This window comes from Rhamphochromis longiceps, linkage group LG18, assembly GCF_057381845.1.
Source record: "Rhamphochromis longiceps isolate RC_006_pf linkage group LG18, R_longiceps_female_GT1.1, whole genome shotgun sequence".
NCBI classification, from domain to species: domain Eukaryota; kingdom Metazoa; phylum Chordata; class Actinopteri; order Cichliformes; family Cichlidae; genus Rhamphochromis; species Rhamphochromis longiceps.
This window is the reverse complement of record NC_140574.1, coordinates 19337020-19390694: the sequence shown is the minus strand read 5'-3', so window position 1 is coordinate 19390694 and position 53675 is coordinate 19337020. Positions and strand designations below refer to the sequence as shown.

The 53675-nt window shown below is 40.8% G+C and overlaps 4 protein-coding genes across 7 annotated transcripts; 2 read left to right on the top strand and 2 right to left on the bottom strand.

Annotated features, from left to right (window-relative positions):
- Positions 1–4742: 4742 nt before the first annotated feature.
- Positions 4743–38904, top strand: per2 (period circadian clock 2). 3 transcript variants are annotated; one of them, XM_085388174.1, is made up of 24 exons: positions 4744–4957; positions 11886–12451; positions 22079–22171; positions 22364–22518; positions 23009–23130; positions 23251–23452; positions 24417–24468; positions 24994–25136; positions 25618–25696; positions 25799–25905; positions 26001–26154; positions 26300–26414; positions 26650–26790; positions 27416–27506; positions 27640–27820; positions 28117–28241; positions 28427–28633; positions 29908–30171; positions 30725–31617; positions 31923–32039; positions 33931–34126; positions 34887–35013; positions 36364–36514; positions 36601–38904. In XM_085388174.1, the coding sequence occupies exons 2-24, from the start codon at positions 12003–12005 to the stop codon at positions 36748–36750; spliced, it is 4314 nt and encodes a 1437-aa protein (XP_085244300.1). In that variant the 5' UTR covers positions 4744–4957; positions 11886–12002; the 3' UTR covers positions 36751–38904. The 3 variants fall into 3 exon arrangements, with proteins under 3 accessions (XP_085244302.1, XP_085244300.1, XP_085244301.1); XM_085388176.1 differs by lacking the exon at positions 28427–28633 and having other exon boundaries at positions 4743–4957; XM_085388175.1 differs by lacking the exon at positions 31923–32039 and having other exon boundaries at positions 4746–4957.
- Positions 38905–40505: 1601 nt separating this feature from the next.
- Positions 40506–42171, bottom strand: hes6 (hes family bHLH transcription factor 6). Its single transcript, XM_085388185.1, has 4 exons — positions 41958–42171; positions 41797–41883; positions 41613–41694; positions 40506–41289 (listed from the first exon to the last, which is right to left on the bottom strand). The coding sequence occupies exons 1-4, from the start codon at positions 42030–42032 to the stop codon at positions 40874–40876; spliced, it is 660 nt and encodes a 219-aa protein (XP_085244311.1). The 5' UTR covers positions 42033–42171; the 3' UTR covers positions 40506–40873.
- A 37-nt stretch (positions 42172–42208) lies between these two features.
- itm2cb (integral membrane protein 2Cb) lies at positions 42209–48806 on the top strand. Of its 2 annotated transcripts, none has more exons than XM_085388187.1 (7): positions 42209–42344; positions 43867–44137; positions 45966–46103; positions 46221–46409; positions 46506–46616; positions 46775–46925; positions 47623–48806. In XM_085388187.1, the coding sequence occupies exons 2-7, from the start codon at positions 44051–44053 to the stop codon at positions 47712–47714; spliced, it is 768 nt and encodes a 255-aa protein (XP_085244313.1). In that variant the 5' UTR covers positions 42209–42344; positions 43867–44050; the 3' UTR covers positions 47715–48806. The 2 variants fall into 2 exon arrangements, with proteins under 2 accessions (XP_085244313.1, XP_085244312.1); XM_085388186.1 differs by having other exon boundaries at positions 46218–46409.
- Positions 48807–50287: 1481 nt separating this feature from the next.
- LOC146648111 (G protein-coupled receptor 55) lies at positions 50288–53285 on the bottom strand. The gene is made up of 2 exons (XM_085389830.1): positions 52054–53285; positions 50288–51340 (listed from the first exon to the last, which is right to left on the bottom strand). Exons 1-2 carry the CDS (start codon positions 52807–52809, stop codon positions 51116–51118), a joined length of 981 nt encoding a protein of 326 aa, XP_085245956.1. The 5' UTR covers positions 52810–53285; the 3' UTR covers positions 50288–51115.
- Between the last annotated feature and the right edge of the window lie 390 nt (positions 53286–53675).

Here is a 53675-nt window from a genome sequence, read left to right as displayed (position 1 = left end):
AGCACAGACAGATGATCTGTGGACCCAGATAATGGTGAACTGAATGATACCGGAAGTTAGACCACAACTATTTTGATTTGGTTTCAGTAAAAGTTTAGAAGTATACCTCAAAAAACTTTTATGTGCTCTATTGGTTTTTATTTAAAGGGTTTAGACCAGGCTGGCTCATTTGGAAATGTGTGCACCACGCAATCATTTTACAAATCTTGAGATCAATGATGTCCAACAATCATAGATGTTCAAAACCTTCTTGATTGTATTTGTGAATACAAAACAACATAACTTTCAGATTTTAAATTGTGATGGGATGAGATCTTCTACAGTGCTTCCTTATTTATACCTTGTGCTATCACCAACTTGGTGCTTCACAGTACGTCTCTGAATCGGTGATCAGAGGTCAGAATAGTGCATGAGGTGCGGCGTTTGTTGACCAGTAGGATTTTTAGCACTAGCACTGTGACAGTGAAGCTGCGGGAGCAGAGGCAGTGAAGGTGGAGGGGTTTAAATACCTGGGGCCAACCATTCAAAACACCAGACAGCACAGAAGAGAGGTAAAAAAAAGATAGTGGAGTGGGTGGAGATGAGTGTCAGGGGTGATTTGTGACAGGAGGATAGCAGAAAGGGAATGTTTACAACCTGCTATGATGTATGGTTTGGAGATAGTGGCACTGATAAAAAGACAGGTGGCAGAATTTGATGGGAATCAGCGGGACTCAGTCATTTTGAGACAAAGTTATATGGTTTGGACATGAGCAGAGGGGGGATAGTGGATACCCGGGACACGTTATGGAGCTGCCAGGCAAGTGAAAAAAAGGATGATAAAAGAGGAGGTTCATGGATGCTGTGAAGGAGGACATGCAGAGGGTTAGTGTGACAGAAGAGGATGCTAGGGAAAGGGTGAGATGCCAGAGGGCAGATCATCCTCTGTGGCGACCCCTAGAGGGAGCAGCTGATAAAGGCAAAATATGACTTTGTATTGCATTTTACCTGCGACAGTGAATGCATGTATGATCAGTGGCCTTCTAGCTTAAATTGTACTACAAAAGGAATATGAGGGAGTGCTGCGTGGTAGCTTTATGGTTAGCCACTCTGTGTGAAAAGATGAGCAGCACGTGTCACCCTTTGTCTGTGTGGGCTTCCTCCAGCTGCTTCTGTTTCCAGAAGTGCAGGCCAGGTGGAGACTACAGACCACTTGTAGGTGTGTGTAATGTGTCTGTCTGTCTTCATGCTGAGGTTAGCTGGGATATGCTCCAGCCTCTTACACATGATGAGAAGTTCAGTGTAGGATGAGAGATAGCTTCACATAAATCAGTTGGATTAGTTCACTGAAACATAATCGGTTGTCGATATCACACACAGGAGCAAACTGTAGAAAAACAAACTGGCTGTACATAAATATGGGCCATAGGCAACATACTCTACTCTCATGGCAAGCATACTGCAAAATGAATAATGTGCAAGTAACAAAAAATGCGGGTAAATTCATGCAACCTAGTTTGAGATCTCAGTATTAATCACAGAGCTGTTTGATACACCCACAGACAGTTAACACAAAAGACTTCCAATATGTCACCAAGCTTCACTAAGAAGAATGTGGGAAGCCACTATGTGACTGATTTTTTCCTGCCTCTAGTCAAGTGAACACACACAACTTAGTGGCAACTGGAACAAATGTAAGTGCCTGCTACACCAGCTACTCCAATGCTACACATTTAAAACTTGGCACTGCCTCACACAGTCAACCTGTGATACGTTACTGTAAACACAGAACAGGAAGAAATAATATCACAGTGCAAGCATCAACACAACCACAAAATGTGTTTAACTGTAAGGATTTACAAGTTAAATTATAATGTAACTGGAGCAAAAGCGAAGGGTAAACATGAATGTTGGTCTCGACCACTAAGACTTTGGGGCAAAAGACAAGTCAACAACCACAAGCGATGTACAAAAGAGACCCCTGAAGGGACATTTTAACTTTGATGATTTTGAATTGCTTCCTCCTGACTGTGCTAAGAGTTGTTACTGGGCAATATGAACATTTTATGCATTTATGTATGTAAAATTTGAATCATGTCTTGCTGTATAATGGACTAATTACTATGTAAGAACCAGTATATAGATATACTTTATTTACAAGAGTCTTTTCAGCATGAGTACAAGCTACACGTACCACCAGTTTGTTCACCTTTCTAGTACTGGGCTGGACCTCCTTTTACCTCCAGAAAATCCCCATTTCTTGATGGTGCAGATTTCCTATGGTTGCTGGAACATTCCTCAGAGATTTTGATTCATAAAGATGTGATAGCGCCACTCAGTTGCTGCAGATTTGTTTGCTGCACATCCAAGAGATTAATTTCCTGTTCCTACTTATCCTAAAGGTGATCTGTTGGATATGACTGTCATATTAAATAAACCAGTTTTAGATGTGTTGAGCTTTGTGACATGGTGTGCTACCTGTTGGAAGTAGCCATCAAAAGATGGTTAACGACAATACGCAGATTGGCTGTGGAGTGCATCCCACACACCATCACACCGCTACCAGTCTGAATCAGTGATACAAAGCAGGATGGGTCCATGTTTTCATGTTGCTTATGCCAAATTCTGAATGTTCATACTATTCTTCGTCTGGCTGTTGCATCAGAAATCGAGATCACCAATGTTTTTCCAGTCTTCTGTTTTGTGACGTGTAGCCTCAGTTTCTTGTTCATAGCTGACAGAAGACCCAGACAGCAGACCCAGACTTCTGCTGCTTTAGTCCATCTGCTTCAAGGCTGGACATGCTGTTCATTCAGAGAATGCTCTTCTGCATACTTTGGTTCTAACATGTCTGTGCTTGAGTTTCTGTTGCCTTCCTGTCAACTTGTAGCAGTCTGGCTATTCCTCTCTAACCTCTGACATCAGCAGGAAATTTTCACGCAGCTGCCACTCACTGGAAATGTTCTCTTTTTCACACCATTCTCTGTAAACCCTAGGGATGTGTGGAAAAAAACCAGGAAAATCAGAGTTTCTGAAATACTTAGAGTAGGTCATCTGCTGCCAGCAACCATCCCATGTTTAAAAGTCACTTAGATCACCTTTCTTCCACATTCTGATGCTCAGTTTGAACTTCAGCAGGTCATCCTGAACATGTCCACATGCTTTAAATGTGCTCAGTTGCATGACTGAGATACTTATGTTAACAAGCAGTTGAATGGGTGTATCTAATAAAATGGCTGGTGAAAAATGAGGACTTGTAAAATGTTTAGGTGCATTATTATTAAATAAGAAATAAACTGGTTCCTATATAGCACTGTTCTATTCTAACTGAACACACAAAGCACTTTTTTATATAAATCATGCCACATTCCCTTGTTTCTATGCTTTCTATCTACCATTCATACAAATTCACATCAGAGAGAGACTTGGAGTTAGTATGTTGCTCAAGGATATTTGGCACTGGAGAAGACAAGGAGTGAACCCCCAGCCTTCAGCTTAATAGGTGACCTGCCCTATCTCCTGAGCCACCTCAACACTTATTATTATTATTATTATTATTATTATTATTATTATTATTATTATTATTATTATTATTATTATTATTATTATTATTCCATCCACCCATTCGCTTCCGCTTATCCTTTTCAGGGTCGCGGGGGGCGCTGGAGCCTATCCCAGCTGTCATAGGGCGAGAGGCAGAGTACACCCTGGACAGGTCGCCAGTCTGTCGCAGGGCCAACACACAGGGACAGACAACCATATTATTATTATTATTATTATTATTATTATTATTATTATTATTATTATTATTGTTGTTGTTGTTGTTGTTGTTGTTGTTCTTTTATTATTATTTTTTTCTTTTTCTTTTTTTTCCCCTATAGCTCAGTATCCAAGTCCACGATATCTAAAAAAAATTTTTTTTAAAAAGGCAGAAAAAACCTACATTCAGCCACAAGAGGGACAGGTCGTCCTGCAGAGAGTGTGCCTCCCCAAAGAGCCCTGACCTCAACATCATCCTGTCATTATATGAAGAGACAGAAGTGAAGAGACCTGTGTGTATGCCTACCTGAAGGAACGACAACTCTGAGAGGAACGGTGGTCACACCAAAATATAATTATCATTTATTATTTAATTTTACTGCTTGAGTTATGTGACTAGTCTGCAAACAGGAAAAACAAAAACAAACAAATACAAAAAAAGAACAAAACCTGCCTTTATATCTTGATACGTCATCGTCAGATGATTTTGCACAGTTCTGTGTTACGACATATCTTAGAAGCAGCTTCAGCGACAAGTTCCCACTTTTTTATGTAAGGGTGACTGTAATTAGGTAACAGCCGCGATCAATGAGACCTTGGGTTATATCACATTATTTTAGGAGAGTCAAGGAACTTTTCTGCTTAGGCGAATGACTGCGCACTTCAGCCACATTGGTCATACGCACACTTGTATAACCGTTTAGATAACAGTCGGCCGCTCTGAGCCGCTGTGAGCCAACCATCGCCACTGCTTCATTCACCGGCAGCTGCGTCGTAGTGATTTGCTCTCGCTTCTCTCACGCCGGCAGTAGCCGTGGGTTTCCACGTGAAAGCGGTGACACACTTATATAAAAGGAGTGGCATAAGGGGGGACCAATCACAGTGCGGAGCGGCGGTTGGAGCCCCGCCCGTGAGGGGGCGGCTGGCGCTGATTCGATGCGAGCGCCGTGACGTAGAGACCGACAGGTTCGTGAGCCAATGAGCGAAGGAGCTGGAGGATGGCTGTCGAAATGAGGTCACTGCCAGCGCTGGAGATCCAGGGCAGAGTCCCGGTGTGAGTGGGAATCAGGACGGGGTAGAGGGCATCGCTGAGAGACGAACGCAGGGCTGTCGGGACCCGCTAATCATCGCAGCACGGATCCAACCGCAGAACTACACCAGAGGCCAGCCTTTATTTCCCGGAGACACCCGGAGCTAAAGACGATCAGCCTTCTGTCAGGTTGGTGGGAGTTTCTCTTTTCTATCTTTCTTTGGTGCGTAAGACGCTGCAGCGCTTCTCCGGGTTGTAGAACGTGTAGGGGTGAAGCCGACTCCACTTTTATCCAGCTGTGCTCTGAATGTGTAAAAAGGCTCTGCTGTGGGATCGCGGGAGGTGAAAGTTGCATAACTGTGTGTTGCCGTGGGGGTCAGGAGACTCCAACGGGACACCAGCTGTGCCTATGTAACAGCGGGAGCGGAACGAAACTCGCCGCACTTTAAGGTGAAATACCGGTGGTGGCCTGCGCTCAGAGGACCTTTAACATAAGGGTTTAATCTGGCAGGTATTTCACAGCGGCGGAGATGCATAGGGCAGCGATGGCAGAGTCGCGATATGGCGCACTGTTTGTAGTGTCACTGACACATGAAAACTCCTGACGACTTACATAAAGAGGCTACTGCAGCAGCACATGGCAGAAGTTCACACGCAGTTCCTATTAGAAAACCTCTGGGCTGTGCGCCACGCTTTTCTGAATAGGCAGAGTCAGGCTGCTGGTATTCGCTACAGTGAGACAATCCTTATATGAAAGCATTCATTCATCTTCAACAGCAGCAGCAGCAACAGAAGTCCTTACAAGGGAGACTGGAGAGAAAACAAAGTAAATGCTGATTTTTAATTTTGCTAAAAGAGGATAAAGACAAGTCAAAATGCGGCATGCAAATGTGGATCATAATTAATGGAAGAAGTGTCTGCGTGGAAGGCTTAATTTGGGTGTATTCACCTTGCCCTTTGTGACTGAGGAGGGAGGAGAAAGATGAGTGACGCAAATAGGGCTCAGTGGAGATCTCATTTATGCATTTTTGTTTTACTGTTGCAATAAGAACGGTTGCCTTGGCACAGCACTCCCTGCCCACAATCGCAGTGGAGCAGGAGATGAATTTGCAGATTTCTTTCTCTTTTTTTTAACCATATGTCACTCGGAGTTTATTGTTATGATAAATAGTTAAAAACATCTTAAAGCACACAGTGCTGTAGGACAGTCTAAGGGAAAGGTGCCAAAGCAAACGTGCAGCAGTTTTGATGCAGTCGTGCTGAAAATAGTTGGAATTTTCTGCTTGGACTCTGGTGGTCTACAGCAAAGAAAGTCTTAGGTGGTCTCTGCAGGTGTGCGCGCGCGCACTGCGAGTCTTATTTACCGCAAGTTTTTGAGCTGTCATCAAGGACAGATGTAGGTCAGGGAATTATGAAATAATCCCAAAGAGCGACTGCAGTCATGTCTGCACGTGAGTGGAGTCATGGTGCATACAAGTCATTGTTTTGCACTTTTTTGCATGCATGTAAGAACTGAGACGCTAAAGTAAAAACATACCATCATATTAAAGTGTGCAAGACACACCATTCACACACTGGTGGAAACCCCCACATTAAATCCATAAGACTTCAGACTCCTTGAGACTAAATCCTTTAGCCTCTCTTTTAGTACTTATAGGTAGTTTATAAATTAGGCTTTTCAGCCTCCATCTGCTAATTTAAACATGCAGTTAAATTTTGTGGTAACACAAATGATGGTGTAAGAACTTTGCCTACAAAAACAAATCATTGGACAAATATCTTGAAGTGGTGTTTATTTTTTATATTAAGCTTCTAAAGTCATTATTGCATCATTGTTTCAAGGGCAACCCCATGAATCTGAGGTTCTCAGACATCATGAGGGGGGCAGAGTGCCAGAAACACTTTGAGAAACACTGCCTGTGTGATAATAATGGAAATGTAATGGACTCCTTCTGCACGATGCACATAAATCTGCAGCTACTTCTGTGCAGTTATACGAGTTGTTTTGAGTCCAATTAAAGTGTAATAAACATATTAATTATGCAGTTGTGGTGTGTAAAGATTAATTATGAATGAATCCTTAGAACGTCTTTCATTTGGCACAGTTGTGTAATCTGGTGCTGGTTATTTCCCCTAGACAAGATGAATTACATAAAAATCACACGAAGGGGAACGTAGTGAGCAGATGGCACAGAGTATCAATGAATGTTATGAAATAAAATTACAGCTTGATATGGAGCTGTTTGTAAAGCTAGAGCATTTTTGATCTTATGGACTTTTTCATATTCAATTTCAAGTCTAGCATGCAATATGCAGTAAGGAATGGGTAATATGGTTTGTTTTTTTTGGTGAGAGTTATTATGATATAATCTCAGGTTCCTGTATAGGTAGCAGTTAAAACATCTGGAAGTCAGCTGGTACTCACAGTGTATTACCAGTACGGTGACATTTGTACCTAACATAGTGGATCTTATTAAGTCTTATTGTTAGGATCTCAGGTTGGAAGAGTTTTGACTTTTTAAACAATGAGTCTGTTGGGGTTTTTTTTAAGTCAGCAGCAGGAGGTTTTAATATTTCTGGTAACTCTGAATAAGACCAGCAACAAAACAGAAAAAAACTCTAAGAAGGACCAAGGTTATCTGGAAATATGTTGCAGACAGTCTGTTTTTCCAGCCGTCTAGGAAAACTGCGGTGACGACTAGAGCGATGAATAGATTCAGGGGGCTGAACACATGTAATCAAATCTTAATTTGCCACCTTAATTACAACCTTAGTTTTAATGTTTTAAGCTCTAAATGGGACATTTTGTCCTTGAAGATTCAGAAAGGCCAAGTGAGCATCGTGTTCCCGGAAGAATCTGATTGCATTAAATGGATTGAAAGTGTTGGCGAAGATTTGCTAATACAGAGGCTGTAATTGCGTTATGTTTCTGATCTTACCTTGTTTGTCACCTGTTACCTCGTCTGCTTACCTCAGTGGAGGATATAAAGGCTTCCTGACCGCTTCCTTTGACAAGAACTGCATTGTAACTCAAGCTTAATAGTGTCACTGCCTGTGTGTATTGATTATGCAAAGCTGGTGAAAGATAACCAAAAGATAACCCTGCACAAATGTCACGTGAGGGACGAGTATGAGTCAAGGTCCCTGCGAGCTTACCCAGTTAAAAATGATGATTAGTTTCTTAATGGGCAACAGGAAATCCATTTCGTTCTCTCCTCTGCTTCCTTGGCAGCTCAACTGGATGGAAAAGACCCAGTTAATGACAGGAAAAAAGGAACAATCAAAGATGCTGAAGTGGCCTCGGGTAACCTTGACTACAGAGAAGAAACGGACATCCATGGGCTTTTTTGAGAAACGATTAACAGGTGGTAGGCCAAGAGTAAATGCTGAAAATGAACCACCGTTAATGACTTTTATTGCATGGGTTTATTGACTCTTTCTTGTTAATTATCTTTTACGCAAATAAAAATTAGAGAGGGGGATCTATTTTGAGTAAGTCCTCAGCTTCCATAAACAAAATAGTGTAGTGTAGAGCAATAAATTACATAAACTTCTCAGTGTTGCCAGAGTAGCTTGGATTGTCATTGCTGGACCATCATGTACTATGTAGCCTACTTTCAGACATGTGACAGGTCTCTGTTCACATTCTTAGCCTTCCATCCAAATAAGAATTTGATGGAGTGTATTTTATGGGGGCCTTGATCCAAAAAGCAAACAAAAACAAAAATGCTTTCACATTCTTTACACCACCACCTCAGTTTCTGCTCTTAGATGACAGGAGTGGTGTTCAGTGTGCTCTTCTGCTGCTGTAGCCCATTGACTTCATGACTGCTCTTCTGTATACTTTGGTTGTAACAAGTTGTTATTTGAGCTACTGTTGCCTTCCAAACCAGCTCAAAGCAGTCTGGCCATTTCCCTCTGAGCTTTGGCATCAGCAAGGTATTTTCACCCAGATAACTGCAGCTCACTGGAAACTGTCTGCTTTTTGACCACTATCTGCAAATCCTTGAGCAGTCAGTCTGGCGCCAACAATGTGTTATGCTCAAAGTCACTTAAATCACCTTTGCTCCCCAATTCTGATGCTCAGTTTGAACTTCAGCAGGTTGTCTTGACGATGTCGACACGCCGGTATGCATCGAACTTCTCTTATGTTATTGGCTGATTAGATATTTGCATTAAGAAGCAGTTGAATACCTAACAAAGTGAAGAACAGACAGTTAAAGCAGTCCATCTAGTCCAAGGAGAATATTTTTGAGGATGGATGAACTTTCTCTCTCTTAGCTTTTCTAAGTATCTGATCCTGCTCGTGTTTGGTAACCGTCTCTCTTAGTATCTTTCTCAACCGACTGTCTGCTGGTATTGAGCCAACTGGCATGATAATGAGCGATAGAGGTCAATGTTTGGTAGGTAGTTGGCAACCAGTGCGAACTCCTGGACTTTGTGACTGTTAGAAACATTGCCAGTCAGCTCTTCAACTTTGGACCAGACTTGCTTTTGCATTTTTTGCTTCTGCAGCAGCGCCTGCAAAAAACCCCATCCATTTAACTAAAACGAACTGGTCAGCGGTCAGTGAAGAATGTTCAGTATGTACACTATGTTGGGTTTAACAAACTCTTTCATTTATAATGTCCGCTGTGCATCATGATGGACTTTTTGTGTGAAAGGAAAGACTGAAAAAAAGCCACAAAGCTCATCTCACTTTGCAGCGATGACAAGTCATTGCCAAACTCACTGCTCCAGTTAAGCTTGCCAAGCAGTCTAAAAACTACAACACAAGTTGCTCACTTGTCCCTTAATTGTCCCTATTATTTGGCTGTACGTTGACCCAGTTCACAGAGAGAATATGCCTACTTCACAGCATGTCAGGGATATGCAGGCTGCTGACTGCCAACTGCTTTCTGCCATTTGAAAAGGCCAACAGAGCTGCTCATTATTAATGCAAATACCTCAGTACCCTTGACAAAGTAAGGATGACTGTGTGATGTTGCGCAATCGATGGGCCAGCCCGATTTGCAGACAATCACGTGCACACATGCAATAAAAGTTTAGTAAGTGATAACGTTTTTAATGCAAAGTCAAGAGGTCAGTGTTGCAACCTTCGCCTTGAACTCTAAACTGCTCAATGAGCCAAATTTTTCTGTTTTCTTTTCTTTTTTTTGTATCTTTAATAATATTTTTGTGTGAATTTGAGAAACTGAGTCGCGCTGCTTGTGTGGTCCTTGTGTTTTTAGTTGTATCGTGCTTTAAGAAAAGTATCAAATCCCTCTGCGCTTGCTCAATTCTTGTCAGTCATTCTGTCTAATTTGACCTGTGTTCTATTTTAAGTAAAAGACAAACAGATGATGGTCGAACTTATCGATCAGGTGCAACGTGAGTAGAAAGTAGGACAAATCTGCAGTTTTAAAAACCCATCAGAAACAACATGAAAAACACATTTTTGTCAAGCCAGCAACTTTTTTGTCACATACTGTACACACACACACACACCTTTCAAACAGGTCATTACCAGATCAATAGACAACAAACATTAGTGACATCCAAACACCTGCCTACGTAAAAGTCGTTGCACTTCTATGGGCTTGACGTTGAAAAGCTAACTCTGTGAGGCTAAATCCACTTCTGCTTCCGGGCTTAGTGACTTAAGGAGGGCATAGAGCTGCCGTGTGTCTTCAGGCTGAGGAGAATATAGACATTTTCCATTGCATGGCTGGGGAAAGGCATTCTAGTGACGAGGGAGATTATTCCTGGAAGGCATCCAAGACTAGAGGTTAAACACGGGCACAGTGTGGCTTTAACTTCAACATGCTGCCCAGAAACAGAACTGAGTGACTGATAAGATTTTATTTGAATGACTGTAAATCTCAAGTTTGAATATATGTTTTGGGAACATTCATCTTTCTTTGACTAAAAGGAAAAAAAAAACAATATTTGAACTTAGTTTAGTGAAAAGTACTTGCACACCAAAGCAATCATACAAACCATGGGTTACACTGCATCACTGTGCGTAATTAGTTTAATTCTGTATCATTACAGAGTGAAGCAGCACATACTGCCTTTTTAATCTGCCTTTTATACCATTTGGTCTTGCACATGTCATACACGTGACTCTCACAAAGGTTCTCACCTGACTGATTTGACTGTGCAAATTCTCTTGTAAATTTCCAGTCTTTAGCTGTGATTCAAAGTGCTGCCCTTTAGAAAGAGTTTCGCTGCTGATAAATCAATTTCCAGAAACGGCCTGTTGAGGGAAAAAACTTTTAGCCGCTTCTTCTGATCATAGCCATCACCATGGCCTTTTTCTTGTTTACTCCAAACACGACACTGTTGATGTTCTCACCGAGCTCTGCGTCACTTACTGTAACCAGAAGTAATTCCAACCACCAGTATTTGGGAATCTGGCTTTTGTACTGCATCATTATTTAAAAGAGCACAGATTTTGCACAGTTTGTCAAAAAACCACAGAAAACAGGCCAAAGCCCCTTCACTGTTGGCCTGCAGTGTATGATGGCATTCAGCTTGTCTGGCGTTTCATGTGTCCCAGAGTGAAAGATCCTTTGAAAGGGTTGGTGGGCTCACATGGGACAGGCCTGCTGTTCTTAAAGGCCACGCTGTCTGTACCACAGAGCCATTTTTACAGTACATCAGAGAAGAATCTGCAGGGCTCTTCACAGGTCAGGGGTCAAAGAGCACAATGTGCTCTGATTTCATACCAGACAACGACGAGACAGCTTTTTGAATGATGGGCGCAGCATTGATTTGTGTCTCAAAGACTTTCTAAAAATATGTTGTTGTTGTCTGCAAATGAAATGCTGGTGGGTTCTTTATGTTTTGACTAATTAAATGCAAATTGCGTATGGTTTGGAGTAATCCTGACCAATCTCGCAAGCATGTGTTTGACTGACCTTGCTTCACCCAGGCATCTATTGAATTCAATTTCTGTTGGCATTAACAATAATATAATAGCACATCAAAACTTAGTTGACTCAGGGTTTTTTTTTCCACTATCACTTCATTCCATCATATATTACCCATTTATTTACATATAATGCAGTCATAAAATGTGGAATGGACAAGTTTTACTTCATTACTAACATGTGTACTCTCTTTCTCTCCGCAGATCAGTCCACTTCTTCTTTATTTCCCTCGGCTATTACCCTTGTAAAAATGGGGTGATTGGGTTTTTTTTTTATCATCTAGTAAACTAACCTGGAACAAGGCCTGTGTAGATCTCCTGATGTCAGAAGATTCAGACTCCAAGCCCTACTGCTTCCCAGGTTTGGAAGATCAGGATGGAGCCTCGAGTTGCAGAGCGTCCACTTCATGCAATTCTATCCCAAGGGGGGACTCAGGGTGCAGCTCCATGGCACAGCTGCACCGTATGGGTGCCTTCAGCCAAGGTAGGCCTGACCTGGGCCTCCCTTCTGAGGGCAGCGACAGCAGTGATCAGGACCCTCCCGCTTCACCAGACAACCATCGCAAGAACGCTCGCTCTCGGTCACTACCCGAGGAGGATGTGGAGATGAAGAGTAGCGGATCGAGCGGGAGTGGGACCGAATCACACGGCAATGAAAGCCACGGCAATGAAAGTCATGGAAACGACAGCAACGGCCACGAGTCGATGGGAAGCTCCACCGGCAACAGCAAGGACTCGGCACTGCTTGAATCCTCTGAGAGCAATAAGAGGTCAGTGGTGGTTGTGGGAATGATAAAACCATTATGAGGGTTGCGCTTCGTCTTTGCATAGTAGCACATACAGACAATCAACCAAAGTACTGCGTCTTTGACAAGTCTTTGGCTGGTCTGACAAGCCAGCAGTAGGAGATAATAAATGGGGTCAAGACCCGAGGTTGCTATCTCGGGAATCTGCAGGTAGTTCAACAAAAAGAATGATCACAGCAGTCTGTGTCTGTGCTTACAAATTACCGTAGCAGCTGATAAATGTTTTTTCAAGACCCCATTAGATAAAAAAGAAAATGCCAAAAATGCCAATCCAAAGATAACACCAGCTTTCCTCATGGGAAAAACTGTGCTGGGTTATTTATGCTCTTTCCTTTTTCCTTTTTCCTCTTACGTAGTTACGTTTGCCCTTTGCTAATGAGTGACAACAATCGGCATAAAAATTGACCATCAACATGTCACAGTCATAATAAATGCAGTTAGCAGCGGCTGATGCATCCGCCCCCATTGGCTAATGCATGTAGATGAGTGAGTGAACCAAGGCTTCAGTGATGGCTGTCGTGCTCTTCGCCCCAGAAGCCCAATTGAAATGTAATTGTACACATCCTGTTTGTCATAAAATGTTACGTTGGGACTTTTGCCAAATGAGGATTAATTTGACATTATTTAGTGTCACCGCAAACATGTTCTCACTCCCTAAACTAGATCTCATTGCCAGCTCACATTGCATAGAAGTGAGTCATACTAGGAGCAGTTGGTGTCTGTTTTTTGCACTTTTTATAAAAGAATCCAACTTGATAAACATGAGCTGATTTCTATGTAGGACACACAAAAAACATGTTTTGGCAAGATACGTCCATGTGCTCCACGCTTCTGTTCGTTCTGGAGTAAACAGGTTGAAATGCAAACACTTGTACTGTGATGCTGTGTGGTTAGTGTTTAATTATAAAGGCTATTTTCATGAATTGTGAGGTGGTTTCAGCTTTATGTTTAAAGATGATCCTCACGAGAATTTAAAGGGTAGCATGCTGTGTGTTTTTCTGGATTTATGTTTACAGATGTGTTCTAATGTTCACTTTTCTCACTCTGAGTGAGAGTTAATGTTTGCTTACTGTCCACGGCACACCTTAAAGTTTAACTTAATGTTCAGTCACATCACAGCCTTAGTATCTGAAGAGTTGTTGGTTACGGCATTTCTCAAAGAAAACTTTAAATGACTAAAGTACGAAAAAAATTTAAAATCCCCTGCCTCTCCACAAACGTGCAGACGTGACTTCATCATGATTTAAAAAATGTTCAGACGCAGTGCAGCCTGCCCAAGGCATGACTACAGCAGTGGAAAAAATAGCAGATGGGTTGTGTCATGCTCGCCAGCTCCTTGACATTTCTATGGCAACAAAATGTTTGTCTTTGTTTACTGGGTGGCGCCGGCCAAGTGGAAGGCATTGACGTTATACTGCCTCACTTTCAGCCTTGACTGGCTTACCTCACTTGATCTTTTCACTATGGAGTTTTTTTTTTTTATTTGTTTAAAAACCGCTCCTCTTCCTGTCCATATGCGCCTCGCACGCAATAGCTCCCTCCCTCAAAAAATGCTATTACTTTTTTTTCCTCCCTCTTCTTACTCACGCCGCTCTCTTTATTTGAACTTTTAACCTTTTGTACCAGTTTTTTTGCTATTTTTTTCCCTCAGCATCTAAAAAATACTCCGTCTTTCTCTGTGTTTAGTACCTTGCTACCTGCATCTGTTGCTCTTTCTCATTCACCTTCCTCATTTAAATAGCAAAATTTAAGTGACAAAAGGGGGTTGGACATTTTGGTCCTTAGTGACACGGCGGCATCACACATTTGCTGCAGAGTTGTCAGCCTCACATCCATGATATGGATACCAACTTACCAAAGGTGCTCTATCGCACTAAGATCTGGTGATTGTGGACGTCGTTTGAGTACAGTGAACTTATTGTTACGTTCAAGAAACCAGTGTGAGATGATTTCAGCTTTGTGTATTCAGGTTGGCTGTGGTATTTAAATGATACTCAGTTGATGCTAAGCAGCCAAAAGTGTACCAAGGAAATATTCCCCACAATTTACCGTCAGCAGCCTGATTCGCTGATACAAGGCAGGATGGATCCATGCTTTCATGTTTCACTTGTTTACTCCAAATTATGGCCCAATCATCTGAATGTCTCAGCAGAAATGGAGACTTGTCAGACTGGGAGTCGTTTTCCTTCTGTTCAATTTTGGTGACCTCGTGCAAATTTGAGTCTCAGTTTCTCATTCTTAGCTGACAGGAGTGCAACCTGCTGCTGTAACCAATCTGCTTCAAAGTTCAGCGTGTTGTGCATTCATTCGCCTTCATACCTTGGTAATGAGTGCTTATTTGAGTTATAGTTGCCTTCCTATCTGCTGAAGCCGTCCTCTGACATCAACCAACAATTTTCACTCAGAGATCTGCTGCTCACTGATTATTTTCTCTTTTTTGACCATTATCTGTAAACTCTAGAGATGATTGTGTGGAAAAATCCCAGCTGATCAGCAGTTTCTGTAATACTCAGACCAGCCTAACTAACAATCATGCCACATTTAAAGTCACTTACAACACCTTTTTTCCACTTTGTGATGTTTGCTTTGAACCTCTGCAGATTATCTTGACCATGTCTGCATGTCTAAAGCTTTGAACTGGTGATTGGCTGATTAGATATTTGCACGAACAGGCAGGTTATCATGTGCACCTACTTAAGTGGCTGGTATTTCACCCCATATTTTGTGTAAAGAGTAAGAACTCAAGTCAAATCATGCTTCTAATACACTGAAGCAAAAAATTAATGAAAAGGGGACAAAAGTAAAAGCAGTTAATGAATAAATACACACTATACTCTCTCTGAGCCTGTAGCTCCAGGCTCAGGTCCATCACTGGTCTGTTAGACAGTTTCATGTTGTGAGACCTGCAGGAGTATCCTTCAATTTTCCCCTTTAATATCCCACTTTATCCACCTGTGATGCTCGAGAGTGAAGCAAGGAGGGGAATGTACTTCAAGTAATAGTGTTATATGTGTTAGAGTAGGAGCAGACATTTGACCTTTAAAAGCATAGGTGTGAAATTATTCGTACAGCCAAATCCAGAAGAGCCACTGTTATGTCACCTGTCCTTTTTCTCCTGCGACAAGTCAAAATGTCTTCTGAGAAAAAGTAAATCTTTGTCGGCTGATATAACTCAGTTAACAGCCCCACATTTTAGCGAGCGTGGGTGACTGCCACCAGTTCTTCAGCTTTTAACATTTCTGTCGAGATTTATATCTACCAGACATACAGAGATAAGCCAGCACGCAGATTTGAAGGAAGGGAAAGTCCAAAGTAAGAAACAGGTTCACGTTTTAGTCTTTAACAACTCTGGATCACAGTGCATCAAATGTGTAGGACATGTATCAAAATGCACCAATATGAAAGATATAAAAGATATATTTTATAAGTATTTATCGCTTAGTGTGGACAGGTGTTTCCATGTATGTATGCAGGATTTTAGACATAAAAAGGTTAAAAATCTCCGTTTGTAAAGATATTTACTTTCCATCAGTACTCCAAAGAGGAAGTCAGTCAGAAATGGGTCTAAAATATATTTCTTTGGAGTAAATAGTTTAACTATATAAAGAATCTGCACAGCTATCAGTGAATGAATAACTGTTTGACAAAAGGCTTTGAATAGAAAATTGCATCCCTACAATCACTCTCTGTGTAGGGGTACGTGCGTCACGTCTGCATACTCCTCTGTAGAAATAATTACCATGTAGTGCCAGAACTGGATATCACTCGTACACTGCTATTTTAATCAACTCCCTAAAAAAGAAAATCAAAATTTTAAGTCACATTTCTTGTTGTCTTTTCTCACTATTCATATAGTTCATATAGCTTTATAGTCGTCGTAGAGAATGAGCCACTGTTTTTAAGCGCACTGCAGTGTAAACTTACCTGTGTTATGGCTTCCCTGGGTTATTTATGTCTCTCAAATGCGCATAAAAACTTGTCGCTCTGCAGTTTAAACAAGACCGCCTCACCCTGATCATCACCTCCTGTCTCTGGTGCACAGTGTAAAAATTAAAGTCTCTTTGAGCCTCTTTTTTTTTTTAACTAATTGAAATAACTCAGAGTTAGAGCCACATTGTGAATCAGCGTGTCGACACTAACGCATGGTCACTCTGTACAGTCTAAAACCAGCTGTTGCATTTCCGAAGGCAATGTTTGACAGAATTGGGCTCTAATCGTGTTTGGACAGACTCTTTGTAAATAATATGTTTTCTATTCTTAGCCAAGTGATGAGGTTATTCATAGCAGCTTGCCGAGTTATAGTTCAGGTGAGTCAGTATCGCATAGCGGATACAGTGCAGTGCACCACTGATATTTGACAGTTTATACATATTTATCTTGAACTTTTTAGCCTTCTTTGAGATATGACTGTGGAGAAAGGACAGAAAAGCTGGAAGAAAGAGCCAGAAAAGACACCGCAAATAGCAGATTCAACCCAAGGTCTCTGCGTTAGCCTTACAGAATATAGGTCATCTGCTCTACCCAGTGAGCTAAACTAGCACACAAATGCCAATATGCCCCAGTGTTTGTAGGAAAACTAATATCAGTCTCTTTGTACCCATGGGCAGTGGGCATTAAATCACTCCCAAAAACTAATTAATAATAAACATGTTGAAGTTTAAGTTAATTGTGGAATTTAATGATCCATACTCCAAGTTACGATCTCTGCTTCCTCTGGGTTGCTTTCTCCTCTCTCGCTCTCTGTCCCTTTCTTCCTCTCTGCCTTTGCCAGGATACTGTTTGCTCTGTCTCTCCCTCTCACTGTGTGTTCATCTGGAGCCTGTCCCAGATCACTTTGAGTGAGATGAGACATGGTACTCCCCTGGTCTAACACAGAGATCCAGACAATCACACATGCTCACTTTCACACCTACAGCCAATTTACAATCACAAATTAGCCTAAAATGTTTAGCCTGTGGGAGGAGGTCAGAACACCTGGAAGAAAACCTCATAAAAGGTAGGGAGAACAAGGCCTGTACAGAAAGTAGTAGTTTTAAATAAGTCTGTATGAGGTAACACCACCCACTACAACCTGTTACTAAGAGTACATGGTGTTTACCATTGCATCCCAGCAAAGACCCACCTAAAGAAAAATGATCATCCATTAAAGTGGACACCACACTTGTAATATTTTCATCACTTTACCTTGCTGCCCTTTCCGATTGGTAACTGAAGCCATTATTTTGATCTCCTCCAAGCCACAGGACTGAGTTGTCAAGCAGTTAGTTTACCTAGTAGAACATGTGAGTTGCTTCTTTGCAGCTGCCTAATCTGTAATCACTAAACTTGATTATGTTTGTGACTTTGACCTGTTAAAATAATTAATTTAACGGTGGCCAGATTTAAATTAGTCATTTTTGACAATAGTTTGGCTGTTAGTTATTCAGCAACTACTTTTTTGCTGCCTTTTGATATCCTTTTCTTTGGTAATAAAAGGGTGAAATGATTAAAAATTGACATTTCATCTGAATTAACTTTTGCCAGTATGCACATAGTAGAAAATACAGTTCTGTGGTTTTGGACCATTATGTTACATTTTAAACAAACATGCAGATAAATCTGTTTTAACACCTGCTGCAGAAATGTGACTTCTTTTTCCATTAATACTCTGAACCTTAAACAGGATTGGCTCAGTTTGGCCCAGAAAGCCCAAACTGGGGTTGTTTTCCACTTATATTCATTCACGTAAAGAACTGTTCATTTTGAAACCTGCTTTTAGGCCCACTTACGCTGGCCTTATTCATGTCTGTGAAACATAAGAAAACCACAGAGTCATTGTGCAGTTCCTAATTAAACAGGATGGCATTGCCCTGATTGTCACCTTGTGTCCCTGCTGCAGACTAGCCTCTTTGAGCACGCTCTTATTGTAACTAGTTTAAACGACCTACAGACTTACTACCACAATGTGAATTAGGCTGCTCAACGCAAATACATGGTCAGTCTGTACAGTCTAAAACCAGCTGTTGTATTTCTGAGTACTGAAGGCTATATTTGACCGGATTAGACTCCTATTTGTGTTTGGAGAGGCTGTTCGTAAAGATGTTTTCTATTCTTAGTCAGGTAAGGAGGTTATTCATAGTAGCTTGCTGAGTTGTAGCTCAGGTGAGTTAGTTTCTCAGACAGCTGTTAATAGTCTTTAGACAAGCTTATTGGCTAATACGTGCAGTGGACTGGCTGCTTTGTTTATGTTCTGACTTTGTAGTGTTGCAACAGAACAGGTGCTCTTATCTTTAAATCAAATTGGTCAAAAAAGTATCAATGAGTACATTTATTTTATTTTTTGCTGCCTTTTGATATCCTTTTCTTTGGTACAGCTTGGTGTCCTGGTGCCTGCAAATTGCACAGAAACATATTGTTGCTTTTGAAGATACTAGTGTGGTGAAATACTAAATATTTACATTATATATTTTCCTTTTTCATTCCCTAACATTAACAATACTGTGTTTGTATGTATTAATGCATATAATATACTAATAGAGTTATAGTCAAATGGGAAAATGATGGTGAGATGAACTTTTTGGTAGCTTACTCTTAAATTTATTATTGCATCATATTTGTGAGGTTTTATTACTCCTGGTCCTGCCTTAATTTCCACGTCAGTCTTCTGTGAAGTACTTTGAACTGCACTTACCTGCTTTGGAGGTACTATACAAATATAGTAGGATTGACTGATTACTTGCTGCCTGCACTGTGGTGTGATACCAGTTAATCTGTGACAGACCAATACCAGCTGACACACATATATATATGTAGGTCATTCAGAAAAAGAGGGTTTAAAAAATGCATATATATGCAGCATCAAAGTGTAATAGGTGCATGTCGTAGTAAAAAAAACAAAAACAAAAAACCCACCAAGGGTCTAAAGAATAAAATGTTATTAGGTAAATTATTTACACCAATGCTGTCTATTTCAAATATTGTGTCACTGGAAAATAACTAATTACACCTTTGAGATACTTGTACTTGAGTACTTTTTCCACAAAATTAGCTTCACTTTTTTACATTGGCATGGAAATTTGAGCACTGACTGAAATTGCAATATTACCTAGCCCAATTAAGAGACAGCTTTTTTCATTGAAAATATTTGATACCTTTGAGTCCTTCATGGAGCACGATTTGAAGCTAACTCAGAATAATAATAAAATTGCGACACAGCTCAGGTTCTAATTACTGCCAACATCTATGTGGAAACTAAAATGAACTATGTACTGCGGTGCTCAGAGAGTGGCACACAGACTTAGTAAGTGCTCCTTTGCAATCTAGCCTGCTTTCAAAAACACTTTCTAAGTCTCACACACTAATACATGCTCAAGCTGTCCAATCTAAAACCAGCTGTGGGTGCTGGAGTCTATATTTAGCAGAATTAGAGACTCACCTGTGCTTGGAGAGGCTATTTGTAAAGGTTATTTCTATTCTTGGCCAGGTAAGCTTGTTATATACAGTAAGCTGCGTGATAGTGAGTCAGTGTCCTCGAGCGCTGTTGATTTTATTGTATTAGTGTAGTGTTAAGCTTGTAGGTTAACACCTTGGGTCATACATGTACAGTATAGATGCATCAGTCGACATCAGGTTGTGCAGAATGCTGAGGCAGGAATAACAAAGTCACAATAGAAACTCAAGAGCTAACAGAAAATTCATCACCAAGGAAACCATGAGTAAAAAATCAGACACAAATAATACAAAAAAATACATAATAATTCAAACAGACTCTTTAAGAAATAAATGGGGACATTAAAAGGTCAACAAAACAGAACTCTAATCAGAAATAGCATTTAACAAACTGGCCTAACCATATGAGACAGATTGATCTAATATACTACAGGAGTAAAATATTTTAAGTTCAAAGTTGGATACCACATGAACAATGACTAAAATACATATAGAAATGTAAAGACCCAAACCCCTTTGCTGCACTCCCAATGCAGATTTATGTAAGGTCACCACAGAGGGAAAACCAACCTTTTTTTTTTTTTTTTTTTTTTTTTGGCCTGTCCCGTTTGGCTCTTTTGCCCTCAGAATTGTTGTCTAAAGGCAAAGAAAGATGCCCAACGGATTTACTTTACCAAACTGACCATCCCAGCCTTGCCGTAATGGTCCATTTGATTCACCTTTTATTGTTTATTTTATTTTCACTTACTGAATACGGGACAGACTTGACTGGGGGAAAGAAGGGGAGAAAGAAAGAGGGAAAGAGAAACAGCTGAGAAGAGGGACGGGGGAGAAGGGCAAAAGACAAAAACCAACAGAACGGGCAGAGAAAAAAAATGCATATATCAATCACCTGGATCACCTGCTGAGAAAGAAAAAAGAAAGCAAGCAGAAGAGAACAAGAGTAATAGAATAAACAACATCACAATGATATATGGGAATATGACAGTAAATACTAAATGTTAAACATTATTGTGCAGCACATAAGATCAACAGAACACAGTGTGCTTTGAGGTAGGAGCCAAAAAGGGTGTAGTTTGTGGGTGTGAAAACCAACCTTAACTATACTTACAGTTGAAGAGAGCTTCTTTTGTAACCCAGCTATTTTGAAGCTGCTGCTGGGACACCGATCACTGATTCACATTCACAAAGGCAGAAAACAGCAGCTTTCTTTAGCTCAAGTATAAAAACCCTGTTGTGAGTTTGAGTATACTTGTTCCTTTATTATAAGAGTTACATGTCATTATGTTAGGTAACTTGAGTATAGAGTACTTATTATTTTATTATTAGATATCCAATATTCTTTTGGGTGATGTAATCACTCTAGAAGTGTTTGACCCAGTATTTTGAGTTGTTAAGTTTTGGTGTGTTTGTGCATTATGGATTGTTTTCTTATTCTCTTGTAGTGCTTGTGGTGATGATGATGATGATGATGATTATTAGTTTCATGTTTCTGTTTATCTGTGTTTAAGGATTTGTTGTTTCATGAATTGTTTGAGTTGCATGTGTCTGTCTGCCTCTCTGTCTGCGTCTTTGTTTAGTGGTTTCTTGTTTCCTGTTTTATTGTGAAGGTCTGTGTCTCATGTGAGTGTGTTCAGTTCTGTTAACGAAATTGTCTCGTTAGTCCAATTTCTCCCAGCTGTGTCTCCCTCCTGTTGCCCATTGCCTGATTACCACCCTGTGTATATTAGCCCTGTGTTTTCCTCTGTTTTCCTGTGCTCAGTGTCGCGTGGTACCCTCGGATTATGCCTGTGTGTTTTTGGTCTCAGTGGTCACTTTATGTTTTGTTTGATGCCAGCAATAAAGCTGTGGTTTTCAGTTACATTTCCGTCTCCGAGTCCTGCACTTGGATCCACATCTTCACCTGCCCGCCCACAGAGCCCTGACAAGAAGTGCATATAAAATATAAAACATATGCACAGAAAGTCACCTCTTTTACAGTTAGTTTCCTGTTGTTTAGTTATTTAATTATGAGTTGGTTTGGCCCACCTTTACAGTACAAAAAGATCACTTTAATCTATTACCTTGCACGCAAAGCATATACACCAGCACTCTAATAATAAAGATGTCGACTTTCATTTGCAGTGTTAAACTAAACTGTCCCTGTCCTCTTTTCCCACACAGTTCGAACTCCCATAGTCCATCTCCACCGAGCAGTTCAAACGCCTTCAGCCTGCTGAGCTCTGAGCAGGACAACCCTTCAACCAGCGGCTGCAGGTAAATCCACCACCTGTTGCTGTATAACTGAAGAAGCTTCTTGTCACTTCACGGGACATTCTCACTCTTTGGGCCACAAGAACACCTTACATAATAACACAACCAGCTATTGTGCCTGTTATTTAATCGCTTTCTGAGGGACTGTTTTCCTTGTCTGACTCGCCGCTGTGCGTGTATGTGTGCAACTTGCAGTAGCGAGGAGTCTGCCAAAGCCAAGACGCAGAAGGAGGTGATTAAAACTCTGAAAGAGCTGAAGTTTCACCTGCCTGCTGACAAGAGACACAATAACAAGTCGACCACGCTGAACACCCTGAAGTATGCACTTCGCTGTGTGAAACAGATGGAAGGTGTGTACTGTCTAAAAGCGTCAGTCTGAGTTCCTCTTGTTTCTGTGGTCTGTTCCTCCTTCTTAGTAGCTACTTTTTTATTGAAACACTTAACATTCATGTGTAAATGTTTGCTTTTGACTCCTATTTCTGCCACAAGAATGTCCTCTGCGCAATTTACAGAATTTGCTCAAAGCCAAACCCAAAAAGAAATAAAGGCATAACTTTGAGCAGGAGGGAATGTTTATGTAGGCAGTTTCCAGGTAATGATCTGTAAATGCTCACCTCATTCCTGCTGAAATGCTTGCAGATGTTAATGGGTGGGCAGATGTTTACTTGCGACGCATTTCAGCATAGCACTGAGATTTAGGATTACAGACTATTACATCAGCTCTGTCTTGGTAGTCTTATGTTGATACTATTTTGTTAGTTTTGCTAGTTTTCATCTACTCTGAGCTTATATTTTGAGCATATTCTGACAAAAATGTTCTGTGTATATTTCTTCTTTCAGCCAATGAGGAGTATTACCAGCTCCTGATGATCAATGACAGTCAGCCTTCAGGCCTGGATGTGTCTTCATACACAATAGAGGAGATCGATAGCATCACCTCTGAGTACACTCTCAAAAACAATGTAAGATCTTGAAGTAGCTTTTAAAACTGATTTGTGCTCTTAAACAATAACAAAGATGCAAAGAAAAAGTCTTGTAATTATTATTTTTTTCCTCAAACCACAATTTCATGTCTTCAACAGGATATGTTTGCAGTTGCCGTGTCTCTTATCACTGGAAGGATAGTCTACATTTCTGACCAGGCTGCCTCCATCCTCAACTGTAAGAGAGATGTGTTCAGAAACACCAAGTTTGTGGAGTTTCTTACACCGCAGGATGTCAGCGTCTTTTACAGCTTCACGACGCCTTATCGCCTGCCCTCCTGGAGCATGTGCACTGGAGCAGGTATGGTGACGACAGAGATCTCTGAAGTAATTGTTCTTATGGACCACCAGAAGGGATTTCAACGTTAATATAAGGACAGATTTCCAATACAATAGTTTCAAGAACAGTTACAGTATAGCAAAAGAAAAGCCAAATAAGTACAAATATGGGTTTATCCAAGAGGGCTTAGCTTTTGAGCGTTTAAGTTAAATTCAGACAAGTAATAAGAGGATGATGTCAGACCATCCATTACAAGTACCAGAACTATATAAAGACTTCACAGAAATAGAAAAACATCTGAGAGTCTATAATGAAGAGGCTTAGAGGTACTTTATTAAGTTTATGTTCAATGGATTCAAGTTATCCATTTAAAACCGCTGATGTTTACCCCTTTTCACTCAGCTATATGGAACAGATCGAGCTGTCTCAGTCGTTAAAGCATAATCTGGAAATTATAATGGGTTGCCAAATGGGGAAGCTTTTAAAAGTCCACAAAAGAACAAAACGTGCAAATGTCCAAGACACAGTTTGAAATCGGATAATGAATACCCTTCATTTAATTTTCCCAGAGAGACTCTGTGTAACGGATAATGGCCAGCTTCACCAGTCAGTGTGGTGCCTTAAATCTTGTTTACGCACAAAGACCCTTTTAGAGGTCCTGCATTTAAATCCCAGATGAGCCCTGTGTGTGGGGAATAGCTCAGAAGGGTGGTGGTAAATATGGTGCTTGTAACACAAAGTGCTCAATAAGACTAAATATACTCCATAAATCATTTACTCTTTCTCCCAATTAGGCCTGGAATTATTTTGGCTGGTGTACCATGTATGTTTAAATTCATTTAAAGTAAGTGCAGGGCTGGGCTTCCAAAGGATGTTTATTGATGGAATTAATCAACCATTGGACACCAACAGGAGACCAGACTCTCACCACCATTTGGCTGGATCGTGTTGCTTTTGAATTAAAACGTTTCTCTTCCCATTTCAGAGTCGTCCCCGCCTGACTGCATGCAGGAGAAGTCCTTTTTCTGTCGTATCAGGTGGGTGGGTGCTGGGTCAAATGCAGTGTCGGGCCATCTGCTGCTCGTACCTGCTCTTAGTTCATATTCATACTTTCTATCCAGGCTAGATGCTTTTTCAATGAGTTTGTGACATCATATGCATAAAAACCTGTAAACAGCTGCTTTTTCCAGGCCAGCGTTAAAGACCATTTACATATTAACAACACACTTAGCATTTGTTAGGATGTTCCACAGACTTCTATAGCATTCTTTAAATCTTTTATTTTAAAGAATTCTTTTATTTAACTATATTTTTTAGTATTGGTCTGATTTATGGGGTCACATCAGAGATCTAAAACCTTAAACAGAACAGCTATTTAAAGTTGTGCACACAAACATTCACTCCTATTTACTGATGGGTGGAAAATGACCACAGAGCGCCCCCATGTGTTCAGATTCTAAAATCCAAAAGCGATTAAACTAGAGGGTATTTGTGCATACTTGACTCATGTACCCAGTCTCATCTTTGTTTGGCTCACTTTACCTCTTTTGCCTAATATCCAGCAGTGGTAAGGAGTGTGAGGGTGACCTGCAGTACTATCCATTCCGCATGACGCCTTACCTGATGAAGGTCCAGGATACAGTGCACACTGAAGACCAGTTCTGCTGCCTCCTTCTGGCTGAGAGGGTCCACTCTGGCTATGATGGTAAAAATATTGAATATGAATATGTTTCTCCTAATTTGGCTTCTCTTTACCGGCTCCCTATTAAATCCAGAGCTGAATTTAAATTTCTTCTCCTCCTATAAAAGGTCTCGAGATATCAGTCATATCTTAAAAGCCCTATTAGTACAATAATATCCTAATGGAGCACTTTGCTATCAAACTGCAGGCTTACTTGTGGTTCCTACAGTTTCTGAAAGTAGAATGGGAGGCCGAGCCTTCAGCTTTCAGACTCCTGTCCTGTGGAAGTGACTCCCAGCCAGCGTTTAGAAGACTAACACCCTCTCTAATTTTAAGATTAGACTTAAAACTTCCCTTTTTCTTGAAGATTGTTGGGGTTTTCTCTCTGACACCGTAAGGTCTTCATCATACAATTTTAAAAAGTGTGTTAAGAAGACTGTCGTTGTGTTTTGGTGCTATAGAAATTAAAGTGAACTGTATCTGTATATATTTTTTTATCCTTAAGCACCCAGAATTCCAACAGACAAGCAGATCTTCACCACCACTCACTCTCCAAGCTGTGTGTTCCAGGATGTGGATGAGAGGTAAGCCAAGAATGCTTTTACTGCTGAATTTAAACTAAGTGATCTCTGAAAAAGGTGCAAACATTTGGTGATGTTGGCTGCTAACACTGCACTTTGTTTCAGGGCAGTACCTCTTCTTGGGTACCTCCCACAGGACCTGATTGGCACCCCAGTCCTCTGCCACCTGCATCCCAGTGACCGCCCGATCATGCTGGCTATTCACAGAAAGAGTGAGCCCACACAAAATTGACAGAAGAAACATCAACATCCAGTGTAAGCAGGGGAAATCAGCGCCTGTCTCAATCTGTTTGTTTTTCCTCTGCAGTCCTCCAGTGTGCAGGCCAACCGTTTGACCACTCGTCCATCAGGTTCTGTGCAAGAAATGGAGAGTACATCATCTTAGACACCAGCTGGTCCAGTTTTGTCAATCCTTGGAGCCGCAAAGTCTCCTTTGTTATTGGGAGACACAAAGTCCGCATGTAAGTATTTATTACCTAAACAAGTTGATACATACATTTAAATCAATATTAGATTAATATTTGACCACGGCATATGTGACATTATAGAAACAAGTTCTTAATTGGATGACAAAGCTGCTTCACGTAAGATGTGCTTGTTTACCAGGGGCCCCGTGAATGAAGACATTTTTATGGGCCCAGTCTCAGGCGTCAGAGAGGTGAAGACCATGGACTCTGACGTCCAGGAGATTACTGAGCAGATCCATCGGCTCCTGCTACAGGTGAGGAAAAAAACAAAACTAATATAAATTTTATAAGCTGAAAGGAAAAAAATTCAGTTGGAAGGTAAAAGAAAGAGCAACATTTCAAGACCCTACACAGACTAAGGATTGATCGAGGGAAGGAGATTAACAGTTACTGTTATTGCAGGTGCAATGTCCTCTCTGTCCCTGGAAATAATCTCTTCATTTGTTCCTGTTTAATCTTTTTCTTTTGTCTTGTTTTTTATGTAACCAGCCTGTTCATAACAGTGGGTCCAGCGGCTATGGTAGTCTGCACAGCAACGACCACTTTCTTGAAATAGGCTCCTCTAACGAGAGCCTGTCGTACAACAAGATGCATCAAGAGGAAGAGGACATGAGGGGCAAAGCCAGACCTGTGAGTAAACCCACAAACATGCATTATTTCTTAAACGCTGCATGCACTGCATTTATTGTTTGACATTTTAGTTTAGCATCCGAGTTTGAGTTCAGCAGCCTTGAAAACAAGGCACGTGTGCATGCATGTCGCAGATCAAACACAGTCCAAATACATGCATGTTAGGTGCACTGGCAAGTCTTACCCTGCATGTAAGGGATATGAAGCTCTCGAGTTGTATAGAAAAAAAGCACTGTATGTGTGACGAGGTAAATGTGGCTTGTAGTCTAAAGAGCACTGAGTAGTGAGTCATGCTCACTTTCTCTTTATGGACGTCTGATTATTCAACAGTTGGCAGTGAAACTATTCAGAATCTTGAACCTCAAGTTGCTGCTAACCACTAAGTAAATTATTCACTTGATTATATGGCGAAGAAGTGACTAAGGAAGGGAATTAGGTCACTGTTACAGCTCACTGCAGTGAATCCTTACCCATGTGGTCAGGGTAACAGCACTTTTGCCTCAGGATTATGAAACAAATTTAGCCAAGATTAATATGAATTTAGTCTTAATATTCTTGTATTATTATTTTGAATGAAAAGTCTGAGCAGATTGTAAATGATTGACTCTTGTTTGTCTATTACCAGCGAACTTTTCAAGAAATCTGCAAGGGAATTCATCTTCAGAAGAGAGAAGAGCAGCAGACGGCAAAGCCAGACAACAAAAAAAGCAATGCCAGTAAGTCCAGTGAATAATTATCTGCATATTTGCTAGGTTGCAGAGCTAATTTTTTGCAAATTGTTCAGTCGCTGATACAATGATGTGATTTCATATTAATCTTAGACACTAATGCCTAATTTGTCTGCTGCAGAGTCTGTACAGAAGAAGAGCCAAGCCGTGGTGCGACCCAAAGACTCGGCTGCTCCTGTTAACTGGAAGGAGGCGGGATCACCTATGGAGGAGAGCAGAGCCTCTTTCCAGGAGGACCTGGCCTTCAATGATCAGACTGTATACTCCTACCAGCAGATCAGCTGCCTGGACAGTGTTATCAGGTACAGAGATGACTCATTAGAAGAAAATGCCAGCCATTAGCATTGCCCATCCCATGTAGAGGGACTTTATATGTTCCTGTAATACGTAATGGATACAAAGAAAGTTCAGCAAGTTCTCTGTATCATATTTCTCTGTTACTGTCCACATTCATGGTTTTACCAGGGAGGAATTGGAAAGAATTGTTACTATAAAATTCAACCTTTACAGAGTTCCTAAAGTTCTTGATTGTCTTTGACTTTTACAATCGGGTATTATCAGCATAAATACTAATTTTGTGATTGAAAAATCCCTGTAGGTACTTGGAGAGCTGTAATGTTCCCATCACCATGAAAAGGAAATGCCAGTCTCTCTCTAACACCACGTCCTCAAACTCTGATGAGGACAAACAGAAGGGATCCAGCAGCATGCAGCTGTCTAATGGTATGTGGCACTACTTCAGATCATCTAAAATAAGAATAACACAAACCTCTTACCTTTTTTTTTTTTATCATGCAAAGTTACAGCCTTCTAAGGCTTTCAGACTCTTCCCTTTAAACTTCTCTATCAGACTCTTCTACAATACCACTTCCTTGTCAGTAGTTCCTGTTCTCTGTTCTCTTTGGCAGAATCATCCTTGTTGAAGGATCAGTCTGGTCTCTCTGCTTTGGACGATCAAGATAAAAAGTCCACTGACGCAGCCACAGCGGTAGTGGGCACTTCGCGGCCCCTACCTGTACCAAACAAACCAGAAAGTGTGGTGTCCATAACCAGCCAGTGTAGCTACAGTAGCACCATAGTGCATGTTGGGGACAAGAAACCTCAACCCGAGTCAGGTACAGTGACGTGAAAAAGTACTGACCTCCAACCAGATTCCCTCTATTGTTGCATATTTAATATACTGGAACTCTACAGGTATCTGATTATTAAGACAAAAAAAATGTTGTTCGATGTGAATCGCACACTCTTCAGCTTATTTCTGTTTAAAGAGCACTACAGAGTACTGAAAAATCACTGATTTGGAGTGATATTGGCGACTGTAACGGATGCAACAGATTGTTTTTTTTAAACCTATTACTGTGGATATTTTAGTGCTTTTTACTTCATGTATGCAAAAAATCCATTTCTGCCTCTTGGAGATCTGAAACGTCTCAGTGTGGAAAAATATTCAATAATAGAAGAAATCAGAGGAAAATGGCTTCTCACAGCACTGTAAATGCAGCCTGTATGTGTACGTGCTGATTTATGTGTGTCTGTGTGTTTGTGATGCTGTAGTTTATCAGCAAAACCTTCAATACAGGAAAAAAAAACAATGGCAAATTTTCAGTTCAAGTTCCAGTATGTATGAAGTGGGTTTGTGTCCTATTTGAAATAACTGCAAAGGTTTATGATGGGGGGGGACAAAGACACATGCACACACACTATGGCAGTTTAACACACTAGACTGCCATAAATATACTCAGTTACAGAGAGTTTAGACAGTCAGTAGGAAAAACTGCAAAAAGCTAAAACGGCTCGATTGTCTGCACCAAAGCCCAGTATGAATTAAATAAGGATTATCTTAAACTGAAACCATGCAAAGCTACTCTGCAGTTCAAACATGTAACATAATAATCCACCTTAGTTCAGAATAACAAAACCAACAGTTATGTCTATAGCTTCTGTTCTCTGAAGGAGAGGACTGAGGTACAACACGTGTAGTATAGGATATCGCAACGCATACTATGTGCTGTACTGAGTGAATCGACTGAAAATGAACTGAGCTATTTATGCAAAAATGCAGCAAAACTCTCACTGATTGTGCACCGCTTCATGTTAATACCTCAGCCCAATTTCTCTATATTCATTGGCTGTAACTGTTGTACTTCACTGCAATGTCTTAACTGTGCAGTTGCTTTACAGACTGTTGGCTTTGAACGTGGTTCCCAATTTGAGTGAGCCTTTCTTTCAGTGTGTCATTATATGTTCCAGTGTAGGCTACTGCATTGTTTTCTCTATGTTGCTTTTGTCTTTGTCGCTTTTAATAATAAAATGTTGTGTTGCATTAAAAACCCCACCTTCTGTTGCTTTACAGCTTATTAAAGTTATTCTCTTGCTGTCATTCATGCAGAGATCATAGAGGACGTACCGGGCACAGGGGAAGTGGCCGAATCCAGCCAGAACCTTGCGGCTCCTCCGTGTGCATTTTCACCTCCCAGTCAGGAGAGAGAGTGCTACAAGAAGCTGGGCTTGACCAAGCAGGTTTTGGCAGCACATACGCAGAAGGAGGAGCAGGCCTTTCTGTGTCACTTCAGAGAGCTTCGCAGACTCTCCCCCCTCGAAGCAAACTGCTCCGAGTACCTGGAGCGTCAGAAAGAACAGATCGGCAGCGATGGTACAACTAAACACCAACCCCATACTGACACAGGAAGGATAATTCTGGCTCACTGCAATTTACGTCCATGTCTATTTATAACCTGTTTAATCTCTATTTATAATTTATGACTCATTCCATTGATTAAACATCTTCGGAGATGGTGACACAGCTTTAAAAAAGACTAGAAATAGAGTAACAGACACAAACTAACTTTGAAATCAATCCCAAAGCTAGAGGAGTTTTATTTTGAAGAAAAAAAAAAGTGACAAAGAAATATTATGAGGAATATTCTCTACAGTTTACTGACTGGCTCCCTGTTTCAACCTTAATCTGTTATATTTCCACTAGCTATGACTGCACAGTATATTTGTTTCGGTGCAGCAAGGATGTTTTTATGTGGTTTAGATCACCTGCTTCCAACTTTTATGATATTTACAACAATATTTTTTACTCTCTCCTATCCTATTATTCATAGGAGGAATCTGTAAATTGTCCACTCGGACAATGCGTGAGGAAAATTTTCATGAAAACTTTAAATAAAATATTGTTTTTCATTTCCTTGATCGTCTAGTTGCACCTGCTGTTCGACCCAAACAGGGTGGAGCGTTTGCAGAGCCAACCACACGGAGAAGCACGCGGAATAAGAAGACCAAATCAAAGAGGGCTAAACAGGTCGAGTCCTCCGACAGCACAGCGTCCCATCAAGGACCACAGCTGCAGCGGCCTTCTTTTCCAAACTACAGCCTTAACCAGACATCTTGGTCTCCCTCTGAGGCAACGCAGTCGGCTTTTCCCATGGCCTACCCTACCGTGATGCCAGGCTACCCTCTCCAGGTTTACCCCAGAGCTGAGTCCATAGGTCCACGGACAGATACCACTACACAAAACTTTAGGGACAGCCAGGGTGCTCAAGCCACTCCTGGCCCCTCATCCATCCATTCTGCTCCCTACACCTCCCCCATGGTCACCCCCATTGTGGCTCTAGTACTCCCTAACTACCTGTACCCTGTAATGGGCCCCGGTCCTCCACCACAGCAGCCAGTGTACCAAGCAGAGACTGGGGTCTTCCCCACCCAAACATTGCCTTTTGCTCAGGCTGCCTTTCCATTCCCACCTTCCTTCAGCGGTCAGACTCAGTTCAACGTTCAGACCAATTTCACTCCTCCTCAAGCAGCAGGCAGCTCAACTCCATCATTCTGCTTCCCACCATCCTCGGAAATCCCTAAGCCTTCCGTTGAAGGACAGTCTCGGTCCTCAACGCCACAGTCTGGAGGAGCTGAAGGCCAGGCCTCCCCTCGCTTATTCCAGTCACGCTGCAGCTCACCCCTTAACCTGCTGGAGCTGGAACTGAACGTGGACAGGCAGGACGGCGCGATGCTCCCCTCTGGAGGACGAGGAAATACTGCAGCTGAGAGGGAGCAAACAGCAAGTGCCAGCCAGCCTAAGGAGAGGGAACTGAATCAGGTAAACAAGGAAATACAACTTCCCTTTGTCCTGTTTTTTTCCCACCTGGATCCTTCTTAATCTGTCAGCAGCCCACAGTGTCAAAGAATTTTAACGTCGTGGGCTCCCTTTATAGGCTGTGGCATGTTCCCCCATAAAGTTCACTATATATGCATCTCAGTTTGTGGGCTTTAATGGCGTTATGACAGTGATTTTATCCAAAATTATTTCCACTAAATAACTTCTGTTTTGCTATTGTAAAAACTCCTCCGATTAAATGTGGCCCAGGGTGTGTTAATCATGTTATTATTCCTTACACCCTTTAGCCATCTCTCAGTCTCCTTGGTCCTCCAGGACCGTTGTATTTCGGGGGTACAGCCTGTTTCTGTGAGCGTTTGTCTTGGGATAAAGTGTGCTCTAGGCTGAGTGCTTTCAGCAACGAGGTAGGCAAATCATCGTAAAACCTCCGCACTTTTCAAATCCCATTTCTTCCCGATTCCATGTCAACTGTTCCAGTTACTGTTTTCCTTTTCATGACTTATGAGTATTATTATTGCTTGTTCAGTAGACGCTGATTTTTAGCTGAAGCATGACAATGAAAACCGCCTAAGAAGCATAATAAAACCTGGAGGCACGTGCCCTCTTGAGGAAGTTAATTACAGGATAGTATTCTGTATGTGCACCTTTGGAATAATCCAGTTTTAATAATTGGTTATAAAATGAGAACTGATCTTTATTTAACTGACCATTACAAACACCAAAACACGAACAATTTAAGTTTTCTCTGTTTTTCAATCAACACAGCCATTAAGTATTTGTTGTGCTAGAAGGAAAATAACCCAAAATGCTATGTTTAACTGGTCAGAAATGCTCTGGCAGAAGAAACTTCAAATGTTTTTGGTAGCTGTGGGTTGAAGAGCATATTTTTCTGCCAAATTTTGGACTTCTCTTCCTCAGCTTAGCCAGATTCACAAGATGTCTGAAGTGAAGCGCTCTCTTGAGTTCATTTAACTGTGTCTCTGGGGTCTGACTGGATACTGGACAGATTTTTCTCTATTTGTAGTTATTCTGCAGTGGGTTTATTTCCAGGCCCAGAAAAACTCAAATCATGATCTTTTTTCTACCGTACAGCGCACATAGCGTGTATGTTCTCCCCCAAGCAATTCAACCTAACTTTCCTCAGTTCAAAAAAAGCATTATAGAGTGTCATATTGACAAGTCGAGGCACACGGTAAGATCAGCTTCCGCTGGTGTCCTGCTGCAGATCCCATCCTTCATCTCTCACCTTTTTAAATAAGTCAATTCAATTCAATTTTATTTACACAGCGCCAAATCACAACAACAGTCGCCCTACAATAATACATACAGAGAAAAACCCAACAATCATATGACGCCCTGTGAGCAAGCTCTTTGGCGACAGTGGGAAGGAAAAACTCCCTTTTAACAGGAAGAAACCTCCGCAGGACCGGGCTCAGGGAGGGGCGGGCATCTGCTGCAACCGGTTGGGGTGAGAGAAGGAAGACAGGATAGAAAACATGCTGTGGAAGAGAGACAGAGATTAATAACAAGTGTGATTCAATGCAGAGGTCAAGTTCTCTCTTCACACATGCCAACAGTGTGGTTTGACTTACTGGATTGGATATCTCCAGTGGGGTTTTTAAAGCCTGTAGCCCATGGGTCTACTATACTGTGGGTGTTTGAACTATGTGCTTCATATTACTGAAGACGATACACTAATTTGTGTGTTAGTCCTTTAAAAAAAATGCATTTTTCAGAATTGTTACTTTGATGAAGATCAGACCATGCTTAAACTGATGCAGCTACTTCTAAATGGTTCACCTTCGTATTTTTTCCATTGCACATACACTGATTTTAGCATGACCTCCACAGCTGTGGGAACCTGATTCACAATTAAACATGTGGAAGGGGGTATTGTCGTTTGTATTGTACCGAGATGATATAATGAAGAAAGGAAAAGTGGTTTGCAGCCATCTTCTGTATTTTGCAAATGCTTTTCTAATTCTAATATACATATTGCATTCATGAATTATTGACTTCCCTCACTTTAAATTAGCTGGAAAAGGATCAGGATCATGTATCTAATTTAAATCAACTACACTGGTCTCCTCGGTCCTTGTGAACCAACGAGTGTTTGCTGAGAATGACAGTTTTTTATGATTAAGCAGAAACATGCTCCCAGGTGAGTCTTTAAAATCTGAGGCAGGATGTAAAACGGCAAGAGAAACGGCGTCTGCGAGTGTAATGAATGCTTCAGTGTGAGGACCTGAATCCTGCTCCTCTGATGTGGTGTTCCTTCAATATTTGTTTTTGCAGACAAGCTCGCAATGTGACGCTAACAACAGCGATGCCAACTCTTCATCCAGTGACATGCTGAACATTATCCTCCAAGAGGACTCCTTTTCGGGCACCGGCTCAGCCACCTCAGGGTCCATGGGCTACAGAACGTCAGCCAGCGGCACTTCGAATAGCGGGACATCTGAGGGCAGGACGTCAGCCAGCAGAGTCTCAGGTAGTCCTACAGTTATAACCATGTGTTTTAACTTGTGATTGCTATACAGATTTGAAGTTTTTGTCCAAGTTTTTTTTTTTTTTTTTTTAACAGAGCAAGCAATGTTTAACATTTCTAAACGCAGTAGCGTTCTTTAGAAAGCATAAATTATTTCTGTTTGCATACAATAACAGAATTATTTCAAAAGAAAGACAAAAATTACCAGAGTTAGTATTATTAGCCCACCTGAAAAGCTGACCTTTTATTGATCCATAATGTAAACAACAGCTGTGGAATGGTGTGCTTTAACTTCTTACTTTGCAAAGCTAACAAAATCAAGTTAAAAACTGAGGGTTTTCTTTCAATTTACACACAGTATAAAAACTTCAGCGAGGGTTCGAGTTGTCACTTGAGAAAGCATCCTGCTAAAAAAAATTAAATCAGTTTAGACTTGAGAAAAAGAACCGCTGATGTTTAAAGAGCAGGAGATGGAAATGCTGTGATGACTTTGTATAGCCAAGTGTCAAGAACTGAACTGAGAAATCTCATCATTAAAGAGAACCACACAGTACAGAGTGAGCGTGGTAGAGGTAGGAAGTGAAAGGTTTCCAAAACTCTGCGAAATTAATATTTAGCCTGTGTAAAATAAGCATTGTCCCCTCAATGATAAATGTCCTGTTATTAGGTAGGCCAATGGAAAGCTTTTAAAACTACATAATTTGTCATATGATCATCAACTTACTTGGCCTCTAACAATACTCTGCTCTTTGGCTCCTCTCAGAAAGCACCAACAGTAGCAAATACTTTGGCAGTGTGGACTCATCGCTGCACAGCCAGAAGGTCAAAGGTCATATGAGCGGCAGAGATGGAAGACGCGGCAGAATGGAGCAGAGCGACCATATCACAAAGTATGTACTGCAGGACCCGCTGTGGCTGCTCATGGCTAACACAGATGAGAAGGTCATGATGACCTATCAGCTGGCCTCGCAGTGAGTGGGAGAATGGGGCTCAGCCAGTGAGGAGTAGGATAAATGGCCCTGTAGACACTGTGGTGTGGTAGTTATTCACCATCTGTTTGTAATGGAAGGTTCCTCAGTAATGCACTAGTGATAAGGCTGTGTGCGTGTGCAGGAAACTTGGTGTGGGATGCCTGAAGGCAACAGCTTGCTAAAAGACTGTTTAACATGTTTAACCGAGTCCCCACCATTGGAAAGCGTATGCGCAGTTTTAACCCACCCTGTAAAACTGCTTTACATTCATCACTAGCTAGCTTTGATCTCAGGTGAACCACTGGCTGAATAGATGTTTAACTACACATTTAATCCCATTTAATATAAAAAGAAGTGCAATGTCAACAGTGAGACTCCTTTTTTTCCTGCACGATGAAGAAATGATGCTGTCGTATGATGATGCTGTCTGGTGGTGGTCAGAGGGCCCGGTGGCGCCAGTGTCCGGCAGCCTCGCCTCAGTGTGCCCCAGGGCAGCTGTGGCTACAGTGTAGCTTGCCATCACCAGTGTGTGAATGTGTGTGTGAATGACTGAATGTAGTGTAAAGCGCTTTGGGGTCCTTAGGGACTAAGTAAAGCGCTATACAAATACAGGCCATTTACCATTTAAATGCAAGAAATCTATCAGTACAAATAAATAAATGTGTTAAATTACAGAAAAGGCCCACTGCCCAGAAAATATTCAATATAAATTCTGGCATCCTTATTCTAATAGGATTAGATTAGTGCTAGTCTACAAGGCATCTACTGGGATGCTGACTGACTACCACATCTTCCAGAGAAAGAAGATGCGATACTTTCAATGAACCCTTTTCAGGCAGCATCACTTGATATACTCAGACTCTTTATGCATCTACCACACACTCCCTTAACTGTGGTAGCAAATGTTCATCTTCCTGTTGTGTTGCATCATCTCTGTGTAAGAGGGAGCACGGAAACTTTTTGTGTTCAGTGTTTGTAAATGTGGAGGAAAAGAGAAACTGCAATCTGTAATCATGACACAGAAGCTCCAACCCTGATGGTTGTAGTAAGACTTTTGACCACTAGATGGAATCCTCACAACAAAAGAGATCTGCTGTGTTGGGTGTGAGGAGCCTGACAGCGAAACTTTGTTCGAACATAAAAGTAATAAATTATCCAAAAGTGCAACATAAGCATGCAAATCGAAGCTTCCAGTGTTGTTTATCTGAGCATTTGTCACACGTGTGAGCTGAATCGTGACCGTGTCTGTGCGTTTCAATGTGTCTGCAGTGATATTGAAAAGGTGCTGAGAGAAGACAAAGAGAAACTGAGGCAGCTGCAGAAGAGCCAACCGCGCTTCTCTGAAGAGCAGAAGAAGGAGCTGATCGAGGTTCACCCCTGGATCAAGAAGGGAGGTTTACCCAAAGCCATAGATATCAAGGTAGAATTGAATACCCCTTCCAGTTCAGATATCCACTGTTAATGTAAACATAATGCCTCATTTACACCTGAACATGTTTTTTCCAGATGTGCTCCTGGTGTGATGACGCCTTAGAGGCAGCGACGGCGGTACAGGATCAGCCGTACCAAGACCTCGATGAATCTGAGACCGCCGGAATATCCTGCCACGGCTCTCCTTCAGCCTCCGACTGTCAAACACAGACGGCGGCACAATAAGCTTCTCAAAGTGTCCAGAGTGACTTTGTTAGCCACTGGCTTACAGCCTTTGAAGAGGGACCAGTTTTAAATGTGCTCTTACTGTTTCTCTCTTGCTGTTCTGTGAGTTCTTCTTGTGTAGGTGCCAGCAAGAAAACTGGATAAAACAGTCCAGATTTTTGTAGAATGTGAACATGTGTAGTAGATTCATTACATTATATTTTAATCTACTTTTTAATTGTTCACTGTGTTGTTGCTTGAGGAATTGCTGGTCTCTAAGACTGCGCCTGTTTGTTGCGTCATCCCTTTTGTAGCATGTTGCCACGTGCGGCTCTTAATGGTTTTTATATAGACTTGATTACCAGATGCTGAGCCCAATAAAGGGAAAGAGAAAGTGTGCTCGCATGCCAGGCACCACCACAGAGGTCAAACAAACATCAGTCAGCTGGGGGCTGCTCTCGGTGGCTCTGTGGTGTTTGATGAATTCAGTATTTCGTGGCGTTTCCCCGAGTTGCAACGACACTTCTGTCATTCATACACATCAGACACCAAATGAGCACAAGTGCACTTTGCAGTTTAGTATTTATAGTTGAAAGAAATCTGATACTAAGGTAACTTTTTGAATCTTAAATTGTATATTTCTTCCCACTGGGTTGGATAAAGAAGAATGTAAATGAGACTCCTGTGGGTCTGATATTCATTCTGCTGATGCCTGTATTCAATTGGGGGATCTCAGCTGTTAAACATAGAGGGGAAAGATGTCCAATGTAGTACAAGCATTGCTGATCAAGTGATGGAGTTGATTTAAGTTTGCACTGAGTTGAGGGTGGGGGTGTGAGGCACATATGCTACACTGATTCACATAATGTCATACTTTAAAAAAAAAAAAGCTCATTTCAAACTTTTTACACTTCTGTCATTTGGTGACACGTCACTAAAAGCAGCTCTAGATTATTTTTTTTTTCATTCAGCAGATTTCCTTTCATCTGTTTCTGATGAAATGCAGCATTTTTGTTTTTCAGCTGTGACACTCACTTTAAAGATTTATTTATTTTTTTTAATATATTTCAAAGCTTGTGTTGGTGTTTGCAACACTCTCTGACTCTAGGCATATGTATAGGCTATATTTTTACATAAAATAACTGATAACTGTTTCTCTATAAATGAGTCAATGTGTTTTTAAGTTATAGTATTAAAAAAAAAAGTTTAAAAAGCAAACTGGACCAAAAGAATTAATATTATTTATTATAAGCTCTATTTTGAAAATGTGAATTCCATAATCAACACTAGGAAAGCCGCTCATCACAAACTGAAAAGTACCGAGCTGCATGTTTAGGGTGGGTGGTTATTGTAAAGAGATTATTGTGGTTTTCCCCAGTTTTGAAGTGTGCTGCATGACGCTCGACGTGGTCTGATGTTGCAATCATAAACAAGGAGAGGAACATCCTGAACAGACTGAAGCTCGTTACTGTTCAGAACAAACACTTCAGGCTGACTTTAGGGTAATTTCACTGTTACAAAGCAGCTTGGACGTCAGGTGGCTGAAGAGTTTTTTCACTTTGAAGCCTACGCTGTTGTTTGAGTCTCTTTGGGAACTTGAACATTTTTGTTCAAGTTTTTTGGGGTGGGGGGGGGGGGGGGGTGGTGGTCTTCAAACAGACACTGACATACACATTTTTATTTTTGTTTTTCTTATTTTTTAAAGGAAATGATTCCACTATGTTTGCTAACTTTTCTCAAAATAAAATGTTGCATAACTTAAAGCAAAGTGTGTTGTGCACCTTCTTTGCCAGTCCAACAACGACGAATAAGGAAGAGACGGGATGATTTCTGCAGACTGGAAAAAAAAAAAAAAAAAAAAGAATGTTCCGACATCTTAAACTTAGCTTGTTACAGTTTTTCTCAACAGTGTCTGCAGAGCCCTAAATGCAGTTTAATTACAATTCTGTTAATCTTAGTGCCCCAAATCCCTGGATGAATATATGGATAGCAAAGTAACCTGATATATTTACTTGAATAAAGTACAGTTTTATTTTGGATACAAATGTTTTGTCTTGTACTTCATATGATTTATCTGCAAAATAAGTAAGGCTTTAATATAATTCTGCAAAGTGTCATTCCACACAATGAACACATTTAGTTAACTATATTTTTGTTATACTATATCTTCACTGTTAAGCTACTTAAGTCGGATGGAAATCATGCCCCATGTTTTGTACAGCATATTCCTACACTGATTTTTAACTCTGATTAAATAATCTGACTACCTGTGCCCTCCCCTCTTTGCCTTATTATGGGTTCCCCCTTGTGCCACACCATTTAAAAATCCTGGGAACGCCCCTGCTGCCGCCTGTCTTATACATATTTAAATGTTAAAGTAAAAAGACTCATGCTTCTCTCTGTCGTCACTTTTACCTTCGCAATGCAAATGTCTGTCTGTCCAACCACCGAAACAACAGACTTCTGCGCAGATCCTCCTGATCAAAGCGACCCTTGTTCACACCTTCATACTTACTTCAAACTGAGCGTGAGGTGCGAACATGCTTAAAAAAAAAGAAAAAGAAAGAACATCCCCCCCCCGGACAGCTATACCTTCGGTGATATTTTAATACGGTGATATTTTAATACGGTCTGGTCACAACACAGCGGACTACATCAAGTTTAGCAAATAATAGGACCAAAACAAGGATGTATGGGTCGTCATTTAGTAGTTTATAATTTGAATTATGATAATTTACTTGTGCTTTCTTGCACTCGAGAAAGCTTGTTATTAATTTAAGTGGTCACAGCTGGGTTTAAAACGAAATATCACCTTTTTACATAAATAAACAACTATAAAAATACCAATGCTTAAAGTTTAAAATATAGGCCTTCTAACTTTATCGTATGGTAACACCGTTTGATATTTATTATAACAGTGTGTTGATCTTGTTTCTAGCAAGGGGGATTACAAAGAACAACAAAAGCAGATCGAAATCTTACCTGATTGTATTACCTCGATGTATAATTACTACTCTATCTGCTAAATAGGAGAATGCTCCACTATTCAATGCACAGTGTATTAGTCCTTTTCTTCTCATTTCACCAGTGTCCCCTATTAAGTCGGGGGTGGGGTGTAAAGACGTGACTCACACTCCACGTGGCATATGAATAGACTTGTTTTAGGATTGCTGGCTTTTCTTATTCATGCCTAGCAGTAGGAGCTAGGTGGTGCAGATGCAGAACACTGTCTGTGGCTCTCACTGAGACCACAGAAGTGATGTCTGACATCAAGCGAGCTGTGAAAGTCAGCAGCAATGGCAGCCTAACCCACTGCTACGAGATGACATGCTTAGATTTCACAGGCCTAAAATTATGTTCACTTCCACAGGCTTGTGCACCACTCCAAACTTGCAAAAAGAAAGAAAGAAAGAAAAAGATGACTGTTTGTGGATATCACAGCACAATACAAAGCCAAACTTATTCCAGAGTCATGACTGTGCAGGTTATGTGCCCACGTTATTTAAAAAACGAGTCGAGCAGAGTTATAAATTCCATTTGTCAAGTTCTCAACCAGGACTATATAAGGAGGGAGTGAGTGGATTACTCATTTCACACCTCACAAATGCCTACGACGTGCTAAGGGATCTTGGAGAGCCTGTGCACACAAATGGTCCACAATTGCAGAGTAATAACAAATATCTTGGAAACAGCCGTGGGTGGGTGGTTAGTGGGATTCTTGTGTGTGAAATGAGGTTTTTTTTTCTCCTGAAGAGTCTGCTGCACAAATGGAGTACAAGTCTTTTTTTTTCCCCTAAAATATTTATTTAAAAGTTTTAGCTTAACTTAGATGAGGTAGCCTACTAGCAGTCAACTGACATGTATAAATAGAATTTTCAACAGATCCTAATTAGGAAATAATTTACACACACTCATATTAGTGCATTTCTGGTGGGGGTCTACTTTCTATACAGCAGTTATATTGAACAAGTACATATTTACATAAGTCAGCAGGCCCAAACAAGGTCACTAAGCTCTGTAAAGATATATTAGAATATCTTTACGAAGAGTTTATCTGATGCCCATTCAGGCAGTGTTGGCCTATTTCTAACCCAAGCTATTGTTTCGACAAAAAAACCCAAACTCCTATTCCACCTTAAATTGTCTACCATGGTCTCCACAGAGCTTTAGAGCAAGTTAGGCAGGGCAACGCTTCTTGACCGTCTGCCTCCTCCTCAGAAGAAACCTGGCTTTGCTCTGAGTCGGTCTCATCCAGGTCAGAGCAGAGGTCGTCGCTGGAGGTGGTGGAGGGTGCCGGGGACACCAGGGCTGTGTGAATGCTCTCAGACAGGGACCAAGTGCTGCTATAGCAAGGGCTGTCCGCTACGATGTCCGGGAGCATCACTCGGTGGTACTCGTTGTTGTTAAGTGGCATACTCTCCAGAAGGTGCTTCAACAGCTCCGCTGCCACTGTTGGGTCAATCCCCGGGTAGTAGGACACAAATGTGTGAACGTCGTGCATACACTGGATGTATCCGGCAGCGAAACGCTCACAGGCCTCCCGGTGTACAGCGTCTGCTTCTGTGGACAGACAGATGGAAACGACCGTTAAACCTTAGTTTCTAACGTGTAATTACTAACAGACACTCTGTGCTCTGATTGGCTGCGCCACGGTCGAAGCGCACCTGTGGCGGCCACAGTACAGTTGATTAAAATATTAATCCGCCAAGAGCAATGAATTAATCAGTAGTTTTACTAGTTATAAAGAACTATATTACTTGGCGGAAGAATGATTTGTAAATTGTATTACTGTTTATATGTCTCTTTTTTTTTAAATTAAGCTTGTGGTTAATACTGTACACTCAAGTAAATAAAGTTAAATAAGGTTTATATGTACGGTTTACCTTGAGCACGCCTTTGAAGAGTGCCTTCCACTCGTTTCACTGTCATCTCCAGCACTTCGGCATTCTCCATCTTTGACTGTAACTGCAGCAACAAACATCAGGAACACAAGCTAGCTTAGCCACAACACACTCATCAGTTTAATTGCTGTTGAGCAATGGCGCTACATAAACAACAGCAACTTACGTCTTCGTCGGCGATAAGGACTCTGAGTTCTTGTAAACTTTCATTGATGCGAGCCCTTCTTTTCTTCTCAACCAGAGGTTTTCTTATCTACAACAGTAAGGAAAACTGAGTTGTTTTTCCCCCAGTTCAAAGTAGCTCTGAATCCTCACATGGGATCTTACCTTTCTGTCAGGTCTGACCCCACCGCAATCATCCACTCTGTCCAGGCCGTGTGTGCTGCTGCTGATGGGGGCCATGTTTTTGCAGGCGCTGCCAGGAGCCGACCAGACTGGAGGTTGGTTAGTTGGTGTGTAATCCAAAGAGCCGTTAGAGGCCGTCAGTGGGACAGATGGCCGGGGCGATCCCAGCAGCAGTGAGCACAGAGTGGAGGAAACTGGGTGGGGTGGGGAATGCACTGTGTGCAGTGGGTTCATTTGCATGTGAATTGTTGAACGAGCAACGACCCCCCAACACATGTGGTCACTTTAAATTGTGTCACACACGATGTCTTAACCATGGAGCAGCATGCAGACATAAGAGTGCAAAATATGGACAAAGAGGCTGCAAAGGTAATGTCAACAACTCTGAAGGTTTTAGTTTGTAGTGGGTGAAAGAAAATAGTTTCAATAGCTTTTGACCACATTCAATCAATTTTGGTAAACATGTTACTTATATTAAATTCAGTTTTATTGATTGATTGATTGATTGATTGATTGATTGATTGATTGGTAATTTAATTCAAACATGTAAACAATATACAGGTACATATAGAAAAGAAAATAAGAGAGAAAAAAAATACTATACAAAAAAATCAATACATTTCAATATTGCTACCGTTCTGATTAATTTACATGTTGAAAGGGAGTGGGAAGAAGTAAACACTTATTTATATAGTGCTAAATCATAACAATCGCCTCAAAGCCACCTTTTTACTCAAATTGAGCACTCATAGTGCTTTCTACTACAAGTCTCATTCACTCAGTCTCACGTATACACATCCATACTATGCTTTTCTGTATGTGCTTTTTCTAAAATTTTACACACATTCAGATCAGCATCAATTTGGGGTTCACTCTGCCACTTGAGCCACAGCTCCTAGGGCTATAGACCGTATGTTTGCCAGTCCACACATTCATGTCTTTTGGAGCTTGTGAGGCATCACCCCATCTATAGTACTAGATGGGTCCCGGAGAATATGGACCACTCTTATGTGTAAAGCGCCTGGAACCTCTTTAAAAGTTATCAAGACCAGAAAACAGTGATGACACTGTGGAGAGTAGATCATCCCTATTGCATTAGGACTTCACTTTGCTGTGGTGTGGGTTGTAACCCTTTAAGGACACGCTTCTATCACTAACTATCAGCTCAAATTTCCTATATTGTCTAATTCATTGCTGCAAGTCTTATGTCTGTAGTGACTCATAGATGCTGTAATGATTACTGAGGCAAGGAGATGAGAGCTGTGTGTACACCATGGCTGTAAAAAATGTGCATATATTACTGATTAGCATATTTCTTGTGATGTTCACTAGAAAGAAATGAATAATTTAATGTTACTATATATTAGTAACTGTTACTGTATATTAGAATCGTATTATAGATTCTTAATCTGTCTTACAAAGTACATTTTGTGACCACATTCATATAAATTAGATTATATGGCATATTAACCAAGTAATACACCTTGTAAAATATTATATATGCATTGATGAGCCTATGGACATCTGAGCAACATTATCTCTCTTACTACTAAGTAGTGCTGACCTATTGATAACTTTATTGCAGTGTAGTAGCTGGATCAGCCAGTTTGAAACATCACAATATTTCCGGATGGTAGTGTTGAGAACATTGAGAATAGAAGATTCAGCTTTAAATAAAATACGGAAAGCACTTCCATATTGGGCGCTTGTCTTCAAAATAAGGGCACTTGGTAGCCAAATATCCTCAAAATCGAGGTAAATTTAGCATTTTTTCCACTAAAGCCGCTTTAAATGTTTAATTATATTCACCAGGAAGCAACTAAGCTCACAGTCTGTTATTTTTAGCGTTTTTCTAAAAGTCGAAGACCGATAGCGGCTCTTATTTTGACAGCGGCGAGGCGGCTTTTCCCTGAGACCCACACACTGCTTGTTCGTCAGAGAAGACGCTCTTGTGAGGTCACCGAGGCCCGGGGGCGAGCCTGGTCCGGCGCTATATAATCTTCCCGGTCCGGTGGACGAAACCAGCGCACTGAATCAGACAGGAGACAAAGCAAGCACACACTGAGCAAACAAACATGGTGAAGATCACTTTCCAGCCAGTGTCGGCGCAGAAGCCCGAAAAAGACAACGATGAGGACAAGATCATTATACCTCAGGCTCACGTGAGTTTGCACACTTTGTCTTTGTTTCATGCTGCGGCATTTGTCTTTTGTCTCGTTATAGCATAAGTAGATTTTTACTTCTGCATAGGCTATAGCTTACAAAAAAATAAAGTTTGATATAATTAGTTTCGCTTTCCTTGTCCATGCATCATGGCATTTAATGGGATTGGATTTTATGTGATTAACATGATTATAAAGAAAAGCCAGTGACTGCTTAAAGTTAGATATTGCATTTGTTTTCTTAAAAAATATAATTACACCCTTATCTACAAGCTTAAAGGTTAATAAAGGCAGTGGTAGTGTTTCTGAGCCTAAAAAAGTTTTATTGTGCATTAATATTACAACAAGGGAACAGCCCCAGCATTGCAATGCAATCCCACCTATGGGATGTTGGTATTACATCACCTTGTTTAGCCACAGCTAGGAGGCACACTGCAGAAGAGGCAGTCCTGTATACATGTGGGCAATTGGCAGAAAGAGGACATCATTTTACCAAGTTGTTCATAAAGTGTGCATGTATAAGATAAAAATCTCAGGCTTCTCGCTGTCAGCGTACAGATAGCCTTGGGCTTGTTTATTCTTTTGTCGCTGTGAGGAAACAATAGAGCTGTCAGATGTGGATACTGCACTAGTCTGTAATGTCACGGTGTTATACCACGTGTGTCCTGCAGGTAGTGCCGGAGAGCAGATGAGAATGAGCGGTAGTAATCAAGCAGCAAAGTGTGTGTGTAAAGGCAGCTTAACCCTCCCGAAACTAGCAGTATAAAAAGTCAGTCTCGGTTTGACCTAGCTGTTTTATAGCTCCTGCTTTCGATGAATATATTAGAGGAGATAAAACTTGGAAAATTCAGAGTTTATTTCAAAAAAATTGAGGAGTTTAGTTCTGTCTCAATTTCAGTTCTGCAACACTTTCAGTCTCCAGTTCTCAAACATGTAATTTAACTACATAGATGTAGTTTCTCAAACACTGATTTTTTTTCCTTGCTTGTGTAAAATGGGGTTTGCAGAACGGCTTGTACCTGCGTTAGCTGAGTGGGAAGTCAGATCTGTCACCAGCTTTTCTTAGCCTCCTTTCTGGACTTCATCCCCAGAGTTGAACATAATTAGATATTTGGCACATAATGGATGTTCACATAAAGCTTCTCGTCTTTTTTTCCCCCCTAGCACACTGCACAGATGACGCACCTATCACTTCTGCAGACATATTTTACCAATGCTCGTTACGTCAACAGAAGGATGTGAAAGGCTGTGTGGATTTCCATTGGCTGCTATGGCAGGCTAGGCGTCAGAGCCAATGTGTGTAGATCTATTAATACGCCCGCCTCTGAGGGACTCCTGCGCTACGCAACTGTCCTCATTTTTAACTCCCACCAAGGGAGTTAAGACTTAATATCTGCAAATATGGAGCGTGGAAGTAGGCCTCTAAGAATAGACCCAGACGGCCACGTGCCAGCATCTTCGTCAGAGCATGCTTCCGCTCACCATAGCAACAGTAGTAGGGAGAGGCAGCAGATTGACTGAGAGACCGTGGGTGGGCATCTGGCGTGCTTTATTCATGTCCGTCGTACGTCTACCAGATCTCAACTTGGCACTTGCTTCTTTTCAAAATTAACTCTGTTACAAATTTGGCTTTTGGGTATGAAAGTAAAGCAGTGTGAGTGTGATAGGATTAGATACAAATATTTCACACTGCACAAAGCAAATTCAGAGTTGCAGTGCATCATTTAAACTACTCTTAAAAACTTTCACACACTACTATGAAAAGAACCAGGATGTAGGATAAGATCTAAGATCTGAACTCTAACCAGTCTGCTTTTTCTTTTTACAGGGGCAGTCGGTTCACCCAGTCAGGCCAAAGAAGCCTTTTCCAACCGGCCTGTGCTGCCTTGCCTTGGGCCTGGCAGTTTTCTTGATAGGACTGGTGTTGGCGTCTGTCTTTATCTATCGCCACTACTATATACCTCAGGTTAGTCAGCAATTACCCCTCTTTTCTTAAATAACATCCTGAACACAGTGGGTAAAAATCACACAGCTGAAAGTAAACGTCATATGCTGACACAGCTCTGTTGCATCCCATTAGCAGATCCCAGAAGACAGTTTGTTCCATTGTCGGGTTATCTTTGAGGACTCTGTGTATGCTCCTCTGAGGGGGCGGCAAGAACTCGAGGAAAACGTCGGCATCTACCTTGAAGACAACTACGAGCAGATCAGCGTACCCGTGCCACGTTTTGGTGGCAGCGATCCCGCCGATATCATCCACGACTTTCAGAGGGTAGGTGTTTGTCTTTGCGTGTTTTTTCCTCTCATTACACTTGTTTGTAAGCGTTTGATTAAGGCATAACACGATTTCTCTCTTTCTCTGTTCCAGGGCCTTACAGCTTATCACGACATCGCACTGGACAAATGCTACATCACCGAGCTGAACACAACCTTAGTGATGCCACCACGCAACCTGTGGGAGCTGCTCGTCAATGTCAAGGTGAGACACGCAGTGGATTAGCTGTTAATGCCACTTGTGGTTGTAAGAGATAAATGGCTGTCTGAGAGTGAAGGACAGTGTGTTCCCACTTTCCTGTTGGCAGCGTTCCTCCCACAGACCGATTAGTCGAGTGATTCATTTTTGTCTCTTTGCCACAGAGAGGGACGTACCTTCCTCAGACCTACATCATCCAGGAGGAGATGATGGTGACGGGGAGGGTGAGGAACATGAGGCAGCTGGGCCCTTTCATTCACAGGCTCTGTTACGGCAGAGAAACTTACCGCCTCAGACGCCGCAGCCAGCGCCAACGTGAGTTGACATATTCACTTCCTTTTCCAGTCTGTTCGGAGTATATATGAAATGTTAAATAATGCAGTGACATGTGCAGGATTGCTTCCGCTTTTCGTCACCCTCTTTTTCACACCAGCTCTTGTCAGATGTTGAGTCAAGTGACGTGTGCTGGTTTGCTGTAAATTCTGTACCTGAGGAGGAAAATGTTCCTCCACTGAGTCACAGGGAATCCAGTGTCCAGAGTTGGTGTGTAGGAGTAAAGAGAGAGTGACAGAAAAGCAAATATCAACGGGGACCATATAGGGTCTTCCTTTGAACACTTGAGACAGTGCGTCTGCAGTGTAACATGCTGCTGTACCAGCTTGTGAGCCTGAATATTATTGTGTGTGTGTGTGTGTTTGTGTGGGCTCAGCCTGGGAACTTCCTGCTATGTGAGTCACTTGTAGTGCAGTGGACACATCCACACACTCTGTGGAGGTGTTTGTGATTCGGATGAGTGATATCTGTGTCGTCGCTGCCTTTGATTGGGTTTAGAGCTTCAGAAATGATGCAACAAACTTCCCCCTGCGTACATATATGGACGTGATTTGTGGGGATGGCTTCTGCTGATTCAAAATGGACGTTGTAGGCAGAGTAGCTTGAGAAAGCATGTGAACAAATGTCCGCTTTCGATTCTGAACAGATTTTCTAAATGCGTCGTGTTTTCCTCTTCCAGGTATTGAGAGGCGTGAGACCAAGAATTGTCACAGCATCCGCCACTTTGAGAACACTTTTGTGGTCGAGACTGTGATCTGCGACCGGTTCTAAATCTGAGGTGGAAATCACAGCCATCCAACACTGAAGCCAATTTAAACCATACCTCTTGAATTCCTTAAGCGTTAAACTGCACTTTAAGAGCAAGCGTTTGTCTCGTAGTTTTAGTTTCAGATCCAGTTGGAATGTTTTTGTTTATGCTTTTATTTTTTTGAAACGTCCGTGTACTATGTTAATGTCTTTTTAATTTAAACGGATTCCTGGATAATGTTATAGATTTGTTTCGATATATCTGTAGCTTGTCATGTCGTGCAGAACGTGTTAACCTGTGCATGTAAGTTTGTGACATTTACATCAATGGACTTGATTTCATTTCATTTTTATACTTGTCCTCGTATTTTTTCAATTAAGTTATTTTTAGTTACTTTTTTTGTTGTTGTTTTGAATGTCGGAAGATGGCGAAACATACCTCATGTAGTTAAGATATTACTTTGCTGGTTGATATCATAATGAGTGGTGTATATAACTTTGACTAAGCAATATATACTGTACATTGATTTTCTTCTTAATTTCATATTGTTACATGCATAGATTTTTATCTGAGATCAACTTGTTTTGTGGATGATCATTTCTTTCTTGTTTGCCTTTTAGTTTTGTTCTTCTCACACTTTCCTACTCCTTGGATATAAACGGCTTTAGACTGTAATTAGTAGCAGTGCTGTAGAAGGACAGAAGGAACCAAAGTCTGCAGTCAGGGATGCTACAAGCTTGGTTTTAAGGACATATGAATTATTTATAAAGAACGCTTTATAGTCTAGATCACTTACTGTAGATGATATCAAAGGCTAAAAACTCACGTTGTCTTGCTCTTCCTCCTCTTCACTCAGATTTGCCTGTTGTCTTCAGCTCTTGCCATTTCCCAATCTTTCCTATCTTGGCATTATAATGTTCTCTGATGTTTCGTCCCAGCTTAAAAAAGGAAAAGATTTTGGGCTGTCTTTCTGATGTATAAGTTGGAGTAAATCTGATTCTGTTGAGAGAGAGAGATCTGTGATCTGTTGTCATATTTCACTGTCTTGGGTACTGTATTTCGCTGTACAGTCAATTTTTCTTGTAAAATCTTGCTGCTTTGAGAATAAATTATCAAACTTTCTTGGTCATGTTTTGAATGTTCTTCACCAACAGTTTCGGTGGCTCATAATCACTGTGTAGGCTGTGGGTTAGATCAATTGGAGATTGGCTGAACAGTACTGATAAAAGTAGGAGAAACAACACAGCATTACACTGCCTTTGTGGCATTCTCACCGAAATGGAACAAAAATACAGTGATAATATCTGAAAGTTTTCATCTGCAGCTTTGTTATCAATTAAACATCATAATCTGTTCAGGTTATTTCCCTTCAAAACTGATGAGTAATACATTTGTGATTTGATCAGCCTACTTTACAATGTCTCATTTAATAGTGTACATTTTTAAATATTCAGCAGTTACTATAGTTACAAAAATGCAATATTTAGGTAAAAGTTTAGTTTCCGGCTGCATTTCATTAATTAAATATTTAGGATAAATATTCATAATATTCACTCATAAATCCTTTTTGTTTTTGTCTTCACATTGTTTTTATTTTGACTTTAAACTTATGAAGAAAAGGAAAACAGCCCAGACCGACAAACTCCGTGGGTTGGCTCAAGATGCAGGGATCACAAAAGTATTTTACAAGTAAAAATACAATTGAGTACAAAATGCAGAAACTTAAATTATAATAAAATAAAGTTTCAATATGCAGGTAATGCAATGAAACCAGCATATGATGGTTTCAAAGAGAGCTTTTCACACATTTTTATGAAAGATATATACATTAAATACAACATTATGGTACGGTTAAGCCACAAGTGAGGCACGCTGTCATAAAACACAAAATGACCCTTCAACATCGGCAACATATGGTCAGCGACAGCTCTGTGTGCTTCATAAGCAGCTTTCCATTTGACTTTTCATGTGACAGCATTCACATAAACCCAAACAGTAATATGAAAACAGTTCTTTCAGCACTGACCTACGCATGGCCGGGACTACATACTTACGGTTTTTAAACATTTCAATAAAACTATTATGCACCTAAGGTTGCAATCTAAAAATAAAATACAAAGTTCAGTACAGCTAAATATGAAATGCTACAGCTAACAATATCAGTTTATAAACAAAGCAAAAAAAGCATACGAAGTCAGTTTTCATCTGCAAAACTATAAACAGATCACTTAATGCAATAATCATAAATGCTTTAGTCCTCTCTTATAATAATGTCACTTTTAATATTTTTTTTATATTATATTTTTTTTAGTATAATTTATGAGATTTAAAAGACAGAAAATGAATGCAAAATCTATTAACAACGCACAAAAAAATCCTCTCTACTCTTCCTCAGGCCGTGTTTATTTCTATATTTGACTGTTGCTGTATTTCTGATTAAACATTTACATTTAATTATTATTTAATAAATATAGATGATATTGTTACTTATTTTGCAGTGAGAATTTTTTACAACCATTTAGGATCCATTGTATTATTTAATGTTTTAAAAAATGAAATGAACCACTGAAATTATTGCTAATGTTTCGTTTTTAGTTTCATATGTTTAAAGCTATACCTGTGGATGTGATTTATAAACCCTGATTCATCTGTGTACTCATCAAGGAAATATGCATATTTGAATTGTAATTAATTAGATATATTGGCATAATTTCGTTTTGTTTACTTTTTATGTAAATCTGCATTTCATAGATTAGAGATTCACGACTAAAATATGCTTATTATTACGGTTAGCTACCTTTTTTGAATATAAAAAAAATAATTATGCATCTGTTAAATTCGTTTAGTCTGAAACAATTAATCTATTTTGTCTTTGATGAGAATTCTGACTAATAAGAGCCGTCTTTGTGCATGTTTGATTTCAGTCCTAGATAATATCACAAAGGCATTTTTGAACTGCCCGCCAGTATCAGTTTTTAGTTCTTTAAAATGAGTCATGCTGCCTGTCCCTGTCACTTTCTCACTCATTGTTGGTTTGCAGGTTTGAGTGACCTTTTCATGCTTTTAATGATTTTTTAAAGCATGTCAGACTGTGGCTTTTTAGTTCATGGGTTGTTTTGCAGCCTTCATTTAACGCATTAGAGCGCTTTGAGGTTAGAGAGGTGCCTACTGGCTTCCTGCTGCTGGATCAGATCATACAGCCTTGCATTCAGCTGTGTGGTTAATTTAGATTACACTCTGACCTGCTTCCTTACGAGCAGGTTAATTACTTTTAGTGCGTGACACTATGCTTATCAGCTATTGGGTCCACTATTGACTTGTCTCCAGCTTTACTGCTCTGATACAAAACAAGGTTTTAGCCTCGTTTTGCTATATTAACACAACATAACATCACATCAGTGATCCTCTAGGGACAGTTTTTGTCTCAACTTGACTCGCCTCTCTCCCGTTCAGAAGTGCTGTTGGTGGCTCTCCTTTGGCTCAGTATTGACATCCTTAAGCTGTGTCTGGTGTTCCTCACTTCATGGGCAATAAAGTAGTAGCACATGGCGTCCAGACAGCAGGTGATGTTTGACAGGCACATAGCAATCTGTATGAACAGGCTGAGATTGGCCTTGGTGCCACAGTCCTGAAATGCTCCTTGATGCACCTGCAAGTATGTGTGTTAAGGAAACATTAGTTTACCATCAAAGAATCATGTGTGACACTTTTGGTTTGTAGCAGAGGTAGCATTGCAGTGTGAAGCGCAGGTCCTATCTGTGAATTTTCCTATGAAGATCCTCTCTGTGCATATCTGCAGTACTTACACATGCTTACGCACTTGCCATACTCTCCAGTTTGATAATTAATTTCTAATAATTTCTAATAACGTCAACTTTTGAAGAAGAATTTTATTGCAAGTATCAAAATTAAACACAAGTACCCCTCAACAAATACCCCAGTGGTTACAACCATTTAGGCTTGTTTTGTCATATCATATGTGCTACTGACATAAAAAGCGCTGCTGAGTCATAACATTTGCAGCATCCTCCCCCCCCTGAATTTTTCTGATGATTACTCAACATAAATCTCAAATCAAAGTAAAAAAGCTGCAGAAAGTTAAATGTTTTTAACTGAAATATTAATAAGCTTTTTTTTTCTTTATAAAATAGGTTCAGTACACATTATATTTTTCTGATTCAGGCTACCCAGTGGATTATAAGGAGTTCGAGACTTTAAACATCAAAATTTTAAATGTTTACCTGCTGAAATAAATGTGATAAAGGACAGCTACTAAATGGACCCTAAGGTGATATGCTTTGGACTGTTGTTTCAGTTTCTTTACACTTAAAATGAGCATAAAATGAGCCTTGAGTTTCTCACCAGAAATTGCAGGAAGATGGCTAGGTGGCTCGGAGTGAAAGGCACCAGGAACGCGCACAGCCCGCTGTAGATGATCTTCACACAGGCCCGGCTCTGTGGGCTGTGCTGACCAGACTGCTGAAGTGTCCAGATGATCTGAACTGAACAGAAAACCACCACCAGTGCAGGCACAATGAACCCAAACACCTGCACACTGATGATGATGGGAGGTTTCCAGCCTTCCGGTGAAAACTCGTGGAAACAATGAAATGTGTTGCTCTTGCTTTTCCTGAAGTTACAGATGACTGGAATGACTGATGCAGACACAAGCATCCACACGGCTATACAAGTTGCCATAGCTGCTTTGGGTGAACGCAACTGCTTGGATTTAAACGGATGACAGATAGCCACCCATCTATCTACAGCTATACACATAATGATGTATATGCTTCCATATATCCCATAAAAATAAAGCCCTTCCAAAATTGAACACAGTCCGTGGAAGCTGGCGGGCCACTTGTGATTAGTGGCATGCATTTTGAAGGGAAGAATCAACAGGAGAACCAAGTCCATCAAAGCCAAGTTTATCATGTAGATAGCAGAAATAGCAGATTCAGTCTTTTTTCGCAGAAGGCCGCAGAACACCGCCAGCGCTGCAATATTGAGAATCAGACCGACGACAAATATAGGAATATAGAAGACCAGCTCCAAAACTTTCATCACTTCATCCACGTGGTCGAACTCTTTACTGCAGTTCACTGACATGTTGTTGGTCATGATGTCACTGCAATATAACAGTTGGATTCAATTTTATCTCAACATCTCTGCCAGGATTTCAAAGAACAGTTTAAGTTGTCTTTCCTGTTTTTGTTACTCGTTCCCACACAGAAACGGCAGTATGATACGCCACTATACCAAGCCACTAGAAACCTCTCAGCTGTGTGGGTACAGGAACTGTGAACTTGTTTTTTTGTTTCTGGTATAAACAACATAGCAAACAAGAGCACCGTGAACATTATTAACCTTTAGCCTCCTGATTCTCATGAAAGTAGTAGCAATGGTAGTCTTACTAAAGTACAGGCCGGAGTAACTTTCATTTTACTTCGACATTTAGAAACAAATTGTGAATATATTATGATCAAGATTTCAAAGGAAATGACTTTCTGTTATTGTATTAGTTTTGCAATCTGCGACAGCACAGTTAAGTGGTTCTCTATTTGAGGTTATTTGTTTGGACACTAACAATATTCCCATTTACCTCGGAGTGTTTACTGATTTAATATCAGTTGAAAACAAATGAACAGGTGGTTCGTCACATGTTCTACTCTTCATTGCGTTGGTGTCAGGTTGTGATGGACAAACCTGACACCTGTTCTATTTTGAGTGAAGCCATGGTTTTACAGGAAAATCCCAAATACATCTCTGACATGAGTGTCTGTGCATCGAGTTGACACTCGACTGAAATAAACCTAATGTAAAAAAACAGGCAGGTTTTGACTGCGTGTACTACGTGTCGCTGGCTGCAGAGTCCCTCCTTACAGCGAGCAAGCTGAAGGCCCTTTGCACTCAGATCAAAATAATTTGCATGAAGATAAAAAAAGCACATTATATATACAATGAAACCTGACTTTTAACGTAAGCAT

Bases quoted from the DNA above. Each gene is read 5' to 3' on its own strand.
- per2 (XM_085388174.1), top strand. From the start codon at position 12,003: ATGTCAGAAGATTCAGACTCCAAGCCCTACTGCTTCCCAGGTTTGGAA. The intron at 32,040-33,930 runs GTAGGCAAATCA...TTGTTTTTGCAG, and splicing joins TGAGTGCTTTCAGCAACGAG to ACAAGCTCGCAATGTGACGC. The intron at 35,014-36,363 runs GTATGTACTGCA...ATGTGTCTGCAG, and splicing joins CAGAGCGACCATATCACAAA to TGATATTGAAAAGGTGCTGA.
- hes6 (XM_085388185.1), bottom strand. From the start codon at position 42,032: ATGGCCCCCATCAGCAGCAGCACACACGGCCTGGACAGAGTGGATGAT. The intron at 41,884-41,957 runs GTAAGATCCCAT...TTACTGTTGTAG, and splicing joins GGGTCAGACCTGACAGAAAG to ATAAGAAAACCTCTGGTTGA. The intron at 41,695-41,796 runs GTAAGTTGCTGT...TTGTTGCTGCAG, and splicing joins TCCTTATCGCCGACGAAGAC to TTACAGTCAAAGATGGAGAA.
- itm2cb (XM_085388186.1), top strand. From the start codon at position 44,051: ATGGTGAAGATCACTTTCCAGCCAGTGTCGGCGCAGAAGCCCGAAAAA. The intron at 44,138-45,965 runs GTGAGTTTGCAC...TTCTTTTTACAG, and splicing joins TCATTATACCTCAGGCTCAC to GGGCAGTCGGTTCACCCAGT. The intron at 46,410-46,505 runs GTAGGTGTTTGT...TCTCTGTTCCAG, and splicing joins TCATCCACGACTTTCAGAGG to GGCCTTACAGCTTATCACGA.
- LOC146648111 (XM_085389830.1), bottom strand. From the start codon at position 52,809: ATGACCAACAACATGTCAGTGAACTGCAGTAAAGAGTTCGACCACGTG. The intron at 51,341-52,053 runs GTGAGAAACTCA...ACATACTTGCAG, and splicing joins CCATCTTCCTGCAATTTCTG to GTGCATCAAGGAGCATTTCA.